This window comes from Coregonus lavaretus (genome assembly GCF_964263955.1).
Source record: "Coregonus lavaretus genome assembly, chromosome: 10".
NCBI lineage: Eukaryota > Metazoa > Chordata > Actinopteri > Salmoniformes > Salmonidae > Coregonus > Coregonus lavaretus.
The window spans coordinates 57725603-57796147 of record NC_139997.1 but is presented as its reverse complement, the minus strand read 5'-3'; the positions used below and the strand labels follow the sequence as shown (position 1 = coordinate 57796147).

General features: G+C 42.7%; 2 protein-coding genes across 8 annotated transcripts; one reads left to right on the top strand and one right to left on the bottom strand.

The window, feature by feature from the left end:
- Positions 1-13275: 13275 nt before the first annotated feature.
- Positions 13276-30240, bottom strand: ube2g1a (ubiquitin-conjugating enzyme E2G 1a). The gene is made up of 6 exons (XM_084169924.1): positions 30046-30240; positions 17067-17169; positions 15957-16054; positions 15553-15731; positions 14972-15094; positions 13276-14740 (listed from the first exon to the last, which is right to left on the bottom strand). The coding sequence occupies exons 1-5, from the start codon at positions 30089-30091 to the stop codon at positions 15008-15010; spliced, it is 513 nt and encodes a 170-aa protein (XP_084026050.1). The 5' UTR covers positions 30092-30240; the 3' UTR covers positions 13276-14740; positions 14972-15007.
- Positions 30241-59960: 29720 nt separating this feature from the next.
- On the top strand, positions 59961-65679 carry LOC311136412 (heterogeneous nuclear ribonucleoprotein A/B-like). 7 transcript variants are annotated; one of them, XM_084170531.1, is made up of 9 exons: positions 59998-60080; positions 60569-60822; positions 61604-61772; positions 61859-62017; positions 62119-62250; positions 63983-64085; positions 64475-64633; positions 64724-64809; positions 65359-65679. In XM_084170531.1, exons 2-8 carry the CDS (start codon positions 60578-60580, stop codon positions 64792-64794), a joined length of 1038 nt encoding a protein of 345 aa, XP_084026657.1. In that variant the 5' UTR covers positions 59998-60080; positions 60569-60577; the 3' UTR covers positions 64795-64809; positions 65359-65679. The 7 variants fall into 7 exon arrangements, with proteins under 7 accessions (XP_084026659.1, XP_084026661.1, XP_084026657.1 ...); XM_084170529.1 differs by having other exon boundaries at positions 62119-62274; XM_084170532.1 differs by lacking the exon at positions 59998-60080 and adding an exon at positions 60091-60158.
- Positions 65680-70545: the final 4866 nt, after the last annotated feature.

Sequence of the window (70545 nt, the reverse complement as noted above, 5' to 3'; positions counted from 1 at the left end):
TGGATACTTAATTAATAGGGTTGTCATTTAGCTAGCTAGCTACCTAGGCTAATTATCAACATAATCCATTTTTGAAGCAGTTTGGTTGCACAATTAGGTCTCAACAATCACAGGCATCTAAACTAGCATCTAGCTAACTACAGTCAAATGAGGAGAATGATGTCGTCATGGAATAAATAATTGATGTGAAACTAGCCACAATACGGATTAGCCACAATAGTGGAATTTGCTTTTTGCCTTAGCAATTGTTTGTGAGATGAGACGTGGTGCAATAATATAAATAACAGTTTAGCTAGCTACAAATTCACATGTATGCCATGTCATTTGTTGTAGCCGTTATCACAAAATGGCATGCATCATTTTAATCAGCTCTATTGTCGTCATTTACAGACAAATGTGAAGTAGGCAAACTGAGACATGAAATCCATTTTATTTTGTTAATCTCTGCAGGTGTGTCATTTGATCTCGTGGAGCCTGGTGGAGATGCAACCATACTACAAGGCAGGACATTTCTCTGCATCCAGGTTGAGGCTTGCTACCAGCAGGAACATGGAGCACTCTGTGTCAGTAATGTCAGTAAGTCATGATACTGTTTTTCTTTACATTGCATGATACTAGGCAGGAGGCCATGGGCCAGTGGCAGGTCAGGGGTCAGGGCTCACTCTCTTTCTAGCACACTCACTACCTCTATCCGTCTCTCTCCAGGTGCTACAGACACAGAACGGGCCAAGGACCTCGACAGCCTTCTGACCAACTACCTGCAATCTCTCCAGAGCAGAGAAGTAAGCTACACTCATAATAGTATACTTGATGCACTATTTAAACCTCCTTCAATATGGCAGTCTGCCTTTTTGACAACATAGCATATTATCCAGGGCCACTGGTTAGATTTATTATACTCATTCATGCTCTCTCCACCCTGTAAAAGTCTCAGACTTATCAAAACTAACAGGTGTCCATCCCCTAACCCCAGGTGAGTCTGTTGGGTTATGAAACTCTAGAGCAGCACATCAAAGAAACCTGCCACCCTGTTGTCAGCTATCTGCAGACAGTTCCCTGAGGAAGGATGCAACTATCAAGGCTTTCAAAGGCCACATTTTGGGGATGACCAAATGCAATGACGTTTTGTATAAACAACTCTTCAAAAAAATTTTTGATTACAAAACACTTTTTCATAGCATATTTGTCACGTCGGCCTTCAGACTAACGTTTACTAACTTCTGTGGTAACTTAAACACAAAAATAACACTGAGGGCTTATGATTCAAAATGTCTAAAGTAAATGCAAGTCTCATGTTCAGGGTGAATACATTGGTATTCATGTATAGCAGACACATCACACAGGTGTGAACAAAATTATATATCCCAGACAAGATTGAAGAATGGGACAAGTAGACAAAGTGAATATAAGTCTGTGCTTGCGTCCGTAGCAGTTTGTATGAATTTGAGTGGTTAAATACAATACATGTTGACAGAATAGCTGCGAGACAGAGACTTTTGCTGTACTCCCAGGTAAGGCCCTTGCTTCCGGTACCACTGAAGGCCCCAGTATTCAGTCAGGTAGCTTGGAGAATGTCACCATCCAGGCCCATGTCACAGCATGCAGTGGCCTGATAGGAAGATTACAATAAATACATTATATACCATCACCAAAGCCATGTTTGCATTTACTGCACATGTAGCTGAACAATTCAACTCTTTTGTTAGGGTCATTGATATATGGAAATTCACACACAATATTCAGTTAATAAGCATTGACTAATACACGCGTCAAACTCATTCCATGGAGGGCCGAGTGTCTGCAGGTTTTCGCTCCTCCCTTGTAGTTGATTGATGAAGTAAGGTCACTAATTAGTAAGGAACTCCTCAAACCAGCAGACACTAGGACCTCCATGAAATGAGTTTGACACTCTGGACTAATACCTCTAGGGCAGGGGTAGGCAACCCTGGTCCTGGAGTGCCACAGGTACTTCATGTTTTTGATTTAACAAACCTGGAAGACCAGGTGTGTTGAATTTAGGCAATCACTGAACTGATCAATTAGCGTAGTTGGTCAGGGCTGCGTTCAGTACATAACGTAATAGAACGACCACTTGAAAAATGGGAAAGGGTTGAGTTGTGGGTTCAAAATGCACCGCTGGCCGTTAAATACGTCACTCGTTGCTTAAAGCCACACCCCGGCACACCCACTGAACGGAGCAAACATAAGTTCTTGAACAAACTTTGAGATACATGAATGTTTTGGGAAATGTCCTCTGGTCTGATGAAACAAAAATATAACTGTTTGGCCATAATGACCATCGTTATGTTTGGAGGAAAAAGGGGGTGCCTTGCAAGCCAAAGAAAACCATCCAAACCGTGAAGCATGGGGGTGGCAGCATCATGCTGTGGGGGTGCTTTGCTGCAGGAGGGACTGGTGCACTTCACAAAATAGATGGCATCATTAGGAAAGAAAATTATGTGGATATTTTGAAGCAACATCTCAAGACATCAGTCAGGAAGTTAAAGCTTGGTCGCAAATGGGTCTTCCAAATGGACAATGACCCCAAGCATACTTCCAAAGTTGTGGCAAAATGGCTTAAGGACAACAAAGTCAAGGTATTGGAGTGGCCATCACAAAGCCCTGACCTCAATCCAATAGAACATTTGTGGGCAGAACTGAAAAAGCGTGTGCGAGCAAGGAGGCCTACAAACCTCACTCAGTTACACCAGCTCTGTCAGGAGGAATGGGCCAAAATTCACCCAATTTATTGTAGGAAGCTTGTGGAAGGCTACCCGAAACCTTTGACCCAAGTTAACAATTTGACCCAACAATTTAAAGGCAATGCTACCAAATACTAATTGAGTGTATGTAAACTTCTGACCCACTGGGAATGTGATGAAAGAAAGAAAAGCTGAAATAAATCATTCTCTCTACTATTATTCTGACATTTCACATTCTTAAAATAAAGTGGTGATCCTAACTGACCTAAGACAGGGAATTTTTACTAGGATTAAATGTCAGCAATTGTGAAAAACTGAGTTGAAATATATTTGGCTAAGGTGTATGTAAACTTCCGACTTCAACTGTATAACTGCCTTAATTTTGCTGGACCCCAGGAAGAGTAGCTGCTGCCTTATTGCAGGACTTTGACGCCACTGTGAAATTAGCAACATTAGCTCACCAGTCAACCTACTATAGCTGTGTTCAAATACCCATACTAACATACTGTATACTACATACTTAATGAGTATATACTACATACTATTAGTTCATTTTAGTATACTGTAAATGAACAGTATCCTTTCAGTTGAGTGTGCTAGCGTTTCGCCTGTCTACCGGAAGTTGATGCTGTTGCTATGCAACTTCTTGCTAGCTTGTTAGCGTAACAAATTACTAGCTAGACATCTTACAATGTTCATTGAGAACGAACAACGACAATACCACACTTAGCTAATCAAGTCAATAAACGTTGGGTAGTTAGACATTTAAAGACTTTGTCTGAGAGAGGGTTGTGAGATGGTGTGCTAAAAGTCACCAGCAGGGAATTTGTAACAAAGTTTAGGCTGGGTGATATCTTTTTAGTATATTGCTTTAACATTACAATAATGTACTGTAGTTTTGTAAAATTTGTCAACTGTAATGATGTGTATCATACAGCAATATTGATCCCTTTATATTCCTTTATTTTATTCCCCACAGAGAAGATGATGATGATGATGATGTTTGGGAGCCAACCCCCCGTAAAGGTCTTCACCCTCCACTGCCAGATCCACAACCCCCCACTGCTGTCTCTAATGCTGTCTCTACTGATGGTTCCAGCTCCACCAATCCAAAAAGGCCCCACTCCTCTTCTACTACCCCCATTGCAGGCCCTGGCTCCACTCCCCTCTCAGTCAGTTCATCTAGAGGTGCAGGGGCAGGGAGGACACCTAGGCCTCAACAAAGAAGAGGGAGGAGCAGAGGGGCAATGGAACCAGCATTGGAACCAGCACAACAGAGGGAGATGAACCTGAGGACAGATGGCACATGGTCATTGACAATTATGTGGAGCCAGTACCACCCAGCAGTGTTGTGTTCGAGACCACCTAAAGCAAGATCGATTCAAGACTGGAGAAAATCTAATCCGAGTCAAGACCAAGACCGGAGGTGGGGTGTGACCGAGTCATGACCGAGACCAGAAACATTCAAGACCATGATTGTAATTTTGTCAAATCACCACCATAATAAGAGTTCAAAATGTCCAGTATTGCCTCCCGAGTGGCACAGTGGTCTAAGGCACTGCATCACATTGCTAGCTGTGCCACTAGAGATCCTGGTTTGAGTCCAGGCTCTGTCGATGCCGGCCGCGACCGGGAGACCCATTGGGCGGCGCACAATTGGCCCAGCGTCGTTCAGGTTAGGGGAGGGTTTGTCTGGCAGGGATATTCTTGTCCCATCGCACACTAGCGACTCCTGTGGCGGGCCGGGCGCAGTGCACGCTGACACGGTCGCTAGGTGTACGTTTGGTGCGGCTGGCTTCCGGGGTAAGCGGGCATTGTGTCAAGAAGCAGTGCGGCTCGGCTGGGTTGTGTTTCGGAGGACGCACGGCTCTCGACCTTCGCCTCTCCCGAGTCTGTACGGGAGTTGCAGTGATGGGATGGGACAAACTGGGACTACCAATTGGATACCACAAAATTGGGGAGAAAAAAAACAAAAATAGAACAGTATTTCTGTGTTCATATTTCAGAAGAACATGAATTCTTTAGACATTCAGAATGGTGAAAAAAATGCATGCAGAGGGCAAATATAGCTACTCTACAAATTACTAACCCAAACACAGTGGGGAACAATGAGGGCTTTCTACACTTTCAGTGAAAGGCTAAGGATTTATAAAATAATAAAACATAATAATATTATTATTTTCAATTATGTTATGATTTCATCTCTTCAGTTTTTGTTAGAAAGGAAAGGGTTAACATTAAAGAGGAAAAAAAGATCCAATCAGGATTTTTCTTTGGTGGTCTCTGAGGAGATAAATCTAGCTGGCTAAGTCAGCCATTGGCTAAGCCATCAAATCAAATCAAATCAAATTGTATTGGCCACATGCGCCGAATACAACAGGTGCAGACATTACAGTGAAATGCTTACTTACAGCCCTTAACCAACAGTGCATTTATTTTTTAATAAAAAAGTAAAATAAAACAACAACAAAAAAGTGTTGAGAAAAAAAGAGCAGAAGTAAAATAAAATAACAGTAGGGAGGTAGCCATGATTAGCTGTTCAGGAGTCTTATGGCTTGGGGGTAGAAGCTGTTGAGAAGTATTTTGGACCTATGGAGTCTATGACTAGGGTGGCTGGAGTCTTTGACAATTTTGAGGGCCTTCCTCTGACACCGCCTGGTATAGAGGTCCTGGATGGCAGGAAGCTTGGCCCCAGTGATGTACTGGGCCGTACGCACTACCCTCTGTAGTGCCTTGCGGTCGGAGGCCGAGCAGTTGCCATACCAGGCAGTGATGCAACCAGTCAGGATGATCTCGATGGTGCAGCTGTATACTTTTTTGAGGATCTGAGGACCCATGCCAAATCTTTTCAGTCTCCTGAGGGGGGATAGGCTTTGTCGTGCCCTCTTCACGACTGTCTTGGTGTGTTTGGACCATGATAGTTCGTTGGTGACGTGGACACCAAGGAACTTGAAGCTCTCAACCTGTTCCACTACAGCCCCGTCGATGAGAATGGGGGCGTGCTCAGTCCTCTTTTTTTTCCTGTAGTCCACAATCATCTCCTTTGTCTTGGTCACGTTGAGGGAGAGGTTGTTATCCTGGCACCACACGGCCAGGTCTCTGACCTCCTCCCTATAGGCTGTCTCATCGTTGTCGGTGATCAGGCCTACCACTGTGTCGTCGCCAAACGTAATATAATATAAAAAAAAATAATGATGGTGTTGGAGTCGTGCCTGGCCATGCAGTCATGGGTGAACAGGGAGTACAGGAGGGGACTGAGCACACACCCCTGAGGGGCCCCTGTGTTGAGGATCAGTGTGGCAGATGTGTTGTTACCTACCCTTACCACCTGGGGGCGGTGTAGTGTCTAAACAGTTTATGACTTTGCTGACGTTTGCAAATGGTGTGTTAGAGGAAGTTGACTCAGCTTGCGGAAGCATCTGGCAAGCATTACTATAGGGGCCCCCTAAAACAGAGGAAGTCTGTTATGTGGAGGCCAGGGATTGGTTTATGGGAAAACCACCCATATCATGTTACAGATTATAAATACCATGGTTGGAACAAAGGACAGAGAGGAACAACATATTAGAGATTGGGTCAGTTGTTCTCCAGATGTCTGCAGGAGTCTGTAAATTGACACTGAAATCTTTGATGTAATAAACTATTATAATCAAGGACAGTGTCAGCGGATTTCTTGTTGTCACAGCATCTCAGCATCGTTATCGCAACACTACAGCGGCCTGTCAGGAAGTCCAGGATCCAGTTGCAGAGGGAGGTATTTAGTCCCAGGATCCTTAGCTTAGTGATGAGCTTTGAGGGCACTATGGTGTTGAATGCTGAGCTGTAGTCAATGAATAGCATTCCCACGTAGGTGTTCCTCTTGTCCAGGTGGGAAAGGGCAGTGTGGAGTGCAATAGAGATTGCATCATCTGTGGATCTGTTGGGGCGGTATGCAAATTGGAGTGGGCCTAGGGTTTCTGGGATAATGGTGTTGATGTGAGCCATGACCAGCCTTTCAAAGCACTTCATGGCTACAGACGTCAGTGCTACGGGTCGGTAGTCATTTAGGCAGGTTACCTTCGCTTTCTTGGGCACAGGGACTATGGTGGTCTGCTTGAAACATGTTGGTATTACAGACTCAGTCAGGGACATGTTGAAAATATCAGTGAAGAAACTTGCCAGTTGGTCAGCACATGCTCGGAGTACACGTCCTGGTAATCCGTCTGGCCCTGCGGCCTTGTGAATGTTGACCTGCTTAAAAGTTTTACTCACATTTGCTACGGAGAGCGTGATCACATAATCATCCAGAACAGCTGGTGCTCTCATGCATGCTTCAGTGTTGCTTGCCTCGAAGCGAGCATAGAAGTGGTTTAGCTCGTCTGGAAGTCTTGTGTCACTGGGTAGCTCGCGGCTGTGCTTCCCTTCAGAAGCTTGATAGAAGGCATCTGCCATTCAATTGTATTAGGGCAACATTTTGGAGTGACAGTGGAATAAACCAATCACATTGACTTGTAATGGGTGGGACCGTTTTTACACAAACATAGGGAAACTTCTGCCTTCTCGAACGCCAACAGGTCACTGGGCAATTGGGAGCAGTAGTTTTCCCACAGTCTAGCTTGCTATCTTTTGTTGTTGGCTAGTTTGCAGCGGCTGCAGCAGGTGTTATCGAAGAGGATGTTGTTGCCAATTTGTTAGCTTCTCACTTTTCAAGAATAACTTTCAACAAGAAGTTAAGTTTCAAATTATCATCATTTGGTGAGTGGAAAGTTTATTTATTTATTATTGCGGCTCTTATGCTGCTGTTAGCCATCTCTTTGAAACATTGTTGCATTTAGACTTTAGATCACCAGTTACTTTGTGTGCTAAACATGACATGTTTTTTTGCAATGGGAAGTGATAGTTGTACATTTCGATTGGGAAATGCTTAGCCTAATGGTTGTTTTTGTATTCTTATGATTGGGACCTACTGGCTTTATTATGTCAGAGTTTATGGACTGCTTATCCTTTAACATCATGCTGTGTGTGACTGCTGTCTTTCCATCGGCCCTATGCAGTGGTGTAGTGGTGCCTGGAGAAGTGGATCCTGTGTGAAGGAAAGGCACCCTGTGTGAAAAATCCTATGTTTTCTTATAAATGTGTCAGATTTTCACTCTCAAACTCAGACTTTTTAAAATAGAAAACCTACAAAATGCTTAAACCACACCAGGAGAACATTTTTGAGGTCTGGGAAAAATACAAAAAAATATATTTCGGGAGTGTGTAGTTGAGCAATTGAGCAAAACAAATGCCCTCCCCATTGATACAAATCAACATTATATAATTGTCAGGTAGACCTTGCATTGCAGTCAACATTTAATTGGGAAGGTTTTTTGGGAAAGCCTTTAGAAATGTTCATGTAAACAGCGCATGATGACTGAATTGCGCATCGCAAATAGCCCACTAACCAAGACTACGGACCAACCTTTTTCAATACCTGGTTTGCTTACTAGTTTGCATTTACTGGTAGATCTAAGTTGAGATGTCATTCCTACCTACCGGCTACCGATGTCATTCTTCTGTGAGCTGCACCATGCGACAACCAGTTTAGAGCTCCACGCTCTTGCTGCCGGCAGATGATATTCAGCTCAAACTAGGCTGTGTGCTACGCGCACGTGAATATATTTCAAGTGCTTTGCGATTGTGTAGGCTACTTTGTGCATGATTTCTCTATTTTACTACATAATGAATAAGTCGTATACCTCCACTACACTACTTTTATACGCAACAGTAGGGATTAAGAAGTGAATAAAGGCAATGACCACTGAAAGAAAAGTGGGTATATGGCATATACCTGCATATAGCCTCCACTACACCACTGGCCCTTTGTGTTTTACAAAAAGTGCACTCTCCTGCGGTGGTATTATGGTTGCTGTCCTTTCAGCATCACGAGCTTGTCACACAATGAAGGCCTAGGTCCAATAGGTTCACCACTGCGCAAACATGTCCATAATAGATATAAAGACTGTTAGAATTTTCCCGTCTCCCCTTAATAATAGTGAGCGCCCAACTTTCTAACAATTTCCCCGACTTCCCTACCAAGGAAATTCTGACAAAAGTTTGAGGATATTTTTCAACTTGACAGTAATGTTATGAGTAAAGTAGTTATCCCAGGTTTCAATAGGCGATAAGATATTGTTTCAAGAAAGGAGTGTATTTGGCCTGGCAAAGCGGTTTTATGCGCGGACTGAATGGAAGCTGATAATTATGAGTTTTTTACTCCGCTGATCTCAGCTGGTCTTGGGAGGAAATTAGGAGTCTGAGACCAAGTCAAGACCAAGTAAAAATGTATCCTACACCGAGACAAGACCGAAACACTCAATATGTGGTCTGGTGACCGGACTCGGTCTCAAGTACTACAACACTGCCACCCAAGTTCAGACCCAAACGACCTGTAGGCCCACAGTTGGACAGTACTCAAACATACACCTCCTTCTAGCTGTTTCAGCTCTACTTCACCACCTCTGTGCTGGGGACACTAGTTTCCAATACCAACAAGTATGGGGACATGAAGCAGCAGGGGGGAAAGAAGATGCACTGGAAACATGTCAAGATGGGCAACATGCTCTTGTACATTTCCCTGGTTATGTGGAAACCATTTCTTGGCCATCAACCCTACTCTTCACATGAATGACAAGAAGAAGGGGACTGCATGGTATGATCGTCTCGCAAGAGTCAAGCCCGGTTACATTTATAATGTCTATCTGTTCTCATTATTTTTATTTTCAAATAGTTCTTATTAATGTAGGACCAATACCTTTTAGGCTCATTCACTGTGTAATAGCAATGGAATTACCCCATTCAGACACTTTGGAGATGTTGAAAGGACACTTGGAATGTCTCCTGATACCACCACAATGTTTGAGAGAGGTTGATATTGTAGAAATGTTGTTTTTATAGTGACCAATAACGTTTAGGCTTATTCAATGTGTAATAGCAGTGGAATTACCTAATTTACATACTTGGGACACTTTGGAGAGGTTGAGGGGACACTTGAGGTGCGGTCCCTTGACACCCCTTACTAAAACGTCTGTAAAGTTGTGTCTATCAGTCCCATTTTTGACTTCTGGAAGCCATCTGATGAGTTTCTAGCTCTATTCATCAATAATTGACTTATAGCTTGGCCATGAAAGATGACTTTGAAAACTTTGTGTGCTTGATCTTGTGTGATCTGAACTGTGCCATTCCTATCTACAGTTGAAGTCGGAAGTTGGTTGGAGTCATTAAAACTTGTTTTTCAACCACTCCACAAATCTCTTGTTAACAAACTAGTTTTGGCAAGTAGGTTAGGACATTACTTGTGCATGACACAAGTAATTTTTCCAACAATTGTTTACAGACAGATTATTTCACTTATAATTCACTGTATCACAATTCCAGCGGGTCAGAAGTTTACATACACTAAGTTGACTGTGCCTTTAAACAGCTTAGAAAATTCCAGAAAATTATGTCATGGCTTTAGAAGCTTCTGATAGGCTAATTGACATCATTTGAGTCAATTGGAGGTGTACCTGTGGATGTATTTCAAGGCCTACCTTCAAACTCAGTGCCTCTTTGCTTGACATCATGGGAAAATCAAAATAAATCAGCCAAGACCTCAGAAAAAGAAAATGATGTGGATATTTTGAAGCAACATCTCAAGACATCAGTCAGGAAGTTAAAGCTTGGTCGCAAATGGGTCTTCCAAATGGACAATGACCCCAAGCATACTTCCAAAGTTGCGGCACAATGGCTTAAGGACAACAAAGTCAAGGTATTGGAGTGGCCATCACAAAGCCCTGACCTCAATCCAGTAGAAAATGTGTGGGCAGAACTGAAAAAGCGTGTGCGAGCAAGGAGGCCTACAAACCTGACTCAGTTACACCAGCTCTGTCAGGAGGAATGGGCCAAAATGCACCCAACTTATTGTGGGAAGCTTGTGGAAGGCTACCCAAAACATTTGACCCAAGTTAAACAATTTAAAGGCAATGCTACCAAATGCTAAGTGAGTGTATGTAAACTTCTGACCCACTGGGAATGTGATGAAAGAAATAAAAGCTTAAATAAATTATTCTCTCTACTATTATTCTGACATGTCACATTCTTAAAATAAAGTGGTGATCCTAACTGACCTAAGACAGGGAATTTTTACTAGGATTAAATGTCAGGAATTGTGAAAAACTGAGTTTAAATGTATTTGGCTAAGGTGTATGTAAACTTCTGACTTTAACTGTATGTTCTGACCATTTCCTTGTTATCTCCCAGGTGTTTTATTTCCAATGATACAACGTTTATGCATATCCTTATCATATAACTGCTAATTAAAAGCAGTTACTTTTGGATATGTCTATTTAGGCGGAAATCTACATTTTTGCCATTACATTTAAGCACTGTGGCCGATACCCCATTTCATTTCACCCAAGATGTAAGGCTGTACATATGAATGTCCAATATGCTGGTGAGGCGATTTTCCCACAGTCAAAGTCCTGCAATATAAGATACAATGCTCATATTTGTGTAAACTCTTCAAAGTTGTGTTCTGTTGGTGTCACTGAGGAGGCTGGTGGGAGGAGCTATAGGAGGACAGGCTCATTGTAATAGCTGGAATGGAATAAATGAAACCGATTCAAACGTGGTTTCCATATGATTGATGTGTTTGAAACCATTCTAGCCATTCCTCTCCAGCTATTACCACAAGCCCTTCCTCCCCAATTAAGGTGCCACCAACCTCCTGTGCCCATTTCATGGACCCAAGATCCAAAGCAGGACAGACACATCATTGGCCAACGTTCAGATAGAAAAGTATTACGTAGAACAAACATGCCTCTGATTCTAAGGAATCATGTCAGTTCTATTCATGGCATAAATAAAGGTGAAATAAAATAAAATAAATTCCTATCTGCAATGTTTTTGTACTGAACATGCCCAGGCAAACCCACTGAGCAATACGAACACCAATCTGCCCATCGCTCATCTGTCTGGAAAGCATCCGCAAATGAAAAATGTGTGGTGGGCGGGGTCGGGGCTTTTCTAAAAAGTGACTGGCTTATTTGACTACAGGGCCAGCCCTTACGGGCCCTAGCCTTTTGGGGACCCTAAGCGAGTCTTTGTTGTGCCCCCCCCCCCAGGGCCCCTGGGCACATGTACTGTGTGCCCGGTCGGTATTCGGCAATGATTACTACAAGTTTAGATTGCTGGCAAGACTAATTTACCAATCTAAAAATTGCTAGCTGACATGGCTAATTGAGTGACTGTCAGTCACTGACATAAGATAAAAACTGCTGATGCACAACCACATTTCTAAATTGCACCATGTGTATTCTACTATTCTAACTTTCAACAGTATTATTATTATTATATATTTTTTGGAGGGGGGGGGGGGGGGGGGGGGTGTTATGGGTAACTGCATACGTGGAGTGTCTAAAAGTGGGCATTGTGAAATAAGTGGGAGGATCAACATAAGTGGATGTATGGAAACATAACAGCTAATTGGGCAGATTGGTTGCCACTCAAGACCGTTTTTGCGTGGCTGCTCACTGCTTCCTTGTAGCATTTTATCTAAGCCGGTTAGGAAGGTGGTAGGTTAGGATAATTAACGTGGCAGGTTAGGAGAATTAATGACCGCTAATGTCATTTAGGCCTGGAGCCCTGTTTGACTGATATGCATTGTGAAATTCACATAAGTTTCCAAATCTGTGTGTGTGATAATACAAGAAGTGGTTATCAACATTGATAGAGGGGTTGATATTGAATGGATGGACAAAGATACAGTATTTTTTTCTTAAAGACTCAAAAAGAAAAATATTAATACTCTACCCTGAATATTGTTTCAGATCAGTTCCACTTGTACAGAGTTATGGAAATACATGCATTAGGTGTTTAGCTATAACTACATCTTATAAATGACGTTCATAATAATACGTGGTTGGTTGCAGAGGGTGAGACATTTGCGAGCTGCGCTGGAGTAAGGTTAAGTGGTCCTTGCCCTGTCTAGACTGGAGCCTGTTCTTGGCACAGCTCCCTGAAACACACCCAAAAATAGACAGATCTGCTCTCCAAAGATCTCTGCCTGGCCAGTGGGTCATGTGGGATAGGGCTAATTGTGAGACAACTCGGAAACAGTTAAAATTAACATAAGCTTTTTTGCGTAGAGCTTCCTATTGGTTGATTCTGATACTTTCCAATTGGGAAACTCTTGAGTCAGAAATTTGAGTATTCTTGAACGCAGCATAAGTCTTTGGCAATCAAAACACCAAAACCTCACTTGGTGTAATGTTGTTACATGGCTTTCTTCTGAATATTGGACACTACTGTCTCACCTTTGTGCCAAATGACAGTATCCTATCGTTAATGGACATGTCAACGAGTCACTAATACTTGTTAAATCTAGCTTAATGTGTTGCGTGACAACTACATGATATGTTTCACCTAGGGGCCAGACACCACATGATACAAGGCAGGGCGCTTTGGTCAGGTCCAGGTAATGACATGCTAGGAAAGAAGATGTGTGTATCAATCATGCCTGATTGTATGACAAAACACTGCATATCAATTTCATTAAAAAGAAAAACACCCCAACAATTATTGGGAAAAAAATCTTATTTTCGAAGAACTCACTACATAACACACAAAATATACATCAGTATTTTGTCTTTGTACATTAGGCAAGTAAACTGCAATAGTCCATCAGAGACAGTATAAAATAATAAACCAGGGGAAATCGAGGATCAGGGGAATAGAGGGATGGAAAAGAAAAGGGCACACACTCTCACACATTTTAAATCAAAACCCCAAAACTACCAGCAAGAAAACCTAAAGTTAAAAGCATGCATAACAAATCCTACCTAGGACACCACACAAGGGAAATAGAGCGCTGCAAATTAATCTGCTTTATCAAGGTGAATATAGGAGAAATAGCTCCCCATATCACCCGAATCTCATCAGAATATTTAACAAACATAAGACTGTACACCACACACCGGGGGAAAGTTATTGCTACACCAAATTTGAACCAATATTTTAAATTATACATTGTCCTGATGTTATAGAATAACTTATGCACACGTCGTACACACATTTAGGGTGTGTTTTAGCAATTTCTCAGATTTTTCTGAAACTAACTCTGGCTCAATACAGGGGGCAATTGCCAGGCAATTTATAGGAGGCACTTTTGGAGAAAAAAATACTAATTAAAAACATAACTATGAGTTCAATTTGTGCATGCATGACTTGTAATGGTTATGTCCATCTCCGAAGAAACACACCTGAACTTGACAAATGGGGTAATGTCCGTCATGGTAGGGGGAGCACCGCATGGTGTTAAAATCCGAAATAAAGACTTGTATCTATAACCTTATTCATAAGTTAAATGGTGACTTACAGCAACTTTTCCTGAAGTGCTGAGGTGACGGAACCCAACATGACAAGCATGCTACAGTATGTGTAATGCACCCTTACGTCCCTCTGCCATACATGCATTTTTGGCCTGATACTTCAGTCATTCTAGAACCAACACAGCTCTCCTCCATTAGAGGGATTGTACAACAGCATTGCATTATTACCATTCTGCCAACTACAAGACCTCCTGTCCGTCAAAGCAACCTGTAACAGAACTGAACTCATGCACACTAGAGTAGATGTTGAAGGGGGAAGTGGAATAAAAACGTACAAGAGTCTACAGGATTCAGATTCTACCTACAGAAACGCTATTTATTTGGTACTAAGTGTCTTGCTGGATGGATAGGGACAATTGATATATTATCCGGTTTTATGTCTGTGCTATATACAGGTTTTTACAATATCTTCCTGAAAAGTTGTAGCAGTTCATAGACTTTAAAAAAAACGTGTTATTCATCTTTTGCTTTGTTGTTGTTTTTCAGTTGACACTTGCTTGGCAGTTTTCGGTCAGGATCTGGTAACAGCTGTTATGTTCTATTGCAGCCTATTGTCGCCAGACGGTTTCTGACAAAGTCAATGAAGACCAGCCGAGCAATAGGTTGGTGGAGTGCAGGAAAACAGTGCCATGTTGTTTCTCAATTGGAGACCTGTGTATGACAAGAACAGGCAACTTAGCACATATTGGATATACTGTAATAAAATTCCAGCAGTCTTTCAGTGACTGCAACAGGTATGAATTAACCATCCACAGATTTGATTTGAAGTGTGAACAGCGTGATAAGTTACTCAGAGATGCAGTATAATAGCATTGGGACCTCCTCAAAATCATAACACTTGGTTTTTACAAGATCTAAGGGGCAAAGGTCCTCTACACTTACCCTGAAAAAGTGAAGCTAGAAGCCGTTTGATAAATATCACTCAAAGGCAGTCTCTTGGCTCTTTCTTACACAACGGGCCACTTTCCTTTTGAATTCCCCATGTCGGTCTTCCCTCCACTCTTTCTGCAGGGGGAAAACATTTTAGTTGAAAGATGACAGATTTCTGCTCTCCACAAAGGCACATTTGATGTTTGGGAACCTGGAACATTCAGAATTATGTGCACTACAGGATGGAATATACCATTAAAGGCCCAATGCAGTCGTTTTAAACTCAATATCAAATCAATTCTAGGTAACAATTAAGTATCAAAACTCCATCCCACCAAAACAGGCTGAAATTTCAGAGGGTCTTTTCAAACAGCTCTTATAGAAAAAGGGCATCATCAGCATTTTCACAATATTATTATAACCTCAGTGTGGAAATGTATATAAAGCCCAGGAAAAATCACATTTTTGACTGCACTGTGCCTTTAACTCCTTTTGTCCTAAATAACCATCCACAGATTGTTGATTTATAAAGAACCCTAATCAGAGTGAGTTCAAACCCCTGATTTGGCCCCTCAGGTAAAAAAGAGACATACTGCAGCATCTACATTGGCAGGCGAGTCTCCGTTAGGGTCCGCCAACATGGAGATAACGCTAATCATAATGGTTTCCACTGTGTGGATGGGCAGCCAGCGCTCCTCAGGCTTCTCATAGCCGTACTTGTCTTCACCCGGCTCGTGCAAAATAGAAATACATACGTCACCGTTCTTGTCAACTGCAAACAGGACAAGAGACATGAAATTAGAACAGATGTATTAACTTATTTCTGTGTGCATGCGTGTAAACAACTGCCAGAGCAAAAGATTTTGGTGCATTCCAAAAAATCATTACTTTACTGAGAAACACTACTGATCCTCCTGAGGGATAGCCTACATTTCCCCAACTGTAAACAGACACAAAAAGTGCTCATCATTTCAAGAGAATTTACACTCATACTTACCATTAGGGTGCCATATATCTGTGATAAATTTCATTTTAGGTGGCCTGAGAGGGTAGTCTTTGGGAAACGTGAGATGTGCTTTAAACACACCACCTTCACTGTGACAGAGAGAAATGTGTTTCATTATGCTAAAATATCAGGGGTTGGAATATAGGGATGTGACAAATAGAAAAAGTTAAACGTTCAAACAGCCATTTTTAAAATCGTATTTTTTTCATTAAAACGATAAGAAAAATGCATATAATTCCAGTGATTATCACAATGCAGATGGTCTAGAGAAAATTGTATAATTTATGCTGCTGCTCTTGCTTTTCACGGGAGTGGTGCGTGTAGCTTGTTGTCGTCCAATCACAAGTCATCAAACCGGCACTAGGCTACAGTCAGAGCTAGAGCCTCCGTGTGGTTATTAGGAGATATCTACGCTAATCAATGAAAGATGGAATTCAAATGACACAACTAAAAGTGTAATGAGAAGGACAGGCTACATACGACACCAAGAGCCAACTGGTAGGCTGCTACTTAATAATCTGGAGTTGGAAGGGGAGAAAGCGCACAGTTAAAGTTATGTAGTCTCAAATCAGTCTAGCTAACGTTAGCTAGCTAAATTAGCTTCTCTTAGTTTGATGCAGTCAAGACAGATACTATAATCGGATGAGATGATAAATAACTAGCCCTCTCTCCCCCTCCCTGCTCCCCTCATCATTCACAGATGCACACTGCATGGCTCCGTTTAATAAAGTAGCAAAACATTTTTTTAAAATTACGTTAGAGCATTGTTGCGTTAGGAATTTATTGAATTGTTATTTTTCCCTTTATGATGATGATGATGATCGGTACCTGTTAGTGGTAGTTTTGAGATAACTGCCCTTTGAATTCAATAGTGTGGAGAGATTTTTTATTTATTTTTTCCCTTAACGTTATGATCCCAATTTCGTTTAAACGTTCACACTAATTGGAATATAGTTGAAAAGATCCCGAAATCTTGACATGAACGGACAACTGTTGTACATGACAAATAGCAAATTCCTCCCCACATCCACATACTCCCCAGCTGGCTTATCAACACACCCACACAGCAAAATCAGAGTGAAACTGTGCTGGCAGACTTACTAGCATGTGTCTGGTGGGCCGATGATTAAGACTTCCCATCTGTAGAGGTCATTATCATCTATCAAACCTGCTGAGAATCCCTCCACTGGGTTCTTATTCAGCTCTGGGAAATAAAGAGAATACATTTTAACATCATTTGGTTTTTCAATAGAAAATGGTGTGTATAATACCATTATAAATAAACAGCTTCCTAAGTAGCAATTGAAACAACTCAAACATTTAAACCGCTAACTCAAAAGTTCACTGTGGTTTAGATGTGCTGTCACACTGGCAGCCAGTCCCCTGCTGTGCTATAACAGCAGCACAGTCAAAGGACTGCACCAATCTGTCACACCATGGGCTCTGGTCCTAAAATAATCAACTTTGTGTGGTTTTCATTTCCTCTCGAAACAACCATCTCAAAAGTGAAGTCAACTAAAAGAGACGTGAATGGTCCCAATAATGCACCTCTAACTGTGTAAGTAATTAGTGAAGAAGTGCAAAGCAAATATTCACTAACTTGATCAGGCCTTGTGCAACTCAACCTCCACCTCCAACTCAAAGCACAGGAGCAGTGACCACTACTGCTGTTGATGGGGGTGAGTGAGGAGTCAAACGGCAACTGCAGTAGTAGGCTACACCCCCTTTGAACAGCAACCCTGACGAGTGTGTTTAGGTTTTCCTAGTTACTTTTCAATCATAACACATTTATTCAGGCAATGTTTCATTATTTTGCATAGACCAGATCAAGTTTATCTAGTTCAATTCTAAGTATTCCAGAATTTGTCAAGTAGGGAGGCATTGAAAGTGTGCCACCAATGCAGAAGAGAAATGGGTAAATACGAGTAGCGCTTTTAAGTCACATGACCGGTAATCGATCCAGATGAGCAGGTCAATGAGGTCATAGGTTCAGAGAGTTTGCCTGATTCCGTTTTCGTTTTCCCAGGTTTCCGCTCTAAAAATCACACTTGTTATAATAGAAAAAAAACTAAATGGGATGTTCTAAGTCCACAACCATGTTTAAACCACATCAGGAGACGAGGTCTGGGAAAACTGAGAAACTTAGACTTTTGGGTGTAGTTACCCTTTAATTCCGGTGCACACCTAGCAAGAGACTGTTGTTGTTTAGTGATGTTTTCGTAGCACACATGTGATGGTAGAGTTTGAAAAACAAATACACACTGGATTGATGCAAATAATCATGAAATAATTCTGCCAGGTAGCCTAGGCTACTTTGTAGTTAACATTTAATTGAGAAGGTTTTTGGGAAAGCCTTTCCATCTACCAGAAGATTTTTCATTAGCATCATCGCTAATGGCTACACAGTGGTAGCTGGGCACACCGCACATACACAGATGGGGAATTCTCGTTGCAGGAAATACAAATCACTGATGTTCATGTCGTATGATGAACTTGGGCAAATTAATTAATTTTCAATACATTTAGTTGACTCCCTACTAAGTTCTAGATATTTTTGAATATTGTTGAATTCCGTTTTATTGTCTGGATTCCGTGATTCTGTCCGTGTTCTTCGTATCGCAGATTTTACAGGGCACTACAGTAGGGTCGGGAGGTATCTAGATTTTTATACCTTCATGCCGTTACTGTACCATACCTGGGTATATGATATTACCGGAAGTTGGGCGATATGGCCAAAATATAATCACAATATCTTTCACATTTTGGACAGTGTGAAGGTATTTTATGTTTCTGAATAACAAAAGTTATAAATATGCTTTATGAGTAGTTCATGACCATACGGTGGCAACACATACATTATAAGTGCTTTCAATCGGGCTTTGTCCATTCTGATTGCTTTATACTGTTCAATCCAACTTCAAACAAAAAATATTTTCAGCATTTTCAACCATCTCTGCATTTCTGTTATAATTTCCACACTATGCCACTCAGAGCTGCATGATACAACACATCTAGGCCTAGTTAATTGGTTGGTGAACTGTTGGAATCATGGAAATAATGGGGGGGTATTTCTGTCTGTAATAAAGCCCTTTTGTGGGGGGAAAACTCAATCTGATTGGGTAGGCCTATGTCCCCCAAGGACTACATATGGCTGCACACCTGCCCAGTCATGTGAAATCCATAGATTAGGGCCTAATGAATTTATTTAAATTAACTGATTTCCTTATAAAACTCAGCAAAAAAAAGAAACGTCCATTTTTCAGTACCCCGTCTTTCAAAGATAATTCATAAAAATCTAAATAACTTCACAGATCTTCATTGTAAAGGGTTTAACCCTCCCGTTGTCCTAGGGTCAAAATGACCCTAGGACAATTATATGACCCTAGGACAAAAATGACAATTATATTTTTTGGATCATTTGTGAGAAGGAGGCAGTGATACATTCTTTAAAGTCTCACTGCCTCCTTCTCACAAATGATCCCAAAAATATACAAATTAAATAAAGTTGGTTCAACACAGTGGCGGGTCATTTTGACCCTAGGACAACGGGAGTTAAACACTGTTTCCCATGCTAGTTCAATGAACCATAAACAATTAAATAAACATGCACCTGTGGAACGGTCGTTAAGACACTAACAGTTTACAGACGGTAGGCAATTAAGGTCACAGTTATGAAAACCTAAAAAGGCCTTTCTACTGACTGAAAAACACCAAAAGAAATATGCCCAGGGTCCCTGCTCATCTGCGTGAACGTGCCTTAGGCATGCTGCAAGGAGGCATGAGGACTGCAGATGTGGCGAGGGCAATAAATTGCAATGTCCGTACTGTGAGACGCCTAAGACAGCGCTACAGGGAGACAGGACGAACAGCTGATCGTCCTCGCAGTGGCAGACCACATGTAACAGCACCTGCACAGGATCGGTACATCCGAACATCACACCTGCGGGACAGGTACAGGATGGCAACAACAACTGCCCGAGTTACACCAGGAACGCACAATCCCTCCATCAGTGCTCAGACTGTCCGCAATAGGCTGAGAGAGGCTGGACTGAGGGCTTGTAGGCCTGTTGTAAGGCAGGTCCTCACCAGACATCACCGGTAACAACGTCGCCTATGGGTACAAACCCACCATCGCTGGACCAGACAAGACTGGCTAAAAGTGCTCTTCACTGACGAGTCGCGGTTTTGTCTCACCAGGGGTGATGGTCGGATTCGCGTTTATCGTCGAAGGAATGAGCTTTACACAGAGGCCTGTACTCTGGAGCGGAATCGATTTGGAGGTGGAGGGTCCGTCATGCTCTGGGGCGGTGTGTCACTGCATCATCGGACTGAGCTTGTTGTCATTGCAGGAAATCTCAACGCTGTGCGTTACAGGGAAGACATCCTCCTCCCTCATGTGGTACCCTTCCTGCAGGCTCATCCTGACATGACCCTCCAGCATGACAATGCCACCAGCCATACTGCTCGTTCTGTGAGTGATTTCCTGCAAGACAGGAATGTCAGTGTTCTGCCATGGCCAGCGAAGAGACCGGATCTCAATCCCATTGAGCACGTCTGGGACCTGTTGGAACGGAGGGTGAGGGCTAGGGCCATTCCCCCCAGAAATGTCTGGGAACCTGCAGGTGCCTTGGTGGAAGAGTAGGGTAACATCTCACAGCAAGAACTGGCAAATCTGGTGCAGTCCATGAGGAGATGCACTGCAGTACTTAATGCAGCTGGTGGCCACACCAGATACTGACTGTTACTTTTGATTTTTACCCCCCCTTTGTTCAGGGACACATTATTCAATTTCTGTTAGTCACATGTCTGTGGAACTTGTTCAGTTTATGTCTCAGTTGTTGAATCTTATGTTCATACAAATATTTACACATGTTAAGTTTGCTGAAAATAAACGCAGTTGACAGTGAGAGGACGTTTCTTTTTTTGCTGAGTTTATGAACTGTAACTCAGTAAAATCTTTGAAATTGTTGCATGTTGCGTTTATTTTTGTTCAGTATATTTATTTAACTGTGCTGTTTCACAAATTTGGAACCTTTCTAAATCACATGGCATCTACAGATTGTAAATTAAAGAAATATTTGTATGAAGAGTATTATTATATTGTTGATTGACTATGGCTTTCCAAATCTCGGAACAGTGCCATTTGTTGGGTTAGTTTCAGGTATATGAGATGTTTTAGCCACTCCTGAACCTGTTACCAGAAACAAGGAACATTTTGCAACCTGTAAGGTGTCGCTATCAACATTTTGGTCCTCAAATGAAACTGGTGTATTGGTCGATTTTTTTATTTGGCCAATTTCAATCTTTAATAAAGGGCAGACAAACAAGTTCCCTACCTTCTCCCCCTTCCACTTGCCTCCTCCATTTTTGTTGTAATGCTGCAATCAGTTGGTTGTAATTTTGGATAGAGCAAACATTCCAATACATTTTAATGTAGCTAGCTGACATATTCATGCTTCGCCTATTCCTCTCTGTCTTAGAAGATACCGTTGCACAAACAACATGCTTTCTAGGCCTACACCAACATTGGTACCAGGCTGTATTAGTCAGCTACGTTTGCACCGACTTAGTACATTTAGCAAGATAGCTAGCCAGCTAACTAGCGGCTACCCAACTTGCGAAAAAAGACTAACTAGCAAAGACAGTAGTTTGCAGGCAGTAAGATACACAAACTAATAGTGTAGTTATAGATTGCTTGTGGAAAGCAGCATGTCACATCTATCTGACCATAAAAACTGCAGAGTGAAAGGAAAGAAAGTGCTGCTTGTGACTCCGTGATCGAGCAACTGCTCTCTCCTTGAGTGACAGGGGGCAGGGCTTGGTGTGGGAAGTGGCATGCAGCAGGAGGGGAGAAAGTAGCAAATGGAGTAAACTATAAAAATGGACATTACACGCGCCAGAGTTTCGTATCACAATTAACAAATTAAACATTGAAATACAGTTAATGAAGGTAGAGTAAAAACCCAAACCGGTCCATGGATCAATACCGGTATAGTAAAATACGGTAAACTGCCCAGCCCTACTGGAAGTGCACACAATGGGTGCTATTTCTTTCCAAACTTTTTTAAAAATGTGGACGCACAAAGCATATTTAGGCAGCAGGGACTTGTTCCAGGAGTGGATTTGATTGTCTCTGTTGTAACCAAGAAGCTTGATCTTGCAAGCTAGTACAGTTTCCAAACAAAAAGGTGTCCAATGGGTAAAATAATATGTTGTGTATATAATTGTGTAGATAATTCTCTAAAAAAAAAAAATGGTCTAAACCTGTTTGTCTCAGTCATAATCCGTTCAAAAGTTATTGGAGTTTCTACCCTTGTAGGAGGGCCAGAATTAGGGTGACTAAATGAACGGAGGCCAGAGAAGTGGTCAAAAATCAGGAAAATTACATCGCGTCAGCCAGGCTGGATTCTGTGCAAGAATTAAGGCTACTGGCTACCTGACAGGCTCACGTTCCCGTTAACTCATCTTTCATATCGAATCCGCAGGACATAAAACAATACAGATGGATATCGATTTTGATATTTTAGTATACGCTTTTCATAACTTTTTCAAAGATTTCTCACAAAAACAAGCATATCTCTGGAATGTCAACGGAGCACAGAGCGTATACCAAGCTTTTTATTTTCAAAGCCTTTTACATTTAATTCAAAGATGTTACAATTTAAATCACTGAAAATGTATGAATTCAGTGTGTTAGTTGTTTTGGATATTGTCTAGGTCTAGGCCTATATGAGCAGGACTACTTTCTAAGTAAGAAAAACATTACATCTTTAACATTTAACTTGTCTTCTCTTGAGATTAAAGTCTTATTTGCAGTTGTACTGCAAGATATGAATTGCCACAATGATGTTTGTTCTTCAAAGAATGTATTTTATTAAAACAGAAAAATGAAGTCACTTTTTTTTTTTAACAACATTTGATGTTCTAAGTCCACAAACATTATTAAACCACATCAGGAGACCACTTTTGCAGTCTGGGAAAATTCTGAGATGTTTTTTTGTTGTTGTTGTAGGTACCCTTTAATTCAAGTGTACACCTAGCAAGAGGCTGTTTTTTGCAGTGTTTTTGTAGTGAACATGTGATGGTGGAGTTTGCAAAGCAAATACCCACTGGATTGATGAAAATAATCACAATATCATTCTGCCAGGTAAGCATTGGCTACTTTGTAGTTAACATTTAATTGAGAAGGTTTTTGGGAAAGCCTTTCCATCTACCAGAAGACTGTTTTCATTAGCATCCTCGCTAACACAAAGTGGTAGACATGCGCACCGCACACACACAGACGGGGGCATTCTCATTGCCTCTTCAAAAAGTTGCAGGACCTACGAATCACTGATACATTCTGTTCAAGTTAATTTTCAATACATTTAGTTCAGGGATGGGAAAACACTACACTGTCATGCTAAATTTTACTTTTTGCGACCTGTGGAAAACTCTTTGAAGACAACCACAAAATGTAAAATCCTCAAAAGTTGTTACGAGAACCCTGCACCGCTATGTCAACAGAGCTTGGTGCTTATTATCGGATGTATTAGGTTACGAAATCCGACTTTTTTGATATCATTTTAATGATATGTTAGAGAAAGACCACACTGAAAGATTTAGAACATTATAATGTGTCTTGGTAACATGTATAACATAAGGAAGTAAAATTTAATCACCAAAGTGCGTTTTCACCCACGCTGGGCAGTGGGTGGACATCCCAAAGCACGTGTCAAACTCATTCCACGGAGGGCCGAGTGTCTACGGATTTTCACTCCTCTCTTGGACTTGATTGATGAATTAACGTCACTGATTAGTAAGGAATCCCCTCACTTGGTTGTCTAGGTCTAAAGCTAGCCACTTGGCTAGTAGGTTCGATTTGATTCGATAATGCGATTTTATTGTGATTTGATGTTCCAAACATATTGCTCTCTATATGTCTGCTACAGAGAGACAGATCATGAGAAATGAATTTTGATCAGTCATGGAAATTAAAGTGCTGAATAGCTAGAAATGGCGCTAGAGGGAATGGTGGCTGATTTACGGGCTCCTGACCAATTGTGTTTTTTTGCACTTATCTTAATTTTTCTGTACATAAATGTTTCTCCCTCTCGTTTCCTATGACGGAAAAGAGCTTCTGGACATCAGAACAGCTATCACTAACATCGATTTGGACGAATACGTCTACTTCAATGAGTCGGAGGCGAAAGACATTGATTTTCCCGGACCAGGCACTAAACGAGCTGTATAGGGCCATTAGCAAACCAGAAAAAGCTCATCCGCTCCTAGTGGCCAGTGATTTTAATGCAGTAAAACTGAAATGCGTTTGACCTTATTTCTACCATCATGTCACCTGTGCAACTAGAGGGATAAAAACTCTAGATCACCTTTACTCCACACACAGAGACGCATACAAAGCTCTCACCCGCCCTCCATTTGCCAAATTGGACCACAACTCTATCCTCCAGATTCCTGCTTACAAGCAAAAACTCAAACAGGTTGTACCAGTGATGCACTCAATACGGAAGTGGTCTGATGCTAAGCTACAGGACTTTTTAGCTAGCACAGACTGGAATATGTTCCGGGATTCATCCGATGGCATTGAGGAGTTTACCAGATCAGTCACCGGCTTCATTAATAAGTGCATCGACGACGTTGTCCCCACAGTGACCATACATATACATCTCAACAAGAAGACATGGATTACAGGCAACATCCACACAAGGCTAGGGCTAAGACCTTTAAATAGGTTAACATTCACAAGGTTTCAAGGCCAGACAGATTACCAGGATGGGTACTCTGACCCAGTCTGTAATACCTAGATGTTTCAAGCAAACCACCATAGTCCCCTGTGCCTAAGAACGCTAAGGTAACCTTTCTTCTAAATAACTACCGCCCCGTAGCACTCACATTTGTAGCCATGAAATGCTTTGAAAGGCTGGTCATGGCTCACATCAACACCATCATCCCAGAAACCCTGGATCCACTCCAATTCGCATACCGCCCCAACAGATCCACAGATGACGTAATCTCCATTGCACTCCACACTGCCCTTTCCCACCTGGACAAAAGGAACACCTATGTGAGAATGCTGTTCATCGACTACAACTCAGCATTCAACACCATAGTGCCCTCCAAGCTCATCACAAAGCTAAGGACCCTGGGACTGAACACCTCCCTCTGCAACTGGATCCTGGACTTCCTGACGGGCCACCAGCAGATGGTGAGGGTAGGCAACAACACATCCACCACGCTGACCCTCAACACGGGGGCCCCTCAGGGGTTCTTTGCCTAGTCCCCTCCTGTACTCCCTGTTCCCCCACGACTGCGTGGCCACACACGACTCCAACACCATCATTAAGTTTCCCGACGACATGACAGTGGTAGGCCTGATCACTGACGACGATGAGACAGCCTATAGGGAGGAGGTCAGAGACCTGGCAGTGTGGTGCCAGGACAACAACCTCTCCCTCAACATGGGCAAGACAAAGGAGCATATCGTGGACTACAGGAAACGGAGGGCGAACACGCTCCCATTCACGTCGACAGGGCTTTAGTGGTGCAGGTCGAGAGCTTCAAGTTCCTCGGTGTCCACATCATTAAGGACTCGCAAGGCTGCCGGCCCAGACGGCATCTCTAGCCGCATCCTCAGAGCATGCACAGACCAGCTGGCTGGAGTGTTTACGGACATATTCAATCTCTCCCTATCCCAGTCTGCTGTCCCCACTTACTTCAATATGTCCACCATTGTTCCTGTACCCAAGAAAGCAAAGGTAACTAAACGAAATGACTATCGCCCCGTAGCACTCAATTCTGTCATCATGAAGTGCTTTGAGAGGCTAGTTAAGGATCATATCATCTACCTTACTTGACACCCTAGACCCACTTTAATTTGCTTACCGCCATCGCACTGCACACACTGCCCTATCCCATCTGGACAAGAGGAATACCTAGCATTCAACACCATAGTACCCTCCATGCTCATCATTAAGCACCTCCACTTCGCTGATCCTCAACACATGGGCCCCACAAGGGTGCGTGCTCAGCCCCCTCCTGTACTCCCTGTTTACCCATGAATGCGTGGCCATGCACGCCTCCAACTCAATCATCAAGTTTGCTGACGACACAACAGTAGTAGGTCTAATTATCAACAATGACGAGACAGCCTACAGAGAGGAGGTGAAGGGAGTGAGGTGCCAGGATAGTAACCTCTCCCTCAATGTCGACAAAACAAAGGAGCTGATTGTGGACTTCAGGAAACAGCAAAGGGAGCACGCCCCTATCCACAGGGACCGCTGTGGAGCAAGTGGAAAGCTCCAAGTTCCTCGGTGTACAGATCACTGACGATCTGAAAATGTCCACTAACACAGTGTGGTGAAGAAGGCGTAACAGCTTGGCACCTAAAACCCTCAAACCTTTACAGATGCACAATTGAGAGCATCCTGTCGGGCTGTCTCACCGCCTGGTACGGCAACTGCACCGCCGCAACTGGAGAGCCCTGCAGAGGGTGGTGCGGTCTGCCCAACGCATCACCGGGGGCAAACTACCTTCCCTTTAGGACACCTACAGCACATTTTACATTTTAGTCATTTAGCAGACGCTCTTATCCAGAGCGACTTAAGGTTAGTGAGTGTATACTTTTTTCTGCACCCGATGTCACAGGAAGGCCAAAAATAACTTTAAGGACAACAACCACCCGAGCCACTGCCTGTTCACCACACTATCATCCAGAAGGCGAGGTCAGTACAGGTGCATCAAAGCTGGGACCGAGAGACTGAAAAACAGCTTCTATCTCAAGGCCATCAGACTGTTAAATAGCCATCACTAGGCAGCTTCCACACGGTTAGGTAACCCTGCACCTTAGAGGCTGCTGCCCCATATACATAGACTTGAAATCACTGCCCACTTTAATAATGAAACACTAGTCACTAATAATGTTGACACATTTTTGCTTTACTCATCTCATATGTATATACTGTATTCTATTCTACTGTATTTTAGTCTATGCCACTCTGACACTGCTCATCCTAACATTTATATATTCCTTAATTCCATTATTTTACTTTTAGATCGTGTGTATTGTTGTGAATTGTTAGATATACTGCACTGTTGGAGCTAGAAACACAAGCATTCCTCTATACCTGCAATAACATCTGCTAAACATGTGTATGTGACAAATAAAATGTGATTTGATCATGGTCCAAACACACCAACACTGAGGGGGAAGAGGGCATGACAATGCCTCTTCCCCCTCAGAAGACTGAAAAGATTTGGCATGGGCCCTCAGATCCTCAAAAAGTTATACAGCCACACCATTGAGAGCATCTGGACTGGCTGCATCATCCCTTGGTATGACAACTGCTCAGCATCCAACAGCAAGGCGCTACAGAGGGTGGTGCGTACGGCCCAGTACATCACTGGGGCCGAAATCCCTGCCATCCAGGACCTCTATACCAGGCAGTGTCAGAGGATGGCCCTAATAATTGTCAAAGACTCCAGCCACCCAAGTCATAGACTATTCTCTCTGCTACCGCATGGCAAGCGGTACCGGCGCGCACCTTAACAGGCACCTTAACAGCTTCTATCCCCAAGCCGTAAGACTGCTGAACAGTTAATCAAATGGCTACCTGGACTATTTGCATTGACCCCCTTATATTATTCTTATTTCGTATCATTTTTTGCACCGACTCTCTTGCACAGGCTTGATGTACACTCACTGGACTCTAACCACACACTCACACAAACTACACTGACACTCCAACACATGCTGCTGCTACTTTCTGTTTAATATCTATGCATTGTCACTTTACCCCTACCTACATATTACCTCAATTACCTCGACTAACCCGTACCCCTGCACATTGACTATGTACCGGTACCCATTTTATTGTGTTACTATTTTTCCTTTAGCTTATTTAGCAAGTTTATCATACTTTTTTTTACCTCTACATTGTTGGTTAAGGGCTTGTAAGTAAGCATTTCACAGTAAGGTCTACGCCGGTTGTATTCGGCGCATATGACAAATAAAATGTGATATGTAACTGTATCGATTTTTTCCCTTTATCACTTTTAGCTAAAGTTAGCAAGTTAGCAAACCAAATGCATAGCTGGAGCCGTGAACTGGAGATAATTTATTTGGCACATCTTAGATGTGGAATTACACAATTTCATGTGTACAACAGCTAAAGACCTGTATTACTATAATGAGAGCTTAATCGTTTCTAAAAGGGGCTCTGTTCATGTTTTTCCATACTGCAGAACAAGCAATTAGGAAGTCTATTGCGGGTGGTCTAAGTTTCTCAAAACCAAGTAAAATCGCTAAAAAGTGTATGGACCCTTCTATAACATGACATTTACATAAAAAATTAAGTCAGACGCCATAATGTTTCAACTGTATGTGCTACAAATGGTGTGTGGTCCTCTGTAGCTCAATTGGTAGAGCTTGGCGCTTGTAACGCCAGGGTAGTGGGTTCGATCCCCGGGACCACCCATACGTAAAAATGTATGCACACATGACTGTAAGTCGCTTTGGATAAAAGCGTCTGCTAAATGGCATATTATTATTATATTATTATACAAATAAAATTGTGGTGTCATATGAAGCGTTACCGCTTTCTCTGTAATATGAGTAGTATTTTGATTTCAATAACAATCTTACATTCATTTATTAATATTGAAAAATATAAACATGAATATTGAAAATATTCCATTTTTGATTGGGTTCATTTTTCTATACAGTATATAGTTGAACATAATATACTCTACAGGCATATCAATGTTCAATAGTGGGATCTCTGCTAGTTTTTTAGTTTAAGTTTGCACCCACTATTTTTATTTGCTCCATGGTTCAGGCGGCCAAGTGGACACAAGGCTGTTTGGCTCATCTCAGTCAAGAAGAGGAACAACTTAAATCTGCCCTTGAGCACCCGGGTTGGGTTAAATGCGGAAGACACATTTAGGTTGAATGCATTCAGTTGTGCAACTGACAAGGTATCCCCTTTCCCTTCCCCAATGCCATGCGGGTGGCAACATTCAAATATAACCCAGAAACGAAATATAGGCTGAAAATAATGTGTATGTCATATCATAGGAAAAGACAACGCATTCAGACTGATTTGCACGAAGTGGGCAGTTCGGATTTGTCACTTCAAGCCCAAATATCATACTTTGACTAAAACGATGAATTATTGATTTAAATAGTTGTGCAACATCATGGGTAAGCTCTGGCAATCGTCTTGGTGTGGACGTTTAAAGGCCTGGGTAAGGCCAAAAGGTCAAATGTTCCAACTTCAATTAATGATTTCTCAATTATGCGTTATGATACAAATGTCATGTCAAAAATACTTCCTCCAAAGGTCCCTTGCATGGATACAATTTCGTGATAATCCAAAAAAACAATTGTCCTGTTTTGTTCTAGTTTCGTGAGGAATCACCCAGGCCATGTACAAAAGAAGAATCGTACTGCAAGTCAAATACTTGCCAGAATGAACACATTTAGCTAACGGGTGGTTCAGCTAAACTCACGGCCCCGCCTTCGATAACGTTAATATAAAGTCTGACAATTGTGCATCCGCTAACGTTAGCTAGACATCTAAACGACGTTCAAAACAAAGGGGTAGCACAAACATTAGTTAGCAAGCTAGTTAGCTACCGGTGAATCGTTTCGCGTCCACAAAACAAAACCAATGTAGACGTTCCTAAAACATTACCCAAACACACATCTAGATGGCTAGCCACCGAACTATTTTATCACCCGAAACTTAGTGGAAACATTGCTACAAAATATTGTATGTTACCTACTGTAGCTAGCTAAGTAACTGCCTAGCTCGCTGCCACTGGTGGGCTCGCTAATTTAACTAGCTGGCTAGTAACGTTAGGACAGTGGGGAGCTTAGACGAAACGTAACTAGCTAACTTTTAAGATGTTATTTTACTATATTCAACTATCAAACTATAGTAAGCAAAGATGTAACATTTCACACAATACATGGACAGTAGATAAAGTAAAAGCCGAAACAAAGATTAGTTGGCGAACGTTAGCTAGCTAGCATAGCAACCCGAAAAGCAATCAGAGCGTTAGCCACCAGTTTATAAATTACCTGCCAGCTGTCTCCTGAGTAACAGTGCTGCCTGAGGCTCCGTCATGTTTTTACAATTTGGAATCTAAAATGATAAATGTTAGTTAGCTAATATTGCGAGGAGAGAGAATTCGCTAGCAACTTTCAATAAATAACGCCAGTGCTTATTTTCTAGTCTGTTTTGCTCAACATTCTCATTCTGGCGCACATGCGCACGAAAAACCCCAGCAAAGCCTTCTTATTATTATTTTTCTTCGATGAGGTTTAACGGCGGTTGGCATCCAATTTGTTGCATTACCGCCACCTACTAGACTGGTGTACAACTCCCTTATATTTTGCTTGAAAAATAAAGAAACACCCTACCATCTAACACTACACTCACAAATTCAAAATTATTATTAATAATTAACACCACCCCGCTCCACTATTTAAATATATTCATTCCTACCTCATGCCTTCACCCTGAGATGATGGAACATCACCACTTAACACTCCCTGTAACTATTCTGATGTCAAGTCTTGCACACCCAAATACCTCTCTGCAGCTGCCACCATAACCTCAATTTTCTTAGACTTACGTTCCATCCCTGCTGTACAATTAATAACCATTGCTATAAATGCTAAAAATCTAATCTTACTGAAACATATATCACTTGTTGTCCTATCCCTCTGCATTGGTACATCTCTACTACTCTCCCCACTCCTCCCCCTTGACCCATCTTCCTCTACTTTCTTCACTGCCTCAGCATATGACAACTTCTTCACTACTCTTACCCTGGAAACCTCAACCTGCCTCTCTCGCACAGGACATTTCTGATCCCCAGCCCCATGGGCACCCCTACAATTAGCACATACCACTACTTTCCCCAATGCTACACATTCCTTTGTCTCATGCACACTTCTCACACCTTGGGACCTCCCTCCTACACACTGCTGCCACATGCCCATAAGTTTGACACCTGTAACATCGTAATGTATTAGGCACATAAGCTCGTACAGGATAACTTATATACCCTAACTTCACTTTATCAGACAAATACTCAACTTCAAAACTCAAAACAACAGACAATGACTCCTCTGTTTCCCCACTCTCGCCACCCTGTTTGTGTCGCACCAAACGACAAGCATCACACACACCGGGAATCTTCCCCTTCAGTTGGTCAACTTTTACATTTACTGCTACCCCATTAATCACTCCTTTCAATGGTGCCCTTTTCTTGAGAACGAAACAATTCACCATTCTTTCCCCCATTTGTCTAAATCTGAGCACCTTCTCCCTCTGACCAACAGAAACACAAACAATTATCACTAGACCACTTCTGGTTACTCTCACCGATTCCACTTTACCCAACGCTCTTTTCACCCATCTTGAAACCACAAATGGATCAGCCAAAAGGCAAGGCTCCACTATTTCCAAAAACGTCACTCCTACTGTCACAGACTCATCTTTATCCTGACCCTCTGTGCAATCCTCGGGCTCTGAGTACTTCACCACACCTTCCACCTCTGATACTTCACCCTCATTCACTTCCATTTCTCCTCCTGTCTTCAGTACACTTTGCTTACATTTCCTACCATTCTTCATTAACAAACATTTTTAACACTCAAGCTCACAGTCTTCCTCCCTCTCTCTCTTAGACCTACTCTGCCTCTCTTTTTCCCTCCATTCCTCCTCCGTCATCCAGGTATACGTTTCCTTATGATAATACTGCACTTCTCCTGACATACATCTGATTCCATTTACCTTCCTACTCTCCCTTTCTACACTTATTCATAGCGCTTTCGATAAAATATGAGCAATCAACTTCGGTCCTTCTTCGCTACCTGCCGATCAACCTTCGCACTTCAAATTACATCCAAACCCTTTTACTCTCCCCAGTAAAGCCGCGTGAAGGCACTTATTTTGAGGGCAATCATCAGTGCGCGCAACAGCACTTGTGACAGCACCTTCTTTAACGGTCGGAACCTTATTTTCACCACAGTTGCAACACTTCAATGCTCAAAAAAGTAAAAATGTTCACTAGAGGCAGTTTTTTTAGATATGAATTATGAAAAAAAAATTCCGTTGGAGCACCTGCCCCCTGAAAGGTCTGTGTAAGGCCCTAATCGACAACTGCCCTGCTGAAAGGTCTGTGCACAGCCCTGATCTTCTTAGTCTTCTTCTTCTTTTGGGGATTTTATATGGCGGTTGGCAACCAAGTTTAAGGTGCATTACAGCCACCAACTGGACTGGAGTGTGAACCAGACAGTGAAGGTCTAAATCCTACCCAATATTCTCGTCTCCCTAAGGAATCAAATGACATCATTAAATAGTACATCCCCTGAACATAGCCGCGGGAAGTACGGGTGCTGAGGGTGCTGCAGCACCCCCTAAAAATACAAGTAAATCAAACTTAATCCTGGCTCTTCAACCCCATTACTCCTCAAATCTAATAACAATCAAACTTGTGATTGCACTTTCCTCCCTTCTCTCTCAGCCTGAGGACCTTGCTGCCCCAACTTTTTCCTGGATCTTTTACAGGTGTCTTCCCTTTCTCTCCCTGTTCCACAACTCGTGCCATTTGTTTTTAGTCACTGTTCTTAGTAACCCCTTGGCTTTGGCTTTACTGATTGACAATTCCATCTCAACATCAGGATGTTTAAGAGCCTGCTTGGCGATAACATCCACCTCCTCATTCCCCTCTACTCCCACATGAGCTGGTACCCAGAGGAACATCACAAATACCCCCATCTGTTTCACCTCATACAATACATCGTGTCTGCTCTGAGACACAAATTATTTTAAGCTCATCAGTGCCACTGCCCTGATCGAAAGGTCTTCATGAATATCTGTGACAGAGTAGGAACCATGTTTCCCAGGGGACTATAATTAGTGGTGAACATCTAAAATTTATAAAAACCAAAGATGGTGGATAAATGAAGATTTCCTACTCAGGCTGTTTACCATTAAAACAACATTGGTTCTGCTTAATGGGGTGGCTCTCCCATAGGCACAAATGCATTAGCAGCTGGGTATGGTCTGCTTAGTTCATGAACCAGAATAAATGAGGGCATGGGATGTTTCGTTTCCTCTTCCGTCTCTGTAATAACCAGCCGTCAGTGATAAAACCATATATGAAAGCAGGTGTGGGCGTTATGCCTGAAGTTCCTGAAGTGATTTAATGGGCAGTGACACAGTGTGGTTTGTTTCAGAGCCATTTGACAATTTGTTTAGTTTATTATACATTTTGCAGGATGAAATCTCTTGAGATGCACCATCTCGTTTTCAAGAGTGTCTAAATGATTTAAAAAAACAAAAAACAAACACTACTTAATAACAAGAATAATATGGGAACTACTGCCCAATAATAATAATAAAATAATAATAATAAAAATTACATTAAAAGCATAAAAAAGGTGTACAACTACTAATAGGCCTACAACCAATAAAATGAAGTACCTATAATACATACATACATACAAGTTCAACCTTGGTTTCATCAGACCAGATAATCTTGTTTCTCATGGTCTGAGAGTCTTAAGGTGCCTTTTGGCAAACTCCAAGCGGGCTGTCATGTGCCTTTTACTGAGGAGTGGCTTCCGTCTGGCCAATCTACCATAAAGGCCTGATTGGTAGAGTGCTGCAGAGATGGTTGTCCTTCTGGAAGTTCCTCCCATCTCCACAGAGGAACTCTACAGCTCTGTCAGAGTGACCATCGGGTTCTTGGTCAACTCCCTGACCAAGGCCCTTCTACCCCGATTGCTCAGTTTTTCCGGGCGGCCAGCTCTAGGAAGAGTCTTGGTGGTTCCAAACTTCCTCCATTTAAGAATGATGGAGGCCACTGTGTTCTTGGGGACCTTCAATGCTGCAGACATTTTTGGGTACCCTTCCCCAGATCTGTGACAGATGTGTGCCTTTACAAATCATGTCCAATCAATTGAATTTACCACATCAAGTTGTAGAAACATCTCAAGGATGATCAATGGAAACAGGATGCACCTGAGTTCAATTTCGAGTCTCATAGCAAAGGGTCTGAATACTTATGTAAATAAGGTATTTCTATTTTTTATTTTTAATACATTTGCAAACATTTCTAAAAAACTGTTTTCGCTTTGTCATTATGGGGTATTGTGTGTAGATTGCTGAGGAATTATTTTTATTTAATCCATTTTAGAATAAGGCTGTAATGTATCAACATTTGGAAAAGGTCAAGGGGTCTGAATACTTTCCGAAGGCACTGTATAAGAGAACTAACGGGACTGCCCCGACAGAGCTCCCGACCAACGTGTATTATGGTGCATTAAGTTTGTTGGAACCTCTCCAGCTTGCTGATAATAAAGAATGATTAATTTAATATTGACTTCAGGTGTCCCTGGTGGTAATTTCCACAACAGCGGTTTGAAAAGACAGCCTGAAATTTCAGCCTGTTTCGGTGGGATGGAGTTTGGCCTGCCTGGTGACATCACATACTTAATTGTTACCCAGAAATGATTTCATCATCAGATATTGTAACTGCATTATAACTTTAAGAGAGGATAACTATGTATTGGTCAGAAACAGTATTCAATCATGGACATAGATCTCATTTACTCCTACTTCTTCAGAAGGTACTTGACGTCTTCCAGGTACGAGGAGTGCTCTATGTTGCTTCCTCTGTGGGCATCAGAGGCTCCTTGTGGGGAGTTGTGGCACAGCACAGCCAGCAGGAGCAGACCCAGGGAACACAGGATGGGATTGAGCTGAGACAGACACAAAATATAAGTAATCAACCAGAGAGAATATCTACTGCTCTTGCTCTCTGTCACACAGGTGTAAAGGATGTCACGCTGCCTGCTTAGCAAGTACAATTTCTTTCCTGATTTGGCTCACACAGAGGCTCGAACCCAGGACTTCTGCTTTGCTAGCACACATGACCACCCTCCAGAAGCATCTTACCAGTTGTGCCACGAAAAACGCTAGCTATTAGGCAGCGCAAGTGGGAACCCTTCAGGATGTTCCTTGGAAGTTGTGGGAACGTATGTTTTTGGTTTGACATTGGTTGTGGGAGCGAAGCCATACGTTTCCTGACTGGTAAAACAGAACGTTTTTTAAACATTATGAGAACAGAAGGGAACATTTTGCCTGTTCTGGGAACGCTTATTTTTAGGTTGCAGGGAGGTTCTGAGAACGTTTTAGTCTGGTTCCTTTAAAATTTTCCTGGGAGGTTTTATTACCGCTCTGAGAACGGAAATCATAGGTTATTTGGAGGTTTTTGAATAACTGAATGTTTCAATAAGACTTGTAATAACATGGCTAGCTTTTTGGGGTTAACTTTACAGACAGGAACATTTATCAGATGCTCTTATCCAGAGCGACTTACGGTAGAGTGCATACATTTTCATACTGGTCCCCCGTGAGAATCAAACCCATAACCCTGGCATTACAAGCACCATGCTCAACCAACTGAGCCACATGGAAATACATTTCCTTAGCCATTAATCATGCAAACACATTAATTTTTTTATTGTGACCTAGAGTCAATTATATTTTAACCTATGATCTTCTGTTCTCTAACCATGAAATTAGTCCACTGCACCACCACGATGGAGCTAGCTTACCATGTTTGTTTGCGCATACAAAGTTGTTCATTTTAGTCTATTCAAACAGACCTCATTTCAAAGGAAACAAGCACTCATTAGATCAGGTGTAGCCAACTAGTGGGCGCGGCCGACACACCTGAACACACTTAACAAGATAGAGAATAAAGGGAATTTTGTTGATGCTGAGAACAGAATGTATATGCTTTTAAACAACATTCTTAGAACGTTCTCTGAACGTTACAAAAGTTTTGTTGTGGTTTTTACAGAACTATTCTTAATGTTCTGAGAACAGAATTTAAAGAGCTTATTGATGTTAATGTGTAAAAAAAAAAATATTTTTACATTCCCAGAATGCCAAGAACTGACATAAAAGAGAACCATACATTATCTGGAAGTTCTGAGAACATTGTTTAAGTCACAAACGTTCCCAGAATGTAGTAAAAATATCAAATGAAATCACATTTTATTTGTCACATGCGCCGAATACAACTGGTGTAGACTTTACTGTGAAATGCTTGCTTACGAGTCTCTCCCAATGATGCAGAGTTTAAAAATAATAATAAAATACGAAGAATAAAATAAAATACACAAAAACAGATCAATGTGAAGAGGTCTGAGGTATTTGAGGTAGATATGTACATGAAGGCAAGGTAAAGTGACTAGGCATCAGGATAGATAATATTAAGAGTAAAATAAAGAACAGAGTAGCAGCAGCAAATGATGAGTGTAAAGGTGTGTGTGTGTGTGTGTGTGTGTGTGTGTGTGTGTGTGTGTGTGTGCATGTAGTGTATGTGAATGTGTGTGGGTTTTGTGTGGGAGTGTCAATGTAGTGTGTGTGAGTGAGTGTGTATATGGTGTGCATATATTGTCTAGTGAGTGTACGTAGGGTCAGTGCAAGATAGAGTCAGTGCAGATAGTCTGGGTACCATTAATTGACTATTTAGCAGTCTGGCTTTTTAGCGGTCGTATGGCTTGGGGGTAGAAGCTGTCTCGGAGCCTGTTGTTCCGAGAGCCGGTACCGTTTGCCGGACGGTAGCAGAGTGAACAGTCTATGGCTTGGGTGGCTGGAGTCTTTGGCAATTTTTCGGGCCTTCCTCTGACACCGCCTGTTATAGAGGTCCTGGATGGCAGGGAGCTCGGCCCCAGTGATGTAATAGGCTGTCCGCACCACCCTCTGTAGCATTATGCGGTCAAGGGCGATGCATTTGCCATACCAAGCGGTGATGCAGCCAGTCAAGATGCTCTCTATGGTGCAGCTGCAGAACTTTTTAAGGATCCGAGGACCATGGCATGCCAAATCTTTTCAGCCTCCTGAGGTGGAAGAGGTGCTGCCGTGCCCTCTTCACGACTGTGCAGGTGTGTGTGGACAATGTTAAGTTCTTAGTGATGTGGAGGGAGGGATTCAGTCCCAGGGTCCCTAGCTTGGTGATGAGTTTGGAGGGGACTATGGTGATCAAACTCCCGGTGTCCTAAAAAAAAATGCACCCCTCTCCCCAACATATTATTTTTCTTCTTCACATGACCCTCCCCTTGTACTATAAAAACAATTGCACAACCTCCCTCCTCATAGAATATACTCTAAATAATGTTTACAACCACAAATAACAATAACTGTAGCGACCCTGTGTTTATAAATGTGAATATCGACTTTGCCTCTTCAGCATGCTTTTGTGGCACAGTCGATGCCACGCAGGGCTACGGGACAGAAGTTTGAGGGTTTGCTGACCACCACAGACGAGCTCACTTTTCCTGCCTGTTTCATTAGGCCTACACTATTATCAGAGCCAGCTGCAGACAATGATCAGCTATGGGAAAATCAGATTTTTTACATTTTGATGCCATATTTATAATTATATAAAATATATGCAATGAATTTTCCACCAACAGGTTTCTGTGCTAATGCACCACACACCCAATAAACAAAGCATACCGACTTCGGGCGCTTTAATATCATGGTTTCTGTTTTCAACACCACAATAAATAGACTATGTCAATCTCGACAAACAGATCCCTCCCTACCTTGTAGGCTTACCCAGTATCGAAGGCTTGGCTTGACAATCTCTGAATGTCATTAACGTTTTTTGGTGTTTTGTAACAAATGTCTCTTTCCATTCATCAAATGGCTGCTGCACAGTTTGGATTGATTGATTTTATTTGTCAGTTAAAAAACATACATATACACACAGTACAAATATTTTTTTAAGTGACTGGGATTGCACAATAAAGACGGGGACTTATTTCCATTTTGGTCCCTATGTTTTACATAAATACATATACAATTACATAGATACAGACACATTACAGAGAAACAGACAAAATAAGGTTATACTGTTCACATATTAGCCAGCTTTTGACATTATTTTAAAAAGTGGTTATGGTTAGTATGTCTTTGAGTTGCTGTGGTAGTTTGTTCCACTCAACAGCACCGGTATATAGCATAAATGTCTTACCAAATAGAAATCTTGTATGTAAAACAGTGAATATTAGAGTCTCTGGCTCTGGTATTATGCTGGTGGACATCGCTAACAAATGAAAAATAGTTGGACCTGGGGGCTGAGTCTGTGATAATTCTGTGGACCGGACCAAGTTGAACCAAGTTGAATGAATATTAATACTACTCTTTTTCCCACAGATAGCCAGCCTAGATGATTAAAATGCTCGACCTCCAGATGAGTATGAGGGGGGAGTTTAAGTACAATTCTAACCATGTTTGGGGCTGCTGGTGAACCATGATGTGCAGCAGCCTAGTCTCATAGACTAGACGTAACATAGTAAATCTGAATCCGGGACACTCAAATGAGTATGACATGTTACGTTCGGTATGGTTACATAAGACAGAAGGTAACTTAAGGCAAAAACAAAAGGAAGGTTGTTGTTTGGGGTGGATGGGTAGGCGTATAACGTGATGGTCTAGCAATGAAAGGTTGCGTGTTCAAATCTCATCACGGACAATTTTAGCCAATTAGCAACTTTTCAACTACTTACTACTTTTTAGATACTTTGCAACTACTTAGATTGTTAGTTAACCCTAATCCTAACCTTAACCCTTTAACCTAACCCCAAACCTTAACTCTAACCCCTAGCCTAGCTAAGGTTAGCCAGCTAGCTAACATTAGCCAACACAAATTGGAATTCATAACATATCATAAGTTTTGCAAATTCGGAACATATTGCACATTTTGCAAATTCGTAACATATCGTAGGTTTTGCAAATTCGTACCATATCATACGAATTGTAATTCGTAACTTATCATATCAAATTGATTATGGACACCCACAAATTAATACATACTATACGAAACGTAACATATCATACAAATGTAGTATCTTGGATTTAGGTACATAATAATATGAAATGCTCTGAGACCAGGTTGCAGCAGGAATAATCAAAGTGACACTGGACTAGCTCACTTCCCAGAGTCTTTATGGTGTCTATAGCTAGGTTTCCATCCAATTGGTGACAGATTTTCATGTGAATATTCTAAAATCCGCATAAAAACAATATGAGCATTTTCACAGAGTTTCCATCAAATTTCCCTGTTGCTGATAAAAGTCTGTGCGTAAATAGGTAGAGCACATACAAATTGCTTTTGCGGATAAATTCCCATGTACCGAATAAAAAAGTGTAATGGGTTTCCATCCCATTTTCAACTCTAGGCCTACTGATGGTTTTGTCCCAAAAAAAAATGCGTAGGTATAGCGAATGTGTCCCCACTCTGGTATTGGCAAGTGTGCTATAGCCAACATGTCAAGGGCGACGTGTATGCGGTGAGCGAAGTCAAGCGCAGGACACAGAGCTACTGGCAGACGTACTTTACTAGTCAGTAAAGAACATACAAAACAAAACCTCCTAACAGGGAGGAAAACAAATACACGCATACGACAACAGCAATGCCGACCATACGAGACACAAAACAATAACACACAAAACCAAACGAGAGACATGGGTAAATATAGGGACTACAATCAAACATAATAGCATACAGGTGTAACCACTCAAGACAAACACCGAAACATCGATCGGCAGCAGCTAGTACTCCGGGGACGACGAACGCCGAAGCCTGCCCGAGCAAGGAGGAGGAGCAGCCTCGGCAGAATCCGTGACAGTACCCCCCCCCCCCCCTTGACGCGCGGCACCAGCCGTGCGCCGACCCCGGCCTCAGGGACAGCCAGGAGGACGCCGAGCAGGGCGAGTTGGATGACTCCGGTGGAAATCCGTCAACAGGGAGGGATCTAGGATGTCCCTCCTAGGGACCCAGCACCGTTCCTCCGGACCGTACCCCTCCCACTCCACGAGATACTGCAGACCCCCCATCCGACGCCTCAAATCCACAATGGAACGGACTGAGTACGCCAGAGCCCCTTCGATGTCTAGTGGGGGCGGAGGAGCCTCTCGTATCTCATTCTCCTGGAGTGGACCAGCTACCACCGGCCTGAGGAGAGACACATGGAACGAGGGGTTAATGCGGTAATTTATGGGCAGTTGCAACCTATAACATACCTCGTTCAATCTCCTCAGGACTTTAAATGGCCCCACAAACCGCCGACCCAGCTTCCGGCAGGGCAGGCGAAGGGGCAGGTTTCGGGTCGAGAGCCAGACCCGATCTCCAGGTGCATAAACCGGACCCTCACTGCGGTGGCGAGTTCCACTTGGAGCAGGAAACCCTGACACCCGGCCGCGGTGCCATCATAAGCCCTCGGGAGCGAGAGCCGAATCCCACTGGACTCCGGAGGTGGAACGATGGGTATGGCAGATGGTGGTGGTATCGTTGGAGGAGGTGTGGGCAAACCTCCTCCTTCCCATCGCCTCAAGGTGTCCATCACCCCTTGCATGGCGGTGCCAAGATCCTGGATCATGGCCGCTTGGTGGATAACGCGCTCCTCCAGTGATCCCGTTGGCACCGCCGATCCTGCTGACTCCATGAATGGTGTGTTATTCTGTCAAGGGCGACGTGTATGCGGTGAGCGAAGTCAAGCGCAGGACACAGAGCTACTGGCAGACGTACTTTACTAGTCAGTAAAGAACATACAAAACAAAACCTCCTAACAGGGAGGAAAACAAATATACGCATACGACAACAGCAATGCCGACCATACGAGACACAAAACAATAACACACAAAACCAAACGAGAGACATGGGTAAATATAGGGACTACAATCAAACATAATAGCATACAGGTGTAACCACTCAAGACAAACACCGAAACATCGATCGGCAGCAGCTAGTACTCCGGGGACGACGAACGCCGAAGCCTGCCCGAGCAAGGAGGAGGAGCAGCCTCGGCAGAATCCGTGACAGTACCCCCCCCCCCTTGACGCACGGCACTAGCCGTGCGCCGACCCCGGCCTCAGGGACGGCCAGGAGGACGCCGAGCAGGGCGAGTTGGATGACTCCGGTGGAAATCCGTCAACAGGGAGGGATCTAGGATGTCCCTCCTAGGGACCCAGCACCGTTCCTCCGGACCGTACCCCTCCCACTCCACGAGATACTGCAGACCCCCCATCCGACGCCTCAAATCCACAATGGAACGGACTGAGTACGCCGGAGCCCCTTCGATGTCTAGTGGGGGCGGAGGAGCCTCTCGTATCTCATTCTCCTGGAGTGGACCAGCTACCACCGGCCTGAGGAGAGACACATGGAACGAGGGGTTAATGCGGTAATTTATGGGCAGTTGCAACCTATAACATACCTCGTTCAATCTCCTCAGGACTTTAAATGGCCCCACAAACCGCCGACCCAGCTTCCGGCAGGGCAGGCGAAGGGGCAGGTTTCGGGTCGAGAGCCAGACCCGATCTCCAGGTGCATAAACCGGACCCTCACTGCGGTGGCGAGTTCCACTTGGAGCAGGAAACCCTGACACCCGGCCGCGGTGCCATCATAAGCCCTCGGGAGCGAGAGCCGAATCCCACTGGACTCCGGAGGTGGAACGATGGGTATGGCAGATGGTGGTGGTATCGTTGGAGGAGGTGTGGGCAAACCTCCTCCTTCCCATCGCCTCAAGGTGTCCATCACCCCTTGCATGGCGGTGCCAAGATCCTGGATCATGGCCGCTTGGTGGATAACGCGCTCCTCCAGTGATCCCGTTGGCACCGCCGATCCTGCTGACTCCATGAATGGTGTGTTATTCTGTCAAGGGCGACGTGTATGCGGTGAGCGAAGTCAAGCGCAGGACACAGAGCTACTGGCAGACGTACTTTACTAGTCAGTAAAGAACATACAAAACAAAACCTCCTAACAGGGAGGAAAACAAATATACGCATACGACAACAGCAATGCCGACCATACGAGACACAAAACAATAACACACAAAACCAAACGAGAGACATGGGTAAATATAGGGACTACAATCAAACATAATAGCATACAGGTGTAACCACTCAAGACAAACACCGAAACATCGATCGGCAGCAGCTAGTACTCCGGGGACGACGAACGCCGAAGCCTGCCCGAGCAAGGAGGAGGAGCAGCCTCGGCAGAATCCGTGACACAACAGCTCACAGATAGTGCGGGTATAGCATACATGATGAGATTATTATGGATAAGAGCGAGAATATTTTTATTTGTCAAATGGCAACCATGCATTGATCATCATGTCACCAGAATAAGACCCTTGATATTTATTGGAAAGGAGCATCAAGATCACAGTGCACTTTCACCACCCTATGAAGTTCATCATATAATCTGTAGCCTAATAAACTGCATGGTTTCCCAAGTCATAGTGGGAAGACCACACACCATATCATCGCGTGACTCCAAGTTGACTTTGATATGATGGTTATTATATCAATATTTGTGCATAAAGGCGTTTCCACCACCATTTCTTGCATAATTAATTTTACCGACATAAAAAGATCCCACCATGTCGAACAAACAAATCTGTCTGAATTTTTTTTATTGTACCAAAACTACCTGTTTCCATCACAGCTGTCATGATTTTTTTTATACGGTATGACTTTACTCTCATAAAAACTGTGGATGGAAACGTGGTTAGTGCTTTCACAGAGACTACGCTATAGGTGCTGACCGAGTAAAAAAAAAGTTGGGAGGGAACTCTCAATAAACTGCTTGGACCCCAAAGCGATCAAAGCCTCGAAAAACACAACATAATCTACAACCAACTTCTGAACACATTCCACCACACAACAAACAATGAAGTCTTGATACATAGGACATAAATCACAATTTATTGGACTCAGTAGAGGTGTACCTAAAGGATCAGTATTGCCCCTCCCCCTTCTTTTCTCTATATTCATAAATTAATTGCCTCTAATTTGTCAGAATACACATGTTCAATTATACGCTGATGATACAGTGCTCTATACATCAGGTAAAAATATTTTGCAGATACAAGCAACTATCCAAGATGATTTGAACACTTTACAAAAATGGTTTATAGCTAATTATTTGGTTTTAAATCAAACAAAGTCCTATATCATGCTGTTTGGTACACAGCAAAGAATAAACTCCACAGCTGGCCATTTCCAAATTCATGCAAGTGATTGAACAATGCTTGAAAGTGTTGATTGTTTGAAATGTCTGGGTTTAAGGATAGATTCTGAATTATCTTTTGGAAAGCATATTGATTCTATTAGAAAAACTATTAACTATAAGCTTGGGTTACTATACAAATCTAAGATTTGTTTTACTGTATCCACTAGAAAGACCTTAGTAACCCAACTGCTGCTTCCTATCCTAGACTATGGTGACATCACCTATCAAAACACAACCAAGTCCTTACTTTACGAATTAAATGTAATTTAAAACTATCTTTGCAGATTGATTCTTGGATGCCATTATAAGACACATCATTGCACAATGTATGAATCACTAAATTGGCTGTCAGGGAGGTGACCAAGAACTGGTCACTCTGACAGAGCTCCAGAGTTCCTCTGTGGAGATGGAAGAACCTTCCAGAAGGACAACCATCTCTACAGCTATCACGAATCAGTATATGACCCAGATGCAGACACAGGAGGCAGATAGTTCGATTCTCAGAATATTTATTATAACAAAGGGGCAGGCAAAGGGCAGGTCGAGGGCAGGCAGAGGTTCGTAATCCAAGGCAGAGTCAATCAGGGACAGAACGGCAGAAAGGTCAGAACTGGGAAGACTAGAAAACAAGAACTTGAGAAATGGGAAAAACACTGGTAAGACCTGATAAAACAAGAAGAGCTGGCAACAGACAAACAGAAAATGCAGAAATGCACAGGGGATAATGGGGAAAAATAGGAGACACCTGGTGGGGGGTGGAGACAATCACAAGACAGGTGAAACAGATCAGGGTGTGACAGCAGCACTCCACCAATCAGGCCTTTATGGTAGTGGCCAGACGGAAGCCACTCCTCAGTAAAAGGCACATGACAGCCCGCTTGGAGTTTGCCAAAAGGCACCTTAAGACTCTCAGACCATGAGAAACAACATTCTCTGGGCTGATGAAACCTAGATTGAACACCTTGGCCTGAATGCCAAGCGTCACGTCTGGAGGAAACCTGGCACCATCCCTACGGTGAAGCATGGTGCTGTGGGGATGTTTTTCAGCAGCAGGGACTGGGAGACTACTCAGGATCGAGGCAAAGATGAACGGAGCAAAGGACAGGGAGATCCTTGATGAAAACCTGCTCCAGAGCACTCAGGACCTCAGACTGGGGCGAAGGTTCACCTTCCAACAGAACAACAACCCTGAGCACACAGACAAGACAACGCAGGAGTGGCTTCGGGAAAAGTCTCTGAATGTCCTTGAGTGGCCCAGCAAGAGCCCGGACTTGAACCCGATCGATCATCTCTGGAGAGACCTGAAAATAGCTGTGCAGCAACGCTCCCCATCCAACCTGACAGAGCTTGAGAGGATCTGCAGAGAAGAATGGGAGAAACTCCCCAAATACAGGTGTGCCAAGCTTGTAGCGTCAATTAAGTTATTGCCTAGCAACAGAGATATGTACCACTCTAAAAATCCACATCAATCCCCCCTCTCTGGGAATTAATAGTCCCATATCAATACCTCCAAATACTTCAAATGTATATAGTGACTACTATGTGAATACGGTAACCTAATAATCAACATGTTCATAATATCAGGCACAATCCTTGCATTAATCTTACATGTTTCAAACAGTAAGATTCAAAAGTTTCTACTCAAAATAAATCATATAAGTGTATCCTAACACATTAAAATAATGTATCGCTGTTTTAACCATAATATCTATTTAAGACAGTTATCTCGCGATTGTACAAGCAATACCAGGCATGCTGAAAATAGTTTCAACATCTTTAGTTACTAATATATACTAATGATTTACTTAAATCACTCAGTCATCTTATAAATCATAACCAAAACCAAATTACTTATCTCAACCAAATTTAGAATGACAATTCTTAGTGATTCACATTGATCCTATCACTCAAAATTAAAACCCTCAACTTTAGTACACATAAATAGTACACATACCGCTTAAATATAGCTGACGGATTTTCTAATGTTGCTAGCTTAGTTGCTAAATGTTGATAGAACTGCTAAGACAGCAAAAATGAAAGAAATTGTAAGCGTTAGATAATACATATCACGAAAGCAGCTGAATGTTGTCAAGCTTTACCGTATCAAAATTGGAGTCCTCTGACGGGGGGCGTTTTGCACAATCTGCAAAAATGTATTTGGAACTTTGAACCATGAACCTTTTGACACCTATCACTGTTGGCTATGTTTCATCTTACAACAGCTACATATAGACAGTATTTAGTCAAATGTTACAATGTATGCATCAATATTAAACTAATTGGGACACTAATTTTCATTACAGATAACATCAAACAAAAAACTTTCATCACCTTTCAATGCCTTAGCTTTGAAATGTAAATGTTTATACATATTCAGATTGAGTTGCTAAAATGTGCATAGTATGCCAAGTTATTTAGCTACATGTATTTACCACCACAGCATGGAGAAAGTCAAGAGGAAGCAGTGGAGTGAGGTGGACATGTTCCATGCCATGGAGGACTGCGGGGCAGGGATGGCTATCCGCCAGGCTGCCAAGGTTAGGCATCTTTTGTTTTTAGGAGATTACCATGTGTATGTGAATTTTATCTGCTAGTAACAGTTTTATTTTCTTATCTACCAAGGTGCATGGTGTACCTCGGCAGACCCTGGCGTACAGGCTGAGCGGCCGGGTGACCCATGGTTGTCACAATGGACCACCCACTTTGCTTGCACCAGATGACATTTCTCTGGTGCAGTACTGTATCTACTGCGTCAGCCATGGGTTCCATTTCACCAGACAGAGGCTGATGAAATACGCCGACAAAATACACAGGTATTTGGTGTTCTATGTGTTTATGTATGTAGAATGCTGGACTGACTGTTCTCAATGTGTGTGATGTAAATGTGGATGTGTATGGTGATGCCAAAACAAACATGTTCATCCTGGATGGACAATTATATATTCTATTCTATTGTAGGTTTCGGCACCCAGGGGAAACAATCCCACCACTGGGGAAGAGGTGGTGGGAAATGTTCAGGAGGAGGCACAAGAACCTGTGGATGAGGAGGCCGGACACCTTGTACAGGGGGAGAGCTGAGTGTTCGACTCAAGTCCGACTATGGACACGTTCTTCACTTCTTATGAGAAGCACTTGGAGGAGAGTGGGTTGAGGGAGACACCCAGACAAATCTATAACTGCAATGAGTCTGGGTTTCGTAGCGACCAGAGCAGGCACAAAGCGCTGGCTCCCCGGGGCGCAAAACACGTGTACCAGCAGGCTCCGGGGACCAAGGACCACATCACAGTGCTGGCCTGCTTCAACGCAGCTGGGGAGGATGTCCCCCCATTTATCATCTACCCCAAGTGTTTCCCCGGTGGCCAGTACACACTGGGAGGCCCCCCCCCAAGCCTTGTATGGACGGTCAAACAGTGGCTACATTGACGGGGACCTGTTCAGGAAGTGGTTTCAGCACTTTATTAAGCATGCAGTGAAAGAGCGCCCTCTCTTTCTCCTCTTCGATGGGCACAAGAGCCACATGGACCCGGAGGTGCTCACAGCGGCACTAAGGGAAGGGGTTATACTTCTTTGTCTTCCACCACACTGCACCGCTGGACGTGACATACTTTGGCCCTTTTAAAGGCTGAGTTCTCCAAGGTAGCTGGAGACCGTAGCCATTTTGACCACTCCTACATGGTAAACAAATCAGAATTTGCCAGAGTATTCCGCTACCCATACCAGCACTGCAAGGACATGTGCTATGTGGTGGAAGGGTTTTGACCCTTCAGCCATTGAAGGGTCCCGTTTAATGCCGTCTCGGTCCCTACCGGGTCCCACCACCGCCTCTCCTGGAACCAGCAGCACTGTGCCGTCCATCAGCACCTCCTCCCCAGTGACCACAGGAGGACCCTCAGCCCCTGCTCCAGTCCCAGCCCCTGCTCCAGTCCCAGCCCTAGCTCTAGAAGAGCACCCCCTAATAGAGGGGGGACTGATAGCGAAGGACCTGGGGCAAATCCTTACTGTCCTGAAGTATCGGCTGGACCGATACAGAAGACTCCCTGTGGTCGCCACATGCCTCACCGGGGAGGAATACACGCGCCAGTGGCAGGAGAGGGGTGAGAAGGAGAGGGCCGAGGCAGAGGAGAAAGAGCATTGGGCATCCCTCAGAACACAGAGGGCTGCCATGGATGAGACCATTGACGCCATCGCCTCTGCTGGACCCCTTGCTGGAACCACTCCTGACAGTTGCAACACCTGTAGGAGCCGCCGGAGTCCCCAGCTGCAGAAGAAGGCCATGTGCCTACTCTCCTAGCCACACCATCGTCGGCCCCTCAACCCCACCATTACAAACACCAGCTCCTCCAAGCCAACGTCGGCGGTTTTGTCCACCACCACCACGATGCACACCACCCCCCCCCCCCCCCCCGTCTGTCACCACAAACACGGCCTCCTCTGGACCAACTGCCTCCTCCGTCTCCCCTGGTCACACCACCATAGCAGCCTCGTCTGGTGTCCCTGCCCCCTGCAATTTGAATACAGCCACCTCCACAGATAAACACATGTTCAATTACGAAAACATGACTGTTTGTTATCTGTTTTATAAAACAGCAATGTAAAAAAAAAAATCTCTCTTTACATATCTACAGTCCATAGCGCCAGCCCTCAAGTCATCTCCACCTCCTCCAAAACTTCTGCAGCTTCCTCCAGAGGTATTGATGTAAAGTTGAAAAGGGTTTTCATGAAACATGCTCTGTCTAACAGTACTTTTTCTCAAACTGCAGCACAGAAAAGGAAGAGAAAAGCTCCACCGGTCACGTCTGTCACGCCACCCATGGCACTACTCTCAGGTACTTCAAAATCTGTTTTTCTCTCTCTCTCAGTTGTATCAATTACTATTGTTGTTGAAGAACTTCTACATTTTGCAAAACCATGTTAATCAATTGTATTATTATTTTATTTTTTATAAAAGAAGACACCATCTGCTGTGCTCGCTGCGGGGAGCATGATCCGCCTGCAAACTCCTCTCAGGAGTGTAGATCCGAGGTGCCATGGGTGTGCTGTGACTTCTGCCAGCACTGGTTCAACTGCAGGTGTGTGCAGTGGGATCCAGAGGTAGCGGTGGAGCTGGATTTTTATTGTGATTTTTGTGACAATATAGGGATGGAGGTTTTTTCTGTTTGTGTTCATATGAAATTATTTATTTGTACAAAAAAATACATGTCTAAAATATATATATATATATATATATATATATATATATATTTATTTATTCAACCCATCTTGTGTATTTCTTCCTTTACTTTCCAAGTGCATCTCTGCAACACAAACTCCAACAGTGTTTTCATTGTTTATGTCAATGCACATGACTGAAATTAAAGTTTTATTTGATGTAAATTATTCATACTCATTTATATTTAGTATTCAACTGTTATCTACTTTCTCAAAACATAAGATTAATCTGTAAAACAAATTATGAGACATTATTTGGTTACAACACTGAATATGTTGGTGAAGAACCATTTTTTAAGAGTCCACAGGAGGGCGCACCGGGCTACGCAATGAAAAGTTGACAGGCATGTCATGATTTTTTTACCGGAAGGCTAGCTAACTAGTCAACTATCTATTAAATACTTCGGATACATGGTTGGTGTCTCTTTTTTTAACAAAATTAAACGGATATATCTTGTAATTGAACAAAATAGTAAGGTGGCCAATAACTGGGGACCGGGATGTTTTTATTTGCTAAAACGCTTATCAAAAGCTGATAATAGTAGTATTTCCACTGAAATGTCAAACATGCTAATTGCTAACCCGTTAGCTAACATTTCTACGACACCAATAATCACAAAACATTGATGGCTTGATCACAAGATAACACTGTTGAAGGTAATATATTTCTTAAATGCTGTTGAATATGCCGATAATACGGGGTTCTACGCTACAGATCATTATCTCAATGCATTCTTAGTACTATAAATTTAGCAGTGTATATACCTCCTACATCAAATTACCAAATGTAGATAAATCCAAATGTATTATCGACACAGCTGACCAACCCCTTCCTTCCCCGGCACTCAATCTTCTGGCGTCTCTTCATTATGTTCTTCAGACAGCTTCATAGTTCAAAATGGATTGCCCATGACAATGTCCCAACTTCAATGTCTCATCCGAGTCACCACCATCTCTACCCTCCATTCTGTCTTGTCCAACCAGTATACCAACAACATGAGAAATGTTGTATTTGAACAGATCTCTCTCCATTCTCACTCCTCGTGGACTCCTGTCCCACTCCCGAGAAAAAATGCATGAGAGAAAAGCAGTTGATAGCTTCGATTGGCTGTTGTACATCGGTTGCAGGTAGAAGTGGTGCTGTACAGGAACGTCTTCAACGCCTCTGATGCTCATCTTCAGCCAGTTTAGAGGTTATTTTTTTAGGTTCACACCATAACAGTTTAGACATAACAGTTTAGTTGAGTTCATTTCTAATCCAAGAAATCCATTGACTATATGACAAATTATTATGTTTTACCAATTATTCTTAATACCAATTTCTGATATACTCCCCTTATCACCCTATCAACTACACCGCAGAGTCACAGGATCGGGAAGTTAGACCTCAATTTCTGTTAGGGAAACCCTCCACAGACAGAGAAATGAATGGTGTGGAAGTCAGGTGATTCTTGAACTTCTGGAAGACCTTGAAGTTCTTGGATGTTCTTGGAGGTCTGTCCCTCCGCTGAGGGAATCAGCCAGAACACGTAGCTCATCAGTAGCATTCCCCTTGCCATCGTCTCCCATCACCTGATCCTTGTCAGCTCCAGCATCCTCAGCTCCCTCATCTCTAGGTCATCGGTTTCCGCGTGTACTCTGTTGCAGTGGTTTAGATGATACCAGGTCGATCTCCCTTCTATCCGTACAGCCGTTGGTGTAGCCTGGGTGACGATGTATGGTCCTTTTAGCTCTGAACCTTCTTCCGTCACTAGGGTCTCGGACTCAGGCAGAATCTTTCTCAATTTATCAACATTGTTCTGTGGAGTGTGTCCTTCTGGCAGCGTACCAATAGGGAAGCTAAGAGTCACTGCTGCAAAGACACACAGACACAGACAGACACAAAAGAAAACAATGCTCCGCAGTGGTGGTGCCATCTTCCTCCTCTGGGTTTGGAACACTCCTACAGCGGGACACATGGATGCAGGTATCTCTCTCTGCTACTTTCCCCTCCATCGAGGTAGCCAGCAACACCTAGTACTGACCTCGCCCCCTAGGGTTTGTCCATCTCTTACTTCTGTAATCTTTTACCGCCAGTCTCCAGGGTGCAGACAATGCTCAGATTCTCCTGCTAGGTTGGGCAGAGAAGCATTCACCCGTGGGAAGAAAGTCTTAAGAACATTGTTAGGTGTGACACCGTATGCTACTGTACCATGTCTTCTTATCAGTCAGGAGAAGCCTTGAGATTAGGAAGTGCACATTCTTGCAGCTTGTTGCAGTCCACTAGTTTCAGAGACAGGCCTCCTCTACACCCTGCCTCCTACCACAAATACACTTGCACATAAAACATTTAATCTAACCCATAACACATGAATTACTACTGCTCATATTCTTAATACAATTTGCATATTTACCAAAAAGCCCCATGCGACCAGTAGTTCCCCCCTTTGGACACATGACTCACATCGTGATTCATGCGTTCAAAAAACAAAACAACAACATTGCCTGTTAAACCAAAATAATAAATGAAATTAAAATGACAACCTTTGATAATATCTTAACTTAATTGTATCCCCCCATAAGGTAATTCAAGGAATAGTAAAATTGACTAGTGACAGGTGTGCCTCATTCAGGACTAGCTCTCTCACTCTGTCCTTGTTATGGTCCGAATCACATATAGGACTATTGCCAAATTATAAACTTCTTCATAATTATCAGTATTATAAAAGGTGGTCCTCTGTAGCTCAATGTGGTCCTCTGTAGCTCAATTGGTAGAGCATGGCGCTTGTAATGCCAGGGTAGTGGGTTCGATCCCCGGGACCACCCATATGTAAAAATGTATGCACACATGACTGTAAGTCGCTTTGGATAAAAGCGTCTGCTAAATGGCATATTATTATATTATTATTATTATAAATGACCCTCAACTCAGTATAATAAATTATCTTAAATTCCTCATCCTATGTCTCTCGGTTTTCCAGTGTGGGTGATCAAATCACACTAGAAAGTCAGGACAGAGGTCAGAGGCCATTCAAACCCTTCAAAGAAAGGTTTCATTCTATAGTAGACTAATCATTAACAACAGTCAAAACATTTCATACATTTTGTATCCCAAGTGTACAGTAAGTCCTTCTTCTCAAAAGAAATCAAGTGTTTACCTAAAACTCACTCAGAAAACAAAAACTTCAGAAGATTCCATATGTGTGCCCCTTTAAAATATCTCATTTCTAACCTGTGAAAACCCCCTAAAATAAAAATAAAAACTGTATATAACCAACATTTCATAATAGGTGGGTTGTGTGTGGTTATTTGAAAAACCATATGGTAAAACAACAAACAAAAATGGCCAAGCCTTATTTAATTTGGTAGCTCCCTCTTACGACCTAATCCGGAGATCTTCATATTTATCAAACTGCCAAATATAATTAACATCTCTTCCCAAGACCACATACACGGGAACATCTGAAAAAGATAATGAAACCCCTTTTCTCCTGGAAAATAAAGTTTACAAATTGTTAACATTTACTCTTGATCATCAACAAGCATGGCAACGATAATTCCACTGTCTTCCCTTAACTCATTAATCGTTTGTTTCAATTTAATTCCTCGTGACTACTCCAAAAGAAGATTACATAAAATCTCTCAAAAGATGAAAACCACTCAAGGTTCTCTGAGTTTAGAATGAATATTTTTAATTGATTACCCTTTAGACTTCGTTCTCTGTAATTCTCACAATGATTATTCAACCCCAAAATTGGCTCCATTTGATCCCATATCAAATTATCATGGTATCATTACTGGATCACTGTCCAACGACATACACTACCGTTTAAAGGTTTGGGGTCACTTGTTCCTTGTTTTTGAAAGAAAAGCATTTTTTTTGTCCATTAATATAACATCAAATTGATCAGAAATACAGTGTAGACATTGTTAATGTTGTAAATGGCTATTGTAGCTGGAAACTGCAGATTTTTTTATGGAATATCTACATAGGCGTACAGAGGTCCATTATCAGCAACCATCAGTCCTGTGTTCCAATGGCACGTTGTGTTTGCTAATCCAAGTTTATCATTTTAAAAGGCTAATTGATCATTAGAAAACCCTTTTGCAATTATGTTAGCACAGCTGAGAACTGCTGATTAAAGAAGCAATAAAACGGACCTTCTTGAGACTAGTTGAGTATCTGGACCATCAGCAATTGTGGGTTCGATTACAGGCTCAAAATGGCCAGAAACAAATAACTTTCTTCTGAAACTCGTCAGTCTATTCTTGTTCTGAGAAATGAAGGCTATTCCATGCGAGAAATTGCCAAGAAACTGAAGATCTCGTACAACGCTGTGTACTACTCCCTTCGCAGAACAGTGCAAACTGGCTCTAACCAGAATAGAAAGAGGAGTGGGATGCCCCGGTGCACAACTGAGCAAGAGGACAAATACATTAGAGTGTCTAGTTTGAGAAACAGATGCCTCACAGATCCTCAACTGGCAGCTTCATTAAATAGTACCCGCAAAACACCAGTCTCAACGTCAACAGTGAAGAGGCGACTCTGGGATGCTGACCTTCTAGGTAGAGTTGCAAAGAAAAAGTCCAGTGTCTGTGTTCTTTTGCCCATCTTAATCTTTTCTTTTTATTGGCCAGTCTGAGATATGGCTTTTTCTTTGCAACTCTGAAGGTCAGCATCCCGGAGTCGCCTCTTTCGAAAACAAGGACATTTCTAAGTGACCCCAAACTTTTGAACGGTAGTGTAGGTAATATCTGTTTCGCCTTAGATCGTTCCTGTCACCCCTCTAAATGTCATATTTTATTCAGTCGCCAATATAACCAATTACTCTGCATAAAGAATCATTGATATTTAATCCCAGGCATCTATTATCCAAGTTGTTTGAGACGTTGTCTCCTACGACTCCCTTAACATATGTTTACATACTCGAATACCACTCATCTATTCCCCTCAAATTGTTATTTTATTTTAAACATTCGTCACATCTCAGCTTTACCACAGATAAGCAGAATTTCACATTATCAAAAAAATGAAAGTCTGCTTACCTGTTAGTTTGGCTGTAAACTGCATCCTGTTCATTTAGACGCCAATCTGTATGATGAGTTTCTCTGTCATCAAGTAATTCAGTATGCAAGAAGATACTTAAACACTTAGATGGAGAGTTGATGCGAATGATTTAATATTACGGTAACGGATTCAACATGAGAAGCGGCACATGAGTAGCCTATTGTCATTTGAATTACTTACAAAGAAAACCTCTCAGATTATATACTGCTTTGCGACCTTATTCCATCCAACATTTGCCAACCATTATTAGAAAACACTCCCAACACAGACGGTATCACCCTATATGGTATCATCTTGCATCCTAGTCAGGATATTCCATCACGTACCTCTTCTAAGATTAAAACCAGTGGCCCCCCAGATATCTTGGCACACATACCTTCTGGCACCCACCAGTGACAGAAATAAATACATGGAATGTCCTCATCCTCAAAATCCTATGCAGCACGTAATATCAGACATTAACAAATACTGTGTAAAAAACATCATATCAGATGCCGAGCAGTTGCCATACCAGGCGGTGATGCAACAGGTCAGGATGGTCTCGATGGTGCAGCTGTAGAACGTTTTGAGGATCTGGAGACCCATGCCAAATCTTTTCAGTCTCCTGAGGGGGAAAATGTGTTGTCGTGCCCTCTTCACGACTGTCTTGGTGTGTTTGGACCATGATAGTTTGTTGGTGATATGGACAGCAAGGAACTTGAAACTCTCGACCCGCTCCACTACAGCCCCGTCGATGTGAATGGGGGCGTGTTCGGCCCTCCTTTTCCTGTAGTCCACAATCAGCTCCTTTGTCTTGCTCACGTTGAGGGAGAGGTTGTTGTCCTGGCACCACACTGCCAGGTCTCTGACCTCCTCCCTATATGCTGTCTCATCGTTGTCGGTGATCAGGCCTACCACTATTGTGTCGTCAGCAAAGTTAATGATGGTGTTGGAGTCGTGCTTGGCCACGCAGTCGTGGGTGAACATGAAGTACAGGAGGGGACTGAGCATGCACCGCTGAGGGGCCCCCGTGTTGAGGATCAACGTGGCAGATGTGTTGTTACCTACCCTTACCACCTGGGGGCGGCCCGTCAGGAACTCCAGGATCCAGTTGCAGAGGGAGGTGTTTAGTCCCAGGATCCTTAGCTTAGTGATGAGCTTTGTGGGCACTATGGTGTTGAACGCTGAGCTGTAGTCAATGAACAACATTTTCACGTAGGTGTTCCTTTTGTCCAGGTGGGAAAGGGCAGTGTGGAGTGCAATTGAGATTGCGTCATCTGTGGATCTGTTGGGGCGGTATGCAAATTGGAGTGGGTCTAGGGTTTCCGGGATGATGGTGTTGATGTGAGCCATGACCAGACTTTCAAAGCACTTCATGGCTACCGACGTGAGTGCTACGGGGCGGTAGTCATTTAGGCAGGGTACCTTCGCTTTCTTGGGCACAGGGACTTTGGTGGTTAGCTAGAAAAATGTAGGTATTACAGACTCAGTCCGTGAAGACACTTGCCAGTTGGTCCGCACATGCTCTGAGTAAACATCCTGATAATCCGTCTTGCCCCGCGGCCTTGTGAATGTTGACCTGTTTAAAGGTCTTGCTCACATCGGCTACGGAGAGTGTGATCAAACAGTCGTCCGGGACAGCTGGTGTTCTCATGCATGCTTCAGTGTTGTTTGCCTAGAAGCGAGCATAAAAGGCATTTAGCTCGACTGGGCAGCTCGCGGCTTGGTTTCCCTTTGTAGTCTGTAATAGTTTGCAAGCCCTGCCACATCCGACGAGCGTCAGAGCCGGTTTAGTAGGATTCAATCTTAGTCCTGTACTGACGCTTTGCCTGTTTGATGGTTTGTCTGAGGGCATAGCGGGATTTCTTATAAGCGCCCGGATTAGTGTCCCACTCCTTGAAAGCGGCAGATCTAGCCTTTAGCTCAGTGCAGATGTTGCCTGTAATCCATGGCTTCTGGTTGGGATATGTACGTCGTCGATGCACTTTTTGATGAAGCCAGTGACTGAGGTGGTATACTCCTCAATGCCATTGGATGAATCCCAGAACATATTCCAGTCTGTGCTAGCAAAACAGTCCTGTAGCGTAGCATCCGCGTCATCTGACCACTTCCGTATTGAGTGAGTCAAGTTGTATCTTTAAAAGTATTGAGTCATACAAATATGGTGTACACAGTGTAACAATACTTGAGGGGCAGAGCAAGCAGGTGGGCTTCATCCATCTGTGGAGATCACTGGGTGGAGATACTCTGATTGATGCACATTGTGTGGAAGAGATGATGACCAGTTGTAAGCAAGCAGACTTTAGTGGACTAGCTAGCTATATACTCAACTCCTCTTAAAATTTGTCAAAGACAGATCACTTGTTGATGAAGCTAAATTATACAGTAAAACAAGTTGCTAGCCAGTTATCAGAACACACTTGTTGCCTCTCACCATAGTCAGCCATCTAAGATATAGCTAGATGTAGCTAGCTAGCTACATATTAGCCATCATATTGCTAGCTTTCGTTTCAGCACCTTGCTTGCCTAATCTATCTCCCTTTTCCTGGAAACTGCTCGCACGCGCCTGTTAGCCATAGCAACAGTAACTATGTGGCGAAGTTGTGGGAGAGAAGTAGCGAATCAGCATCCAAAACGTTTATTTGTGACGCAGATCAGCGCGACGGTCAGTTAGATTCCGTAGGCAGTCAGATCTGGCATCGACAGGCCGTCAAATGAAATGCACTCTTTCGATATAAAAATGTTTTTGACAAAATTTGAAAACGTGTCAGTTTGTCACTTTCACAAGGTTGTAGTAATGCCAGGCCCATCTACTTAACTGGCACAAATCTAGGTTTTGCCTTAATTAACAATTGAGGAAGAATTTGTCACTTCTCCCATTGGCTTGTCAAGCCCCAAATCCCGGTCTGGTCTGTCAAATCTGCTTTGCTACGCGTTCCCGGAAGTATTGCGCTGTTGCACCTCATGGGTTTGAAAACTCTGTGATGTCTATGTTACTAATTGTCATTTTCAAATCTGAGAGTAAATAGAGCCAAATATTTGTCTGAGAGAGATTCAAAACAACTCAGGAAAAATACTAGGTCAAATCATGACGTCGTGATCTTCAGGTCGGAAATTCGGAGCTCTAGAAAGAGGCCCAAGTTCCTGAGTTGGAATTCCGAGTTGGATGACTGTTCAAAACTATTTTTCCCAGTCAGAACTCGGAGATTTCCAAGCTCCCAGTTGTTTTAAACGCGGCATTACACAATTATCAAAACATCACACCAGGTAAAGCCTACACAAAACACACCTGCTTATTTGGCGAGGTTTAACGGCGGTTGGCATCCAATTTATGTTGCATTACTGCCACCAACTAGACTGGGGTATAATCCATTATACTAGTGATGCTACATTTGATACCGGCGCTCCGAGGCATGCGTTGAAATCGCAAAGCAGCTAACTTCAAAGAAGTGTGCCGATGCGTGTATCACTTTATCAGAAGTACAGTGGGGGAAAAAAGTATTTAGTCAGCCACCAATTGTGCAAGTTCTCCCACTTAAAAAGATGAGAGAGGCCTGTAATTTTCATCATAGGTACACGTCAACTATGACAGACAAATTGAGAGAAAAAAATCCAGAAAATCACATTGTAGGATTTTTTATGAATTTATTTGCAAATTATGGTGGAAAATAAGTATTTGGTCACCTACAAACAAGCAAGATTTCTGCCTCTCACAGACCTGTAACTTCTTCTTTAAGAGGCTCCTCTGTCCTCCACTCGTTACCTGTATTAATGGCACCTGTTTGAACTTGTTATCAGTATAAAAGACACCTGTCCACAACCTCAAACAGTCATACTCCAAACTCCACTATGGCCAAGACCAAAGAGCTGTCAAAGGACACCAGAAACAAAATTGTAGACCTGCACCAGGCTGGGAAGACTGAATCTGCAATAGGTAAGCAGCTTGGTTTGGAGAAATCAACTGTGGGAGCAATTATTAGGAAATGGAAGACATACAAGACCACTGATAATCTCCCTCGATCTGGGGCTCCATGCAAGATCTCACCCCGTGGGGTCAAAATGATCACAAGAACGGTGAGCAAAAATCCCAGAACCACACGGGGGGACCTAGTGAATGACCTGCAGAGAGCTGGGACCAAAGTAACAAAGCCTACCATCAGTAACACACTATGCCGCCAGGGACTCAAATCCTGCAGTGCCAGACGTGTCCCCCTGCTTAAGCCAGTACATGTCCAGGCCCGTCTGAAGTTTGCTAGAGTGCATTTGGATGATCCAGAAGAGGATTGGGAGAATGTCATATAGTCAGATGAAACCAAAATAGAACTTTTTGGTAAAAACTCAACTCGTCGTGTTTGGAGGAAAAAGAATGCTGAGTTGCATCCAAAGAACACCATACCTACTGTGAAGCATTAGGGTGGAAACATCATGCTTTGGGGCTGTTTTTCTGCAAAGGGACCAGGACGACTGATCCGTGTAAAGGAAAGAATGAATGGGGCCATGTATCGTGAGATTTTGAGTGAAAACCTCCTTCCATCAGCAAGGGCATTGAAGATGAAACGTGGCTGGGTCTTTCAGCATGACAATGATCCCAAATACACCGCCCGGGCAACGAAGGAGTGGCTTCGTAAGAAGCATTTCAAGGTCCTGGAGTGGCCTAGCCAGTCTCCAGATCTCAACCCCATAGAAAATCTTTGGAGGGAGTTGAAAGTCCGTGTTGCCCAGCGACAGCCCCAAAACATCACTGCTCTAGAGGAGATCTGCATGGAGGAATGGGCCAAAATACCAGCAACAGTGTGTGAAAACCTTGTGAAGACTTACAGAAAACGTTTGACCTGTGTCATTGCCAACAAAGGGCATATAACAAAGTATTGAGAAACTTTTGTTATTGACCAAATACTTATTTTCCACCATAATTTGCAAATAAATTCATTAAAAATCCTACAATGTGATTTTCTGGATTTTTTTTTCTAATTTTGTCTGTCATAGTTGACGTGTACCTATGATGAAAATTACAGGCCTCTCTCATCTTTTTAAGTGGGAGAACTTGCACAATTGGTGGCTGACTAAATACTTTTTTTCCCCACTGTACGTCATCAAACCGTGTGTTGCCAAATGCGAGATCCTACTGATTTTGCCGTCTTTCTGGTGCTTTCTTCGATTCCAAGCTGCTTTGAAACACTGACCGCTACTGGACACCGTACTTACAAATATAGGTAGTATTTTGTACATAAAGTCTCACCTGTCCTGTAGCTTAGCAGATAGAGCAGATAGAGTATGGAACATTCAGTATGAGGTCGAATCCTGTTGAAGGCACACCAATTTGAAAATTGTTTTATGTGAAACCACACTTTCTGCACTGTTGTTGAAATAAATTGATGTATTTAGTATAGTATAAGCTTGTATCTGAAGCATCCTAAATAATGCCATAGATCCAGTTTGAGAAAAATAGTCAACTTGAAGGCAAAAAAGGGAAGCATGACATAAGATAGAAACCTGTTATTCCAACTGATTATAGGCAACTAAAGCCAACAACTTACAGAGTTTTCATGAAAACAGTGGCGAAAAGAAACCTACAGTACCAGTCAAAAGTTTGGACACACCTACCCATTCCAGGGTTTTTCTTTATTTTTTCCATTTTCTACATTGTAGAATAATAGGGAAGACATCAAAACTATGAAATAGCCACCCTTTGCCTTGATGACAGCTTTGCACACTCTTGGAATTATCTCAACCAGCTTCATGAGGAATGCTTTTCCAACAGTCTTGAAGGAGTTCCCATATATGCGGTGCACTTGTTGGCGGCTTTTCCTTCACTCTGCGGTCAACTCATCCCAAACCATCTCAATTTGGTTGAGGTTGGGTGATTGTGGAGGCCAGGTCATCTGATGCAGCACTCCATCATGCTCCATGGTCAAATAGCCCTTACACAACCTGGAGGTGTGTTTTGGGTCATTGTCATGTTGAAAAACAAATGATAGTCCCACTAAGCGCAAACCAGATGGGATGGCAAATCGCTGCAGAATGCTGTGGTAGCCATGCTGGTTAAGTGTGCCTTGAATTCTAAATAAATCACAGACAGTGTCACCAAAATGCAAGAAATTCCACTAATTAACTTTTAAGAAGGCACACCTGTTAATTGAAATGCATTCCAGGTGACTAGCTCATGAAGCTAGTTGAGAGAATGCCAAGAGCGTGCAAAGCTTTCATCAAGGCAAAGGGTGGCTACTTTGAAGAATCTTTTTTGGTTATTACATGATTCCATATGTGTTATTTCATAGTTTGGTGTCTTCACTATTATTCTACAATGTAGAAAATAGTCAAAATAAAGAAAAACCCTGGAATGAGTAGGTGTGTCCAAACTTTTGACCGGTACTGTATATCTGATAACTATAAACTGCTATTTATTGCTGACCAGCAGATGTCACTAATGTCCATTGTGAACAGATAATGAAGCTCCGAGTAATGAACCGTTTTTCGGTACAATTTGGTGAAACCACCGAATACTTCAGAAAGCCTAGGTTTCCCATAACTACTATATTTTGATCCACATAAACACAGACCTTGTTTGAACTAGTTATAAAATCTCATTTGGGAAAAATGTAGGGTGAAAAAACGATTGGAACCATTTCCGTGTTTGACCGCTAGTTTTTATGGGTATTAAGACGACAGCACTGTGGTACTCTATCCGGTTGTATAAAGATTGCCACGAGTTAGCGGAGTCGGAGAGTATCCATCTTGAAAAGCAGCCTACGGCTCCAACATTTTAAACAGTAAGCGCTATTTTCATTTGACCTCCCACACATTGCGTCATGTGTTTCAACGATTTATTCCCCCCTGTATCGAGCTAGGTAAAGTATGTATAGCTGCTCTAACGTCGTTACCTATTGCTAACTCGGTTTGTCAAGTCGGGACTGGCAGGCCGCAAACACGAACAAAATAACCAGCTAACATTACGAGCTGTGGTAATTGTTAAATAGATCTGTTCAACAGATTAGTATAGCAGGCCTTTGAATTGTTTCTGTGCACAGTTTGCTTGTATCCGTATAAAGGATAATACAATTAAACGTTGACTATGGTGTTTTATCAACTCAAATGTGACTGTGTTCCGATGTTAACAAGCTAACGTTAGCTAGTTGGAGAACCCGGTTAGTTTATGGTAGGGCAGTCACGGTGGCCTACTTTTTGAATGTTCACGGTTCGTCTACAGGAAATGCCATTCATATAGCCAGCTAGCTAACATTCTTTATCCCCACGGTAGGCGATCACTATGTCTAACGACGCTGAGCAGCAATTCATGGAGACCTCCAAAAATGGAAACGAAGCCGAGGAAGAACTGAATGGAGCAGAAGAATCCACAGAACATCCCGAGACAGAGGAACAAGAAGAACAGAGCTGCACGGTAGAGGGAGAGCCAGTAGCCGAGGAACAGGCTGCGGTGGAGGAAGGGGTCACGCAGAATGGAGCGGCTGAGGGGGGACAGATAAATGCAAGTAAAGGCGAGGATGATGCTGGGTACGTTTCTGTATGGTTGTTCTAACACCTTTATGTAACATACTAACGTTACATGTTTGATTTTTTATTTTTATTTTTTTTGGAGCCATGTTCAGCCCATTTGGGGGATGGCTAGAATTCAGTTATAGCTCTCATTTTGCAAAATGTTTATAGTGTTGAGTTGCAGTGATTCAACTAGCAGAGAATTCTCAACTCTACAATGGAGTGGGTTAAGAAACTATGGATTCCAACTCCCACTGACAACTATGACAAGCACAGATACACAGTAAGCGTTAAATAATTGATATTCATAAAAGTATTGTGTGGTAGTGCATGTTTTAAGTCGTAAACTTCATACTCATGCGCAGATTACGTGACGCAATTTGACAGGTCACATAGAATTACTTTTATCAAAAACTACGGATTGCAGCACCCAAAGAAAATACTGCCTTTACACAGGACAAACAATGTACACATTAAAGAATGGACATTTTTACAAGTATCGACTGATACCGACTCGATGTAGATGGAGGTACACTGCCAAAACTCATCGCCACTCAACTCCATTGAGATGTGATGTACATATCGTGAAGTTGAGAATTCTCAGCTATGATTCAACCAAAGTATGTGTGAACTGTCTGTTATTGGCCTGTACAAGTTTGTAAGCCACAACAATGTCCCTAGTAATTTGAGATTTTTCTGAACTCAAATAAAATCAATATGAATATGTGAATAGTGGCTGCTCAGTTGTCAGCCTATGAGATTTGTCCTAGGTGTGTTACTGAACTGTGTTTCTCTGCAGCAAAATGTTTGTTGGTGGACTTAGCTGGGACACTAGCAAAAAAGACCTGAAAGATTACTTCTCCAAATTTGGAGAGGTGACAGATTGTACCATCAAGATGGACTCAAACACAGGACGGTCACGCGGGTTTGGGTTTGTCTTGTTCAAAGAAGCAGCAAGTGTAGACACGGTATGTGCCATGAGAAAGGTGACATGATTTTACATTGTGACAAATTGGACTTTGTATACTAAAACCTATTTTCTCTAATCCGGAAGGTTCTTGAGCAGAAAGAACACCGGCTAGATGGACGACAGATAGACCCAAAGAAGGCGATGGCAATGAAGAAGGAACCAGCCAAGAAGATCTTTGTTGGTGGCCTAAACCCAGAAGCCACGGAGGAGACCATCAGAGAATACTTTGGAACCTTTGGAGAGGTTTGTCATTGTCCTATGATGGCCTCAACCTGACCTTCCTGTATGTTTTAGTAGCTCTTGATTTTCCAGTGTTCTAAATCTGTCACTATTCACATCTTCAGATTGAATCCATTGAACTTCCAGTGGACCCCAAGTTCAAAAAAAGGAGGGGGTTTATCTTCATCACATTCAAAGAGGAGGCCACTGTTAAAAAATGCCTTGAAAAGAAGTTCCACAATGTCTGTGGAACCAAGGTAACAAACGGAAAGGAAGGCCTTGTATGTATATTTCTTCTAAACTTAAAAAAAAAAAAAAAACGTACTGTTGGTGGTGGGGAATGTGGGGTAACGTGTGTGCTGTGGTTATCATTCTATACTGAACAAAAATATAAACGCAATATGCAACAATTTCAAAGATTTTACTGAGTTACAGTTCATATATGGAAATAAATTCATTAGGCCCTAATCTATAGATTTCACATGACTGGAAACACAGATATGCATCTGTTGGTTACAAATACCTTTAAAAAAAAAAACATGCTCAATGGGTATGTGGTGTGTATGCAGGCCATGGACGAACTGGGACATTTTCTGCTTCCTGGAATTGTGTACAGATCCTTGCGACATGGGGCCGTGCATTATCATGCTGAAATATGAGATGGTGGCGGACGAATGGCACGACAATGGGCCTCAGGATCTCGTCACAGTATCTCTGCATTCAAATTGCCATCGATAAAATGCGATTGTGTTCGTTGTCCGTAGCTTATGCCTTCCCTTCCCATACCATAACCCTGCTCCCGAGTGGCGCAGCGGTCTTAGGCACTGCATCTCAGTGCTTGAGGCGTCACTACAGACCCCCTGGTTCGATTCCAGGCTGTATCACAACCGGCTGTGATTGGGAGTCCCATAGGGCGGTGCACAATTGGCCCAGCGTCGTCAGGGTTTGGCTGGTGTAGGCCGTCATTGTAAATAAGAATTTGTTCTTAACTGACTTGCCTAGTTAAATAAAGGTAAAATACATTTTTTTTAAAACACTGCCACCATGTGGCACTCTGTTCACAACTTTAAGATCAGCAAACCGTTCGCCCACACGATGCCATACACGTGGTCTGCGTTTGGACGTACTGACAAATTCTCTAAAACATTATTGGAGGTGGCTTATGGTAGAGAAATGAACATTCAATTCTCTGGCATCAGTTCTGGTGGACATTCCTGCAGCCAGCATGCCAATTGCACGCTCCCTCAACTTGAGACATCTGTGGTGTTGTGACAACTGCACATTTGAGTGGCCTTTTATTGTCCCCAGCACAAGGTGCACCTGTGTAATGATCATGCTGTTTAATGAGTTTCTTGATATGCCGCACATTTCAGGTGGATGGATTATCTTGGCAAAGGACAAATGCTCAGTAACAGGGATGTCAACTAATTTGTGCACAATTTTAGATATAAGCTTTTGGTGCTTATGGGACATTTCTGGGATCTTTTTATTTTGGCTCATGAAACATGGGACCAATACTTAACATGTTGCGTTTATATTTTTGTTCAGTGTACATCGGTCTGGCTAAGCATCTTATTTGTGTGAAATGCAAACTTGTCTAATTGCTTGGTGTGTACATTTGTTCAATGTTCATTCCCTCCTGAAATGCTTTGGGACATGCTCATGCAATGTGGTGTTATATAATGCTTCCTCACTGAAATGCACATTGCATGCAAGAGTTTCAGACCCACTTGCATGATGTGAAATTACTAGAATTATTCTTTCCATCAATTTAAACACCATTTCATTTTTGCATGTCAGAATTCAGATATACATTTTGTCAAGTTCAAATGAATTGTGTTGGCAGTGTCCTGACTGAAATGGGGGTCCAGTGTGCGCAAATCTTGAATTTAACAGATGTTTATGAATAGCCCTTGCATGTTTGTACTGCATTCTGTCATGTCTTTGCAGCATCTGTGTTATTAAACATCCTTCTTGATTTAATTCCAGTGCGAGATCAAAATCGCCCAGCCCAAGGAGGTGTACCAGCAGCAGCAGTTCGGAGGCCGTGGTGGCGGTTATGGAGGAGGCCGGGGAGGCAGGGGGCGTGGTGGTGCGTATTAAAGCAAGCAGTCTGACGTAGTTGTTACGAGTGACTAAGGCATCAAGCAGGTATGCAGAGTATTTGTATAATGCTAGGTTCATTTCAAGTAAAGGGTGCAATGGGTTGTACCTGCAGGAAGACCTCAGCTTTAAGGGTGCATGACAGGTGTTGAACTCACAAGGCATGGAAGGATCTGAGAAAAGGGATTGCTAATGGGCATCCATCCTTGAACCATAAATATCTTTATCTTGGCCAGGTCGCAGTTGTAAATGAGAACTTGTTCTCAACTGGTTTACCTGGTTAAATAAAGGTGAAATAAAAAAAAAAAAAAAAATCTGGATTATAATTTAGTGTGAAACTATTTTGTCTGATTTTAAAACCACATTTCTTTCCCTCAGGCCAAAGCCAATATGGGAACCAGGGTTATAATAATTACTGGAGCCAAGGCTATGGCAACCAGGGCTATGGCTATGGTGGGCAGCAGGGCTATGGAAACTATGGCGCTTACGGCAACTATGACTACTCCGCTGGATACTACGGAGGGGGCTACGACTACAGTGAGTATACAGACCTTTGGCAAGCGCCTACCTGATTGTTTGACTTGTCTTTGCACAGAAGCACTCAGTCCTCTCTCTCTATTCCTGCAGACCAGGGCAATACAAGCTATGGGAAAACTCCAAGACGTGGAGGCCACCAGGGTAGCTACAAGCCATACTGATCACATGTAGTGCAGGTATGCATTTTAGTGCTTTGTAACATTGTGGTGCGATATAGCTGTTAGATTTGTGGCATTGATGCCCAAAAATTTCCTTGCCAAGACTTACAGTCTGGCTCAGGGGAAGGCTATTGTAGATTAGAATGAAATTACTCCACTCTTCATCAATTGGATTAAGTAAATACAGTGCTGTTGGGGATAGGAAACTTGTTTTAGAAGTACACAACCTCAAACCCTCAAATTTGCCAGCACAAAATCTGCATCAGATGCACCCCTACAACTACACTACTGGATCAATAAGGGTTGATGTTGCGGTGGACCACAATGGGTTTTTCTAGAGTGGGAGATGGGTGACTATCTGCTTAAAGCTGCACAGCAAATTTAACAATGTCTGCCGTTTCCCTTAACGCTATGCCATGACCACTCTAACCAGCAGCATTGACTTCCTAATTCATCCCCTGTTTCTTGCATGCTTGTTGCCCTAGCTGTTTGCTTGCTCTTTGATGCAGGGTGGTGGGCTCATGTCATAAGTGGTGTGCAACAATTCCTTTTTCTCCTCTCTTAAAGGACTCAAGTAAACACAGATTTGAGAGACTGTGGGTGCGGCAGAAGTATGCAGGACTTTATTATTTCCTGTGGGATGAGACTCATGCTCCATTTGTACAGACCATCTGAGGAACTGGGAAGTAAATGCCAATTTTCCATGTTTTTATTTTATCTTTTTTTGGGGTCCACATTTCCAGAGATGGAAGTGTTATTTTTACCGTACTTTTTGGTACCTTTTTTGAATCTAATGTATTGTATGGTTGTATTTTACATGTCGAATGGATTTACATGAGAATCGGGAGCTGTCAGAGCTTTTGAAATAAAACAATTTTGAGTAATTTTTTTCTGGTTTCTAGATGACTTTCTTTTCTGACTATGGACTTGCTACAAGGAATTCGGTGTGGGATTGGGATATGATGTAAAAGGGATTTGCCTAAATCTGATTTTCATTTAAATTTGTCTAGAGAATGTCAGCTTGTAGATGGAAGCAACCAGTATATTCTGGATTCATTTGAATTTTGACCTGTGTTAAGTGGCATTTATAGAAAATATAGTTAAAGCCTGCAAAATATTGCTACGGGGAGTTGCAGCCCCTCGGGAATCTCATTCATTGTCTTTGGCTAATTGTTAGAAATAAAATTGGTTTATAATTTGTCTCTTTAATGCTTAACTTACGGATACTGTCTAATGTTAAATTATTCACATAGCTAAACAAGTGTGATCTTGGACATTTTGTATTGGAGATTAATTCTAAACTCAGCAAAAAAAGAAGCCGCCTCTCACTGAACTGTGTTTATTTTCAGCAAACTTAACATGTGTAAAATATTTGTATGAACATAACAAGATTCAACAACAGACATAAACTGAACAAGTTCCACAGACATGTGACTAACAGAAATTGAATAATGTGGCCCTGAACAAGGGGGGGGGGGGGGTCAAAAGTAGCAGTCAGTATCTGGTGTGGCCACCAGCTGCATTAAGTACTGCAGTGCATCTCCTCATGGACTGCACCAGATTTGCCAGTTCTTGCTGTGAGATGTTACCCTACTCTTCCACCAAGGCACCTGCAAGTTCCTGGACATTTCTGGGGGGAATAGCCCTAGCCCTCACCCTCTGTTCCAACAGGTCCCAGATGTGCTCAATGGGATTGAGATCCGGGCTCTTCGCTGGCCATGGCAGAGCACTGACATTCCTGTCTTGCAGGAAATCACGCACAGAACAAGCAGTATGGCTGGGGGCATTGTCATGCTGGAGGGTCATGTCAGGATGAGCCTGCAGGAAGGGTACCACATCAGGGAGGAGGATGTCTTCCCTGTAACGCACAGCATTGAGATTACCTGCAATGACAACAAGCTCAGTCCGATGATGCTGTGACACACCGGCCCAGACCAAGACGGACCCTTCTCCTCCAAATCGATTCCGCTCCAGAGTACAGGCCTCGGTGGAAACCTCATTCCTTTGACTATAAACGCGAATCCGACCATCACCCCAGGTGAGACAAAACCGCGACTCGTCAGTGAAGAGCACTTTTTGCCAGTCCTGTCTAGTCCAGCGACGATGGGTTTGTGCCCATAGGCGACATTGTTGCCGGTAATGTCTGTCTGGTGAGGACCTGCCTTACAACAGGCCTACAAGCCCTCAGTCCAGCCTCTCTCAGCCTATTGCGGACAGTCTGTGCACTAATGGAGGGATTGTATGTTCCTGGTGTAACTCGGGCAGTTGTTGTTGCCATCCTGTACCTGTCCCGCAGGTGTGATGTTCGGATGTACCGATCCTGTGCAGGTGCTGTTACACATGGTATGCCACTGCGAGGACGATCAGCTGTCCGTCCTGTCTCCCTGTAGCGCTGTCTTAGGCGTCTCACAGTACGGACATTGCAATTTATTGCCCTGGCCACATCTGCAGTCCTCCTGCCTCCTTGCAGCACGCAGATGAGCAGGGACCCTGGGCATCTTTCTTTTGGTGTTTTACAGAGTCAGTAGAACGGCCTCTTTAGGTTTTCATAACTGTGACCTTAATTGCCTACCGTCTGTAAGCTGTTAGTGTCTTAATGACCGTTCCACAGGTGCATGTTCAATAATTGTTTATGGTTCATTGAACAAGCATGGGAAACTGTTTAAACCTTTTACAATTAAGATCTATGAAGTTATTTTGATTTTTACAAATTATCTTTAAAAGACAGGGTCCTGAAAAAGGGACGTTTCTTTTTTTGCTGAGTTTATATAATTTGTAGACAATTTGCCCTTTTTCATACTGTTGCTGGAAGACACTCCTGCTGTGGCATATTGAAGTTGTCTATTTACTAGGTTTTGAATGTTTGCTCATTGATTGAACATTTTGGTTTCATGAGATTGTTAATGGCTGCGTTTACTTACATAGGAAGCCCAATTCTAATATTTTGCCAATTATTGTCAAAATACCAATTGGTGGCAAAATATTACAATTGGGCTGCCTGTGTAAAGCAGCCTATGCAGAGTGTTATACATGGCAAAATAACACTACATTCTCACTAACATGTTTGAGGGGCAACATCCAAATTGGACAGTGGTTTGCAATGGCAGACAATTGTATAATGTTGATAGAGCTGTGCATGTGTCAGATCTACAGAAAGTATTTTCTACAGTAGCATGCGACATGTATGGGCTGTAAAGCATTTCGATACAGTAGTTTAATTCCACTGAAAATGTTCGTTCATGACATAGTAAATGTTTATTTTCTTCTGATGTGGGATTTTGATAGCCTCAGCCTGGTCCCAGATCTGTTTGTGCTCTTGCTAACTCTGTTGCTCATTGTCAGTCCAAACAATTTTTGTTTGGCATGATGGCACAGACTGGCACTCAGGCTAGGAATTTGATTGAATTTAAAATATTTCTTACGTAATTTCACCGGAGCCAATCTGAGTTAATTCCGTACAGGCCCACTTGGTCTTCAGCAGTTTTGCAGGTCCCTGGCGGTGATGACTGATGGTTTCTCGGAACTGATGGCTTGACTTTATGTAGCAGGTTAGGATACTTAACATGGCATGTAAGGAGAATTAGGTTACTATTTAGCTAAAATGCTACAGTTGGCCCGGACACAACTCAAACATGCAACCTTTGGTCCGTAGCTGTACTCCATCTAGCCATAACAGTAGAAGCTATCGGTTCCGAGAAACCATCAGTCATCACACTGGTTCAAAACTGGGCGGAAACTTTGTTTTTATAATGTCATACTGTAAATCAGCAAGATTACATGTAATTAAACATAAGTAACAATCGAGGTAGGCTACAACTAATTTGCCTGGTCCCAGATCGGTTTACTTCTTAGCCTACATTATCAACCCAAACAATTCCATAAGGATCTCGTGAGGTTTTGGGAAATGTGATGACTAGATTTGAAGAGGATAGAATACTGCAATATACTGTTCAATAGCTGCGAGTGTGGCTATGGGACCTTTTTGCAGACTTGGCAACTGTTTTCTTTAGGCCTGTAATCTACTTGAAAATACACAACCTGTTCACATAATGATAGAAAAATCTTCTTTGTTTTTTACACCATCTTTATTATTCTGACTTGGAGACATACAAAACAAATTGAGCCACAAGTGTTTCAAAAACTCATCCTCTGACTGTAACAACCAATCCTAATACCCTTTATTTTCTAAATTTGTTGAGCACCAGTGTGATAAAAGTCAAGGTCCTGTTCTCCCGTCATAGTTATGGTTCTTGGCAGATGGAGGTCAGAGAATCAAATCAAAGTAGCTTGTCGGAAACTTCTCTTCCTCTGGTCAAGGCGATGGCTCTCGTTTTCTCTCTTGGTCGATTGCTACAACATGGAAACAAATGTTAAACCCTTTTTGAAGAAAACCGCTATCTCTGATATTCATTTATATACATATTTCCATTATTGAATGATTCGGATGATACAATGATCAAAGCAAAATGGTAAAAATAAAAAATGGAATGCACTCACTAACTGTAGGTCGCTCTGGATAAGAGCGTCTGCTAAATGACTAAAATATAAAATGTTGAGGGCGGTGGAGGCTGCTGAGGGGAGGACCGTTCATAATAATGTCTGGAATGGAGCAAATGGAATAGCATCAAACACCTGGAAACCATGTGTTTGATGTATTTACATTTACATTTTAGTCATTTAGCAGACGCTCTTATCCAGAGCGACTTACAGTTAGTGAATACATATTATTTATTTTTTTATACTGGCCCCCCGTGGGAATCAAACCCACAACCCTGGCGTTGCAAACGCCATGCTCTATCAACTGAGCTACATCCCTGCCGGCCATTCCCTCCCCTACCCTGGACCAATTGTGCGCCGCCCATGAGTCTCCCGGTCGCGGCCGGCTGCGACAGAGCCTGGATTCGAACCAGGATCTCTAGTGGCACAGTTAGCACTGCGATGCAGTGCCTTAGACCACTGCGCCACTCAGGAGTAGCCCTTACAGGGCTATTTGGTACCATTCCGCTCAAGCAATTACCACGAGCCCATCCTCCCCAATTAAGGTGCCACCAAACTCCTGTGGTTGAGTGTGATGGCCGAAAGACCCTGTCTAATAAAACCACCTCTATAGATTGCAATTCTTGAGTGAAGCACAGATGTTGACTCATGCTGTCACCATGTAAAATGTATGTAAATTGAGAGAACACCGCTCCCCCCTTTGGGGCAGGGTACAGTACAAGGTGTATTTTATACAGAATCTGTGGTTAATACTACGGTTAATCTGTCACATATTTGCATTTCCTTTGTTAATCAACGTATAAAGAATACCCTCCCCTGGACACACAGGTACCCTTGCATGGATGGGTGGTAATTGGCCCATCTTCTTGCCTGGTCATCTGTTGTTAGGGAGAGATGCCAGTAATAAGATGGATCTGACAGCCCATGGCACGCCTTACAGGGCTGAGCCCTGGCTCGTGCAGATTCATCACAGAGCTAGATGGACAAGATTCACTCACTTTCTTTGGTTGGCAATGGGTTCTTCACTCTGGTCTCTGTCTTCTTCAGCTTAGTCTTGTCAAAGCTGGAGATTTCTCTCATATTGGGTTTGTCAGACATGATAGCTGTAAATGAAGAGGGAGATGCAAATGAGGCACAGTAGTTACCATCAATATGTTCCCATCCGAATGGTTATGAGTATGGACACGCCTTAGAGTGAAACATTACTCATAATCATTTCAGCCAAACAGGGTTTCAAGACTGCTACCCTTGTGTGTA

What these genes read in the sequence shown, in the direction of transcription:
- ube2g1a (XM_084169924.1), bottom strand. Translation starts at nt 30,091, where the DNA reads ATGACGGAGCCTCAGGCAGCACTGTTACTCAGGAGACAGCTGGCAG. An exon ending in ACTCAGGAGACAGCTGGCAG is followed by an intron (nt 17,170 to 30,045) that starts GTAATTTATAAA and finishes TTTATTTCCCAG; the next exon opens with AGCTGAATAAGAACCCAGTG. An exon ending in CTGCCAATGTAGATGCTGCA is followed by an intron (nt 15,095 to 15,552) that starts GTATGTCTCTTT and finishes TTCCCCCTGCAG; the next exon opens with AAAGAGTGGAGGGAAGACCG.
- LOC311136412 (XM_084170529.1), top strand. Translation starts at nt 60,578, where the DNA reads ATGTCTAACGACGCTGAGCAGCAATTCATGGAGACCTCCAAAAATGGA. An exon ending in ACTTTGGAACCTTTGGAGAG is followed by an intron (nt 62,018 to 62,118) that starts GTTTGTCATTGT and finishes TCACATCTTCAG; the next exon opens with ATTGAATCCATTGAACTTCC. An exon ending in CAAACGGAAAGGAAGGCCTT is followed by an intron (nt 62,275 to 63,982) that starts GTATGTATATTT and finishes ATTTAATTCCAG; the next exon opens with TGCGAGATCAAAATCGCCCA.